The sequence below is a fragment of the Amphiura filiformis genome, unplaced genomic scaffold (assembly GCF_039555335.1).
Source record: "Amphiura filiformis unplaced genomic scaffold, Afil_fr2py scaffold_99, whole genome shotgun sequence".
NCBI lineage: Eukaryota > Metazoa > Echinodermata > Ophiuroidea > Amphilepidida > Amphiuridae > Amphiura > Amphiura filiformis.
Genome location: NW_027305563.1, coordinates 6,270 through 78,358, shown reverse-complemented (window position 1 = coordinate 78,358; position 72,089 = coordinate 6,270). Strand labels below are relative to the sequence as shown.

The 72,089-nt window shown below is 38.3% G+C and overlaps 4 protein-coding genes across 4 annotated transcripts; 2 read left to right on the top strand and 2 right to left on the bottom strand.

The window, feature by feature from the left end:
• Window positions 1-2,896: 2,896 nt before the first annotated feature.
• Window positions 2,897-16,659, bottom strand: LOC140144930 (uncharacterized). The gene is made up of 15 exons (XM_072166727.1): window positions 16,547-16,659; window positions 16,129-16,199; window positions 15,351-15,600; window positions 14,728-14,942; window positions 13,861-14,087; window positions 13,262-13,505; window positions 12,473-12,653; window positions 12,044-12,153; window positions 11,446-11,629; window positions 11,187-11,297; window positions 10,152-10,351; window positions 9,823-9,943; window positions 9,042-9,184; window positions 8,694-8,729; window positions 2,897-8,010 (listed from the first exon to the last, which is right to left on the bottom strand). The coding sequence occupies exons 2-15, from the start codon at window positions 16,156-16,158 to the stop codon at window positions 7,882-7,884; spliced, it is 2,181 nt and encodes a 726-aa protein (XP_072022828.1). The 5' UTR covers window positions 16,159-16,199; window positions 16,547-16,659; the 3' UTR covers window positions 2,897-7,881.
• A 10,571-nt stretch (window positions 16,660-27,230) lies between these two features.
• Window positions 27,231-33,037, top strand: LOC140144931 (uncharacterized). The gene is made up of 6 exons (XM_072166728.1): window positions 27,231-27,261; window positions 29,343-29,432; window positions 30,096-30,278; window positions 30,734-30,841; window positions 31,612-31,911; window positions 32,276-33,037. Exons 2-6 carry the CDS (start codon window positions 29,409-29,411, stop codon window positions 32,717-32,719), a joined length of 1,059 nt encoding a protein of 352 aa, XP_072022829.1. The 5' UTR covers window positions 27,231-27,261; window positions 29,343-29,408; the 3' UTR covers window positions 32,720-33,037.
• Window positions 33,038-37,482: 4,445 nt separating this feature from the next.
• LOC140144929 (acid sphingomyelinase-like phosphodiesterase 3b) lies at window positions 37,483-46,232 on the bottom strand. The gene is made up of 6 exons (XM_072166726.1): window positions 45,885-46,232; window positions 44,752-44,950; window positions 43,763-44,010; window positions 42,595-42,758; window positions 41,277-41,475; window positions 37,483-40,676 (listed from the first exon to the last, which is right to left on the bottom strand). Exons 1-6 carry the CDS (start codon window positions 45,973-45,975, stop codon window positions 40,183-40,185), a joined length of 1,395 nt encoding a protein of 464 aa, XP_072022827.1. The 5' UTR covers window positions 45,976-46,232; the 3' UTR covers window positions 37,483-40,182.
• Window positions 46,233-61,137: 14,905 nt separating this feature from the next.
• LOC140144925 (cytochrome P450 2J4-like) lies at window positions 61,138-64,040 on the top strand. The gene is made up of 3 exons (XM_072166722.1): window positions 61,138-61,480; window positions 61,679-62,641; window positions 63,604-64,040. The coding sequence occupies exons 1-3, from the start codon at window positions 61,138-61,140 to the stop codon at window positions 63,783-63,785; spliced, it is 1,488 nt and encodes a 495-aa protein (XP_072022823.1). The 3' UTR covers window positions 63,786-64,040.
• The last annotated feature ends 8,049 nt before the right edge of the window (window positions 64,041-72,089 follow it).

Genomic DNA, 72,089 nt, shown 5'->3' with positions numbered 1-72,089 from the left:
TATTGTAAAATATCGGAGAAATATTCTTTGGTTCCAAAGTACAAACATTCCCCATATAATGTTGCTATGAGCCTATGACGAAATAAGAAATTCTTCTTATTGACCCAGTGTCATTTCTGTGTTCATTCAGTCTTGTTTGTCTAGTTTGGCTGAAAAAATCCCGGGGGGGGCACTTCAATTTGAAATGGATATAGGTGTAGGGCTGGCGCTTTCGCACTAAGGGGCATTCGGTGAGAGCAACATGTAAAAAATATGGGGTCATTGGGTGAGAGCATGATTTTTGGCATTCGGTGAGAGCAAAATATAAAAAATATGGGGTCATTGGGTGAGAACATGACCTTTTTTTAGATGGAATCTTTGGGTGAGAACCAAAACAGCGCCACAAAAACCTCGAAAATCAAATTTCTAGTTGTAAATGGCTTCAAATTTCTTTATTTTTTCAAAATAAGTAACAAAATCAATGATAAATGAAAGTTGCTCTTCAAATTGAACTTGTAAGGGTCTTTGGGTGACAGATCAAATGGAAAAATAGGGGTCTTCGGGTGACAGAGCGCGGAGCGAGCATGTGTTAGTAAAAAAATATGGGGTCTTTGGGTGACAGCGATGCTGAAAAAGGGGGGTCTTAACAGCCCTACATACGCGTCACCTCCAAAGTTGGAGTGCCCCCCCCGGGGAAAAAATCAAAGATGTTAAATATACCAGAGCAAAAAGAAAAGAATCCGTCACAGAACAGCACAAGTCGGCTATCACCGACCATATAGCACAGGAGAACCATGTCATTGACCGGGAGGGGTAAAGATTCTCGAAAAGGACTCAAATAAACACACCAGATGGATAGGCGAGGTATTATGGATCAGAAAGAGGGGGCAGGAGACACTAAATCGCGTTGAAGGTGAATATTCTGTAAATCACATAATCATATGATCCGCTGCTAAGAACTGTGCACCCTAGGGCTTGAGAAGTGGCGGATCATCCCATTACTGTAGAAGTCACCCGACCGGAGTGACGAAACTGTCTGCGAGTAGAATTCTATCGGATTTTTCTTGATTACAAATATGTCATGAAATCAGAATGAGAAATCCATGTAAGACCACTTTTTGGTATATAAGATGAACTCGAAATGGTAATTCAGGGAGGTAACTTGGTGGACAAATACCAACCCAGTAAATTAATTTGTTCTCTAGTAATTCAACGTACTCATTGCCCAAAAATGCCCACTCAGTAAATTATTTCGGCCACCAACATTTGTAGAGGGGATGGTTCTTTACCAGAGTGAGTGAATGCCTCCATATAGCCCAATTTCCCCCTTCTCTGTCATTCTTTTCTGCAACTTTCTTCTAGCTAATATTATCTGTTCTTCCTTTCACGTCCCAGTTTGCTAGGGAACAGGAAAGAAAGGGACAACACCCTTTAAATAAGAAAATAAATGTCCAATGTATGTCAGGAGGAACGATTGAAGTTGTGGAGAAGGAGATGGTTGCAAATAATATTACGGTCCTGGGAGTATCAGAGTTCTGGTGGCTCGGACAAGCTCAGTGATAGAGCAATAAATTCAATTTTAGTGCAAAGAGGACCAAGTATTTTTAAATACTTGGTCCTCTTAAAATTAAAATTGCTTATTGTCATGATTGTGCTAAGCAAATATCGCATACATATCTGCTTGTGTTTATATTGAATGTAGACAATAATATAAGGATCGGATATCAATCACACGTGGACGGTAACAGGACTGACGTGGTATGGGTGCTGGAAGTATAAGCTAGCGTCATAAGAACTCTTGTTCGTTTGTATGAAACATAAACGATGCATGATGATGGAGATGATTTTGTTTTTAAATTAGTTTATTGTCCCCGGAAAGCACAAACCATACCTCTTACCTAGGCTCCCCTCTTACCCACCTCTATAACCTCCTCCTTTCTCTCCCCAGTGTCTGCTTCTCCTCCCCGCCTTTCCCCTACACTCGACATCTCCTCCCCCTTCCACTCCACTCTCGAGCTCTCCTTCCCCTCTTCCAATGCTCTCTCCCCTCTGTTTCTTTCTCCCTCCCCTTACCCTAACTAGCCTATATTGGAAGTCATATAGCTTTTTATCAATCCTCCTTCCTGCACGCGATATGCACATGAATAGATGTGTACATGTCACTCGAGTGTCTTTTTTTGTAATCTCGGTGGAAATATTTCAATGGTCTATATTTTTTCACAGGGAAATAAGCCTATACGATCCACTAATAAGAACTGAGCCACCGAGGTATGCGAAACTCGCCGGAAGCAGCGGCCAATCCCGCGGGAAAAGTGGATCCCAATGGTCATTCTGAAGAAGCCATCAGCCAAGATAGCGAGAGTCTAAAACTAGTGAGTATTTTTGGTTTTGACAAATAATGTAATCAAGCCTATGTTTATTTCTAAAACTAAATCACGCTTTCAAATGTAGATTGACTTGTTCGATTTCTCGGCTCGTGAACATTGCACTGCGAAATTTAAAAACTTTTGTATACTTTGATCAAGGTAGCTTCATACCTGATATTCTGCGGTCACACTATTATGTAACAAACTGAAATGAACACCGAAACTACAAGTGTTAAGTTTCTAACAAAGGGTACAGACAAAGATATCGGTAATGACGTCAGTCAAGAGCTTAGGGGCTGTGCAATAACTATGAGCCCTGGTGGGAGGGTAATATGGGGGGGGGGGTAAGAAATTTTTGGCGAGCCGAAAGGGGGATATTGCAATTTTTGGAAAGCCGAGAGGGGGCAAACAATCTATTTTAGGGTCAAATGAAAGATCACCTGAAGCTACCTGAAACATAATCAGAGACATTCATTAACTAAATAAGCTCAACATTTTCGATTTGTTAATATGTCGAATTTATATATTTTATTTATTTCAACTTTCTTTATACGGGGTAGCTCCTACAGTGTAAAAGCACTGCTATTCTTGGAAGCCCTGTGACATACAGGGTGTAATTTACTAGAATAGGTAAATTTTCACGGGAAAATATTCTGGACACGTGACATCCATGGGCGCAGACATATTAGCATTATGGAATGTGACCCCGAGCAAAGCGGGTGGTCTATCAATGTATTTGAATAGGAAGAATTCCTCCTTTGATGCAAAATAAGTAACTTGTCGCAAGTTAATAATATTATGGTAAGAGTTTCCGTAGATAAATATTTTTTTCCGTAGGTAGATATATTTGAAATTACGTTTCGATGATATTGTGAAGAAATTAGGATTGCATGATATCTAATAAATTTGCAAGACACTAATTTCTTTCGAAATCGCAGCCAAGAATACTATTCCAATTCAAAATCACTAAGACTTGAATAGCGAGGTCACCGCCGGGGGTCAGAGATCAGGCTCGAGGTCACACTTACATTGATACCCATTGGTCACGTGTCCAGCAAATTTTCCCGTGAAAATATACCCATTAATGTTGAAATATTACACAAATATTACAAGAAAAAATGCAATAACATTATAAAGTAATTACAAGAATCATGAAAATTATATAAAAGTGATCAATGAACAGTGGGGTTTATGAGAGCTCTTGATTTAAATTCACTTAGGCTCAAGGAAATAAAATTATTGCGGGTGTCAACATCAACAGAACTATTCCACAGATATGCTACTCTCGTCTGAAACAATCTCTTACAAGAGTTATTGTTAAATTGAGGAACAAGGGAATTTGAGGAAGTACCTCATGTGTCATGATCATGAGTGGAATTGGTAAATGAAAATTTGGAACAAAGATAATCAGGAGCTCTACTAGTAAGGCATTTGAATAACATAATAAGAATATGATGATTCCACCTATTATCTAGTTTGAGCCACTTGAGCAAAGACATTGAATCAATATTAGTTCTGATATGGGCAGAAAGAATAATTCTGGCAAGGTTGTTCAAGATAATTTGTAACTTGTTTGACAGAGTAAGCGAACAGTTGGACCAAACATGACTGCAATAATCCAAATGTGGCATGACAAGAGAATCAGCAAGTTTTTTGAGAATATAATTTGGAAGATAATATTTAACACGACGAATAACACCACAACGTTTAGAGACATTGGAAGCAATTAAATCTATATGATGACTATCTATGTGACTATCAAAAATAATACCAAGATATTTGGAAGTTGTCAACTCTCTCAATAGTCTCACCATCGTAAATTAAAGAAATATTTTGGTGCTTACTAAGATTTTGAGGAGTACCAAAAAGCATCAATTTTGTTTTGCTGGTATTCAGAGTGAGGTGGTTCTTTTTAAACCAGCTGGCAAGTGTACACATGTTAAGATTGAGGCTGTTTTGAAGACACAGAAGATCCGACGAGCTAACAAGCAATGAAGTATCATCAGCATTCATTACTGTTTTACATATAACACTATCAGGCAGATCATTTACAAAAATAAGAAATAATAATGGACCTAATATAGTCCCTTGTGGAATTCCAATGTTAATTGGTTTTAAATCTGATAAGGAACTGCCTACTTTTACTGACTGCATTCTATTTTTGAGGTATGATTTGAACCAGTTGAGTTCCATGCCCCGATGCTAAATTTCTTGAGCTTATTAAGAAGAAGACTGTGATGGACAGTGTCAAAAACTTTCTTAAGTTCAAGAAAATATAGCACCAGATAAGTTTCCCTTATCCATGTTCATAAGAATAAAATCTTCAACATCAATAACTGTTGTTGCAGTTGAATATCACGATTATCAAAGATGACTTGGAATTAAATCTTAATTAAAACTGCTGTCCATACGATGAACATAAAAAATAAAATAATACGAGCTCTTTTTTGTGTTACATGATGAGTTTTTTCCTGCATGCACTATAGAAATCTTTTTAATATTTTAATGAATAATTGATCTATTTTGATAAAAGCGAAAAGGGAATGTTAAAAGATACATACTTTGTAAATTTTAACTCGTCAAATAGGCCTATACATTCGTCATTCTAAATGGCTGATTAGTCATCTAAGAAATAATCTAAAAAACTAAGAAATTGTTTGAAATTATTTGCAATGATGAAGGAACTATTTATAGCAATTTAAATTATTTTCAGCATAGCAAATTATTTTTTTAGGTTACTGTTTCACGAGTAAGGCGTCGATTATATCAGTACCGGGGCAGCCGGTCACTGTGTGAATGGTCAAGCTTTCGTTAGACGTGGCTCTGGCTTCATCAGGACTGAATCATGGAGTCAGAGCCACGTCTGACGAAAGCTTGGCCACTCAAACAGTGACCAACTGCACCGGTACTGAGCTAATCGACGACGTACTTGTTAAAACACTGGTGCCATAGGCCTATGCAAGCTCTTGGCCTATGCTGTATTTTGTGATGAATTCCCGCCGAGAAATTATTTTCTTGACTGATGAAAGATCCACATAGAATGACAAAGTAATGGACGAATATGTTGTCATTAAATTTGTGAACTTTTTAGCGATCAAAAAAATCATTTATTGTGCCGAAAATAAATTTGGAAATAATTTACAAGTTCTTTCATCTTATAAATAAATTGTCAATACTCTAAACATTGTTAAGTATTTAAACACGTTTAAAAAGTAAAGGCAAGAATGTGTTTAGAAAAGTGTTTAAATGCTAAACACTGTAGTCCGGTATCTACGTGAAGTTAATGACCCCCACAGGACTCTACCAAGCCAAAGTTTAGCTTCCTTTTATGGTCCTATAACATATTCAAGATGTTAACAAAAATAATTCCCGTCACTCCGGCCATATTCAAGGTTAAAGGTCAACACAGCGGTCAAATTTCAAATCTGGTTAACAAGCACACCAAATCATTCCTCTCATTACAAGGCCAGGATTCAGAAAAAGTATAGTTTGACCTACCTGCGACATACCGTTCTTGGGTTATAAGCAAAAAGGTCTAATTTTGGAGGGTGGTCAGTTTTTTTCGGCCACACAGGGGCCAAAAATTTAAAATGCTCCGATTTCAACGAAAATGGTCTCAAATTGCTCGTCATGTAAAAACAGGTAAAAGAAGGAATCGTTTGCACTGTCTAAAAAGCTTTTTTTATTGACAAAATTGGCCAATAAAGTTCAATCCCCATTGCATCCTATTGACCACAACCTATGTTGTGATGTTTACCAGGTAACGAAACGTCCTACATGGTTACAACCATTCCTTATTTGACTTGTTTTTACATGACAAGCAATTTGAGACCAATTAATAATCCAGAGTCAGAGTGACTGAAGGGAAGTTAACTTTAGGTCTCACCCGATGCCCCCATAAACGCAGGTCCAAAGCGAAGTCCATCCCTCACCCAAAGCTCGCATTTTTTTTACCATTTTCTCTCTCACCAAAACCCCATTACATTGAAAGGTGGATGTAGCATACTCCATCGCTGCGTGACAAGCGATTTGGTTCTAGCCAATGAGGTGGCGCGCCTTTTGTTATGTTGGGAAAAGCACGCCACATCATTGATCAAAATATCAATCGCTCGTCGGTCAGAGATGGAGTATAAATTAGCCTTTAGCCTTACACCCGTATCAATTTTATACTGAAGTGCTTCCCGACCCACGGACTTTAAAACTTTAAAGCATTAGGGTATATATCTAATTGGCGGCACCAGGACTTTGTCCCCGGTGGCAGTGGGAGGGGAGAGGCAGAGTGAAATATTGGATATGCCTAACATTAATGACATTTTTGGCCCAAAACAGTGTGATCTTTAAGTGTTTAAGTATTCTTTTTTTTATTATTCTGACGGGTCAGTGTCATCGCCCCGATATCTTCATGGCAGAAAATGCCATGGTAGGTTGAATCCACAGCCACGCATGGCCATTGTATTCCCGCCTGTTTAATAGTCTTTAAATGCATAGTGGGCTGAAGGACATCCGACTAAGGCTAATGACATTAGCCTGTGACTGACCTCTGTACGGTCAGCGAGCATACATTCGCCATTGTCATCAGCTTATAGACTGCCCCTGCGATAGTCTCCTACACAGCCAGTTTGTGTCAGTCGGTCTGACACTCGTCGATCCTGTATGTTCGTGATATATAGCCACATACAGTCTGGCCCGAGACTACCTCCACGAGGGTCCGCTGCGCTATTTAAAATCTTGAATTTTGGTCACTTTTTCAGCTCAAGACGCAAGGTACTCTCTCAAGACGCAAACTAACGACTATCATATCTGTTCAAAATATATATTCAAGTGCAAGGAACCACATCTGGTTTCTTTATACGAAATCATTTACGGGAGATATTCATCATTTTCCACCCCGGTATCCAAAGATTTATCGTCTGAATATCAATCGTGCATAGCACATTTACGTGTATCGATCCCATGTATTCATTTCAGTGTCTCTGGTTGTATAATGTAATTATTAACCGGGCGATGTCGGTGTGCGGATCGGGAGTGAAATAAACGCATGGGGTTGACCGCATCCCCTGGCGCCACCACTTCGGAAACTCGTGCTCACAAAACAAGGACGTTTTCAGCATTTTGATTGTTGACATTTTGATACAGCTGTACATGTACAGAGTCTTAACTCAAGTCTAACTCAGTTTTAAAACAACACCAAATCTGTATCACAAGGTTTTGAATTAAATCAAATACTGTATCATTGTATACTTTGGAAGATATTGCCCAAAGTTCGAAATTAGTGTAATTTCAATTTTGAGAATTAAACCAATAAGTCCAATTTACTGAGAATTGAATGCAAAACATTACAAATAGGCCAAATTGTACATCTTAAAGAGGCCCTCAATTTATCTGGGAATTACGCAAGTCTGGCGAATAACGATATATTGCGGGTTTTTGGGAACGGGTCACATACAAGAGTAAAACCCACAGATGGGGACCTGCCTTTCTGACTTGCATCATGCATGACCAAGTATCCTTAATTCAGTATTAGGCCTGTATAAAGTTAAACTTGAAGTGGCCACAATGTGTAGAGTTCCCCTGGAGTAAGTGGCAATACTGTAGCCATATCCTTATCTTCTGGCCACTCGTCTTGGCGTCCATAACCAGTAATGTATACGTGATGAGGTTTGCTCTAAAAAGTAAAATATAGATTGTTTTTTGTTTACATTGAATCTGGATAATTACATATATTCTAGTCTCAGGGTTATATTATCATGTACCGTAGTTCTTGTTATTGCTGCTACTGGTGTTATTGTCACTCTCCACTCAGGTGTAAATGGGTACTAGCATAGAGTGCTAGGAAGGTAAAAAAATTGTTGTGCAGAGAAGTGGCGAGCCCCTACAACAAGTTATTTCAAGGAACCTGGCACAAACGCCAAGGACAATGAGGTTGGCATCATTCTAGAGAAATCCACATTACCCCTGTAGAAGATTTTGGAAATATTTTTACAGGCGGAGTATGTTTTTCAAATGTAATTAGTCAGAGTTAATCATTTTGAAACTCATACTCCCCTGTATTATGGCTTTACCTATATCTTCCACACCTGGTGAGTATTTTAAACGCAAGTTACCCACTTGTCTATTCTATTCAAAGCTCATAATCCCCCTATGGAAGACTTTATCTAAATCTTCCACGTGGGTAGGGTGGATTTTAAATGGAATGGCCCATTTCGGGATGTCAGCACTACTTTGTTCCAACACGACTTTACCTTTATATATCTTCTAAAGTTAATTTCCTTTGGTTATACTATATTACTCGGAATTTATTCATGATATCACTAATGCAATAGTCTCTTATTATACCATACAACCTACCTGTAGCTTGGCACCAAATTCAATCACCTCATCAAACTGTTGGGAATATAGAATTAAAAAGCAAAATAATCATTCTTATATCAAAATGAGATTTGGAACATCACAATTCACCATGCATGATCACAGATTTCATAATGCAATATAATAGCCTGTACCCTCCACCTCCCCAGCTTGGTTTCGAAAGTCTTATTGCATCATTGAAATTACACAACATAATTTATTTTATCAGGACTTAAATTACCATGCAATAACAAATGTATTGTTTTAAAATATTGCAAATCTTACATTTAAAAAGCAAATATTGAATTTTCATTTCATTTGAATTTTAGTTCAAACACGATGACCTACCGATGCATGTTCCTTGGTTGATCCCGTTCTTGCATCTACCACTACCGTCGATGCGGCAAATGTCTTGTCATACACGGCTTGATTGAAGCCAGAGTCAGCCGAGAATCCAAGAATGTTCTTGTCTTCTATGTATAAATTGAATCCTGTAATAAGTTACATAAAGGAATATTAGGTGAACGCTAATGTAAGGGTGAACCTCTGAGTACGTTATTATAGTAAAAGTCCACGTCCCTCTGCAATTTTCACTTCGAGGTAACAAATACCGAATTATTTCATAGTTTGGGAAGAAAATATTTACTGGCTTATAAATATACCTTTTAAGAGCAGTCCATTTTTGAAACGAAATTTTCCAAAACGTTTGTCTTTGTTTTAATTTTTAATTTTTTAAAAATTTTTTTGGCTATATGGATGTCGCTCAAGAAAGCTGTACACAACAGATTTTAAAATCTCTTTGGTATCGGTACAATTCACCGATTTATTGGGCTATTCCGGTTGAAATCCATACACCCCCTATGGAAGACATGGTCTTAATCTGCCACACAAGGCATTGCAAGGTGTGCAAATTTCAAATGGAGTCACCCATTCAGGTAACCTCATTTGAAATTCACACACTCCCTGTGTGGAAAATTTAGGTCGTGTCTTCAATAGGGATGTATGGATTTCAACTGAAATAACCTATAATTTGCAGCTTCGTCTAAACTTGATCAATTATGACAGCCTTGCTTGCTTGAAGATGTATCAACGTAAAGTAAAGTCAAACAAACAAACAGATGATTCTTACCATAGCATGTCTCTGCATGCTGACTCCTGTGAGTAATGAGATACATAGTTCTCTCTTCGTTCAAGTAGATCTTATCTCCCGCCGGGCAACTTGTCCATTCTACGAATTTCGATAGTTGTTCCTATATTAGAATGGAAATATTTGCAAGTTACAAGGAAACAGCACATCTGTGTGATCAACGCACTTGAAATTATGTATAGGATAATAACTAAATTGTTTATTTTCCAATGTTTTTCAAAACACACCTAAAATGGATAATTTAGATGTTAATGTTTGCTGATTTGAAGAAACTTAACTATCATCCAGCAGCGTAATTACACTTGTCTGACCTTTGGTAAAGCACTGTACAACTCATCCATCCGATGATCTCGTAGTTTTGGCACCACTTCTGGGCCACACAGTATGTTGAGCTTAAAAGGCAAGTTGTTCTGACGAAGTGATTGCACAGCAATATACCCACCAAGGGGAAGCTCACCGGAATGGTCACTGTGGTTGTGGGTGATGAAGATGTCTTTGGGAAACGTATCGCCTGATAAAAAATGAATTTGGATATATGGTGATCATGTAATTTAATAGTCACAAAATGTATTCTGTTTAGTGCGTGGAATACAAAATCTATTTCATCATTTACAGCTATACTACACAATTTGATACCAAAGATAAACACATGAAAATCACAACATTGCAGAACAAAATAGGTCCGGATACCAACTAGATGCCAAATACCGGAGATTATAATTGATCGGTTGGTAACAAAAGATTCATCTAACAACGATATCACTGATTGGCTAAAGCCAAGAATGTAAGTTGGCACTGCGTTTGTTGTTGATGTGCACGTGCTACTCCAGTAATTATTTCTAATGGGTTGAATATACAATTATACATCCATCACATTAGCCTACATATCGACCCAAATACGTGATTTTAGTTAAAATAAAAATTCCCTTTAAAAGGGAAAGCCAGCCTCAATGTAGAAGAGGTCTTGTAATTAGTTTTGGTCAATGTGAAAGGCATTTTAGGATCACGCTTACATCTACATGACAGTCCACCAAACCATCAACGATGAGAACATGCACACTGAAACAGCAGAAAACATTAATTCCTAATCTCATGTCAACTCTTTTAATTCATTACATGTACTCCAAATTGTTCTGGTCTGTTTGTTTTGTCAGTGTTGTTGTTGTTGTTGTTGTTGTTGATAATGCATGCCTGCAAGTTTCCTGGAGTTGAAACGCTAGCTACAGTCATGTGCTTTTCAAATAAATTTTACCTCGACTTTTATCTATCCTAAAAAGTGAAAATGTAGCAAATAACCTTATATTCCCCCGGGATGTTCCCCCAACTCTTCAAAATTAAAAACTTACCCAAAGCTGATTGGTACGCTTTGATGATCCCTAGTCCCATGTCCACCAGGAGGATGGGTTTACCGTCATGAAGGATCACCATTGAAGAACTAGCCTCACCATACACGGCAGCTAGAATAATAAAGGTTTATAAGTTAATAGAGGAAGTTAATGGAGAATCACTGAAGTGTTTTAGAACACTATACAAACTATCCAGATGATGACGACAACAACGACTACGAAGAGCACTAAACGTTTTTAAACTGACTTAATTACATACCAGTAACTCCTTTCCCTGTTCCCAAACACAGCAGTTGCACACCCTTTGTGTGTTTCAGGGCATCCTCTTTACCATCAAGCATCTGGATGACGTCTTTCATAGCAAGACGACTTCTAGTCTGGTACTTCAGACAGCCGGACAACACTTGCACCATGATTGCACCGTGATTATCCTCACAGTCAACCTACAAAATACGATAGGTAAAAACTAAAGAGTTTCAGTTTAAGAGGACGGAGTGGGGGTACAGCGAATGATTGACTGGTCCTTTATTATTATGACTATTCTGCCAGTATGACGATACGAGTTCTACCGACTTGTCCCCCGCTCGAAATACCGGGGAAAAAAGCTCTAAATACCGGTACAAAATTACACCGGAACAAAATTACCGAAAGGTTAAACTAGCCGCAATTGTTCTAATTTTCGTTGTATTGCATAGTTAAAACAAGTTGTAAAGATGTAAATTGGAGAAAAAAATAAGTTTCATAGGTAAAGCAATAATTATTCCCCTCAGGAGTTCATAGCATAAGAATAATACTTATAATTATTATGTTATTGAAAAATATTTTGAAAAGTGCATTTTCTGTACAAGTTTACTCACTGGAATGCGTGGATCAATAGTACCTTTCACCTTCTTTGACACTATCACTTTAGGGTCCATGTACTCTTCGAAGATATAGTGACCAGAAATGACTTCTATCATCATCAAACCTATAATGCAAAATACTTTTATTAATTCATTCATTTATATTACCAATTGACAGATATTATGGGAGAAATACCGCAATACATTTAGTATCTTGCAAAGCTGAAAACCCATATGAGGAACATGAACATTTATGAAAACCAGGAAGGGTTTACTTCGTCTACTGGACAGTCGCATCAGCATACACAGACTACTCCATGGTGCCCATAGCTGTCTAATGCACTTCTGTCAGAGATGATGCTTGGCTTCGCTTTCTGGAAAACTTTGGAACTTCAACTCAGCTATGTCACATATAGCTATATTAGTTGTAAAAACCAATCTTACCGTAACTGTAGACATCAGCTTTATTGGAGTATCTTGCCTTGCCCGATCTTGTTTCTGTTGCTACTTCTGGTGCCATATAACGCATAGAGCCTTCTCTAGTTCGTGTCTGCGTTACGTCCTTAGGTGCGTTACGTGCCAAACCAAAGTCGGCAAGTTTGAACGTTTTGCGATCACGTGTGACCTATAAGATGGAATACGATAATTAGTTTTATTAATTAATGCAGCCCATGCTTGTAAACAATAAGTTACTCCCAAGCTTCTTGTGCAACATGATACCCCACATGTGTTATGCCCCCGGCAAGCGACAGGGCGTTTCAACCAATGACAAGCCTTGATTGTGTCCGTTTGTCTGCAATGCGCGTGCGTCACGCCGCTCAGCGGCAAGCGGCAGGGTAGTATGAAACCAGTATTACCTGCCTCACTAAAACAAAAGCGAAAATGAAAAAGGGCAGATAAAGGAGATGTTAAAAGAGTCCCGCACTTCTCCTTGGACATATGGCACGTTCTGGTAGTGGTACCACCGTGCACGCTGTCATGTCTCCTTGCCCATGGGCCCCTTGCTACGCCCCTGAGTAGAAGCGGGGGTAGAGGATATCAAGAAAGCAAGGTAATGGTCCATGCGCTGCCTATCAATACTATCCACAACATGCTTGTTAGTCCAAAACCTCAAATAACTCCGAGCGTATATGTGTGGTCTAAACATTTAATGTCATGAATGTGAGGATTTCGACTCACGGTACGCAATCATATTATGTTTAGAGCAGTTTATTTACAAAGATGGTGCATTACCATAACATTGTCGGCTTTGATGTCACCATGTATCAACTCTCTCTGATGGAGATACTCTAAAGCTGCTCCAATCTGCTTGGCTGCATCTAACACAAATTCCTTAGATTGGGGACTGGGTTGACCATCCTTGGGCTCGATAATGTGTCGTAGATCGCACCCGTCTACAAATTCCAACTTGATGCACAGACGGTGTCCCTCTCTCATTACTTCCTCCAGTTTGACGATATTTGGATGACATACTTTGCTGTGAATTGCAAAACATGTTTCACCTTTTGTTAAAATGTTATAAACATTCAGTGAAATACAGCGATCTAAGCACTGTGTGAGCAAAAACTGTCATCCGTTTCTTAAATTACTGTTTAGTTGATATTTAATCCAGCATTACGGATATATTTCATGATTAGCGATTGGCAAATACCATGTGTGGTTTTTTTTGTTTTTGTTTTTTTTTGGGGTTTTTTTTCAAACATATTCTGAAATAATCTTTTATGATATTTAGGCAATAAGCAGTATGCTTCAGATCCTTTTCCCGAATAAGATCTCACAGGTCCCAATTTACAACATTGCCAAATTCCTTCTTCCAAAATTTGTTCAAGTACCTCAACGATTCCGTTTCTCTTTTGAATTTTTCCAGAGCGCGTATATCGGATGTTTCTAGTTCCTTCAGCATCTTGATGGCATAACTCTTCCCAGATTTATCAGTGACTTTGTAGACTTCACCGAATGCTCCACGTCCAAGAAATTGCAGCGTTCTCGGGTCATAGTCGGGTCTGCTTGTAATGACCTGGACATCATACATGTCCTTGATGGCCGTCAGTTCTTCCGTCTACAGAATGAATCAATGGATCAATATCATGTGTGTATTTTCGGCAATTTAAATAACCTGGGAATAATGGTATATTTACTTCGTCCCTACCCACTTCGTCCAATACCACTTCGTCTCCTAACCACTTCGTCCAATACAACTTTGCTATTTGCCATTAGGTCAAAATACCCCGTACTTATATCTGTTATATTCAGGTTGAATTCAACTGACATTTGGTCCGATCCCTCTTAGACCAATTACTGCCGATTTGTCCAATGGCCATCACGGGATTGCCATCATAATTTGGTCCAATTCAACTCAACCCATTATCCATTTCGTCAAATACCACTTCGTCCAATTGCCATTTGGTCCAAATACACATTTCATCCAATACTACTTCGTCCAATTGCAAATGGCTATTGGAGAAATGGATATCCGATGGACAAAACTGAACTTGAACTAAGTGGCAATTGATCAAGTGGGCGGCAGGTGGATCAAATTGCAATTACATCGAGTGGCAATTGGGACAAAAGTTGTACGAAGTGAATATGGACAAATTAGGATTTTACCCAAATATAGGGCAATATGACCCTAGAATGGTTCATTTTTAATTATATTTTCTATTAAAGTTTAAAGTAATCGAAATGATTGTAGAAGTTACATTAATGGCTCCATTGCCCTCCTCGTGACCGTTGTGCTTCAATATCAGCGCTGCTAGTCTCAAGAGCGAAGTCTCAGCATCCCATGCACGTCCGATGCTAGTCTCTAAGATTCTACGATGCCGTGTGACCTCTGCACCGTTGAACATGACAAGATGAGACGCAGCTTTGTCACGCAGAGCTTGTTGGGCAAAACAAGATGCCTCATCAACGCCGTCTGTGGGTACAAAATTGTTCATCAATAATTATAATAAACAAAAAAACCAAGAGATACATGGCAGCACCAGTCACGCCACCTTAGCTTTCTCAGAAGATTAGAGACACGAGAACACGCTTTGCAGGGCATTGTCACGCCACCTTACAAAGACCTTAGCTTTCTCAGAAGATTAGTGATAGGAGAACACCCTTTGCTGGGCATTGTTTCAGAGGTGAAAAATGAGCCAGGCTCATCCAGTTCACGGAAGTAGAAACCCTGGTAGACCCCATCTAACACAATGTGGATGTGCTAAAACAGGACATTAGATTGAATGTAATACATTGGTGACTAGGACCAGGAGGTTATGGCATGTAAGCTGTTGTGGTTCGAGAACATCAATCGATATAAGCAAGTAGGCAATTGACTTACCATTGAGTTTGAAAATACCAAAGACATTTCCAAATCTTCTTCTATCTTCCTTGTTTCCATCCACTATACGTAGCTCAAGTGAGCTCTTAGTACTCAAAACAGACTTTGCACGCAGGAGGACTTTGGCGTATTTACGGAGTGCCAATCTGCGAATCACTTCATTTTTCTGTATATTTGGATCCACTTCAGCTTCAGTATTCTGGTACAGAAATGCTACTACAACTTTGACATTCGAATTGGTGTCAATAATCTAGAAAAGATAAACAAATATTTTTTTAAAAAAATGGAATGACCAAGAATGTAACCTAGGGGAACCGTACGGAATATTTTAAGACTGATCGGGCGCAAAAGCTGAAAATTTACCAATTATTATTACCATGATTACTCTCTGACCGGGGTTCCCCGTAAAGTACATTTCACTCTCTTGGACCGACTGAAAAGACACACGCCTAACGCCTCACACGTCTGGCAATGAACTCAACTGCTTACTTCTAGTTACTTGACATGCAATCCGGGATTAACTTTCTTCTACTTTTTGCTCCAAAGTGTTAATAAATATTCAAAAAAATGCCTACATTGATATATATTTGGCTGAATTGGCTCGCAATAAGTTTTTAAATAAACTGCATCGGCGTTTAGACACTTCTCTCTAAATATGCTCAGGATACCAGCACCAGCACGAATAGCCAGACGCACTCATGATAGGAACTGACTGCATCCCGGGCACTACATCTGCCCACATATACATGTAACCATAACGACAACTAGTAGTACTTACCTTCCACAGATTATCTCTGCGTTCCTTCATTGCATGCAATGATTCTTCTACTTTTGTTGGTGAGAAGATGCCTGAAAATTACGACATTTGAAAAGTCTGAACTGGAATATCTAGGAATGGAATAGTCTTCGACAAAAAGCACCCTAACTGTACTTTTGCAGACTAACTTAAATGTATAGGTCATGTAGACCCGTACTGTGTATAGTATATATTTTCTTTAAATGCTTTTTATATTTGTACTATAACCCCAATACATTTCCACATTCACTGAATGACCTTTAAAAATTTGGGTACAAAAACTCATACTCTGCAACTTGAGGTCAAAGTTGGCACTATGATTTTCCAATTGAGGTTACTGAACAATACCATGGGGATGGAACGTCTGTTAATACTTAATTATGTAAGCGACCACTCTTACCAAATGGATCATTTCTGAAGATCTTTTCTAGTGATGGTCGCGAGTTCCGTTCAGTAATTCATCAGTTGTTAAAGCATTGGTGATAGTAGGCGTGTGGAAGGCTATCTCTACTGCATGCTGTTCCAGATGGAGTTGAAGTTTCAGGTACTCCTCGCGTTGAGAGGGTAACAAAGATAGTTCGATCACCTGAAAACGGATGAATTATCATGTATACGCTTTAGGAATTTAAAAACGCAAGGTTTAAGAGTAAGGAGACAAGATTTTGGATTTGTAGGAAGTTGTTGTTGTGCACGTGCACATTCCACAGCAAGATCGAGACCACTCGCACCAGAGGCAATCGTGGCATGGCGTTCTCCCTGCAAGATATACTTGACGTAGACTGGGACGGGGATAGAGGTGTAACCCTAACCTTATGATGGGTCAATGTCGAGTCAAACAAACATGTCACATAATATTCTTTGATGGCTTCAAGAGAGCTGCGCTTATATAACATGTGTTTCTTGACTTTCTTACTACTCATGCATTTATAATGATTAAAGTCTGCATTTCATCTTAAGCTTTTCTCTAATTTTTTTAATGATTAATTTTTGTCGACAATTGATCCATGCTTGTCGACAATCTGGCAAATTGCTTTGTCGACAACAGCCTTGTCGACACCAGCTCTAATATCAACCCATTTTCATTACCTGGCCAGAGACTGCCGATATATCCTTTAGTGCCGCACTTGCACCAGTGCCGAGATACTGTACAAACTCCCATACTTGCAAATCCGCGCAAATTTTAACCAGATTAGAACTGTCTTCTTGACGATGCTCTGAACTGGTTTGGAACATGAAGTGTTGCCGCTGTAATTAAGTAAAACATAAAACGTTTGTCACCACAAAACGATATACTATGCTGCTAGATTGTTGTAGTGTTTTTAAATTTAAATGAGAATGTGTATTTCTCTGAATACAATGTCGGTATCGTAACCGTAATCGGTGTCTATTGGCTTTAGTGGAACAGTTAAATTGTTAAACGTCATCGTATAGGTATTGAGGATATTTGTTGAATTAAACTCCGGTTATGATTTGTAAGGGGTTTTTTACTTTACAACTATTTAATAATAGAAATACCTTTGAATTGGTGACGTAATTCTTGTTCAGTTGTTGATAGATGGGATGATTGAAGTCGCATCCAAGAAACAAGACACTATGTGAATCGAACATATCACGAAGACGTTGTTTGATCACATTGGTAGCGTCACCATGGTTACTGTCACCTCCGCATAGATCCTCGAAGAAATTCTTGGACGTAAGCTTTTGGACAGAAAGAAACGAAGAGCTTTTCATTAAGATATACTAGCACTGAGTGAATCTTAGTCATCCAGTAGTTTCAGCAGAGTTTTGGAAATAAATGTAATACTGGAACTTACTTTTTGTACTTCGCTACGTTGTGTCTGGAACCACCAGACTTCATCAGGCAACTGACCCACTGGACATGCTGGACTAGTCACGTGATAAACGGCTTGGTATCGTCTTGATGGCCCAGTCCCATCCATGAGATAAGTTAAAGCATAGACAGTACTGTCTATGGTTAAAGAGATGGAACTAATAACTTGTCTCATGCAAGACGATACCTAGCCGTCTATAGTCACGTAACCAGTCCAGCGGGACAGTTGCCTGATGAAGTCTGGTGGTTCCAGACGCAACGTAGCAAGTGCAAAAAGTAAGTTCAGTATTACATTTAATTCCAAAAACTCTATATACACGTACTAGTAGTAGTTTTATTCATTCATTTATATATTTATTTATTTATTTATGCATTCATTTACAATTATTGTTGAGGATCGTTACAATGGTTGTATCAATTAAAATTCCTTTTAAAAAGGAATGGGGCGCCCAATGGGAGTATCAAAAAGACATGTCTTGGTGAACATGAAATCGCCTTGTCTGCTATACTTCTATTGGTGAACACGATGCATTCTAAAACACACAATTTGTTGCAACGTGCGCCATGTCATTCAAACAATCATTTATTCTTTTTCGTAATTATGAATATAAAATGTCCCTTTGTCATGAGTTAAATGTAACCGGGACGGAGGCAAAAACTTAGGTAGGCGTAGCTTTCGAACACCCCTGTTGTACTTACAGAAACTTGGGTTAGCAGGTCTGTATCGCCGAAGCATTTGATCACTATGTTGTTGCATTCCAACTGACTAAAATCTGATGGTAGCTTGTCAATCTTGTTAAAGTGTAAGGGAAAAAAACAAAATTAAAATCAATTTATCAGATTCGAGAACGGGCATATAAACTTATTTTAATATTATTTTGGATAGCTCTTTGTTATTTTAAGGGCACTGTACTGAATAAGCAAATATATATCTCGCACACTCCAATATAATAATTATAATTCAAAGTTCTACTAATCCGCGATCTTTAATATCACATTAATATTCACATCTTGAACAGGTGTTAATCTGAATCAGTTTTCATTGAAATTTCTACTAACTTGATCTATTCTAATCTTGTCCCCATCTGCGCCAGATTTCCAGTAGAACCGTTCCAGAAGATGATCTAGATTAGTTGTAAGGATCACAGGAAATGTACCAACTGTTCTCAGTACATTGTGTATTCGAGACTGTTTCTGTGGTTGCGATTCGATGTATTTCCCTTCTAAACCTCCTATTGCTCGTCTGGTTTTCTGTATGGATAAAATAAACACAACCAAATCATAACCTGAGCAATCTCTACAACCCTCTGCTACAAAGCGACTCAAGGACTGGCAACACCAGGTCGTACAGTAGCAGAGCTTCATCACAACTCTGAAGAAATCCGACTGAACAAGACGGATGAAACGTCAGCTGGGGAGTTATTACATCTATTCACCACAATATATTGGTTTTGTAAAAACAATCTGTAATTATTTGAACAATAACAAACGAATCTCTACAGCAAATCATAACCTATTATCCGTTGATGTTTAAAGTGTAAAACAAGTTTTTATTTTCTTCAAATGTGTCTGTGAAAAGGGCATTTTGTGATCCACAGCCTCATCATCCCCCCCCCCCCCACTTTAGTCAAACAAAGTTGAGATTTTTATATTACTGGAAACCTCTGGCTACATAATGTTTATGTACAAAAAATTCCTTGCAGATTAATTCGTTTAGCAAAGATATAGTGAAATTTGAATTTCATTCTGGTACACTCTCAGGTGCTACTTAGAACCTTTTTTTGTCCTGTATTTAGAACCCTAAGCAGTAATAAGGTTCTAAAAAGAACCTTTAAAGGTTCTATAAAGAACCTTAAATATTTAAATAGGCCTGGGGACATTCTAATTCATTCATTCAGGGACTCATCACCAAGTTAATAAAAGTAAAACGTAGTGTTAACCCTTTTTGGTACTAAAAATCATTTTCTTGGATAAAAAAACCCTTTTTTTCTGTTCTACTAAGAACCCTTTGAGGGTTCTTTCTTTAAGATTCCTTAAAGGTTCTTCAAGCTTAAGGTTCTACAAGGTTGGTTCTCTATTTAAACCTAGAAGGTTCTTTATAGAACCTTTTAAGGTTCTTTTTAGAACCTTATTACTGCATAGGGTTCTACATACAGGACAAAAAAAGGTTCTACGTAGCACCTTTTTTTTCTGAGAGTGTATACCAGAACGAAATTACAACACATTGTCTCGAGCAGTGTTACACATAATCATGCATAACTCGCAAACGCAAAATCGGAATCAACTGAAATTTTGGGAATAAGCTTTTTTCGTGGATATCTACTGAAAAATATCATAAAAAGAGGATGCTATGATCACGAAAAATACTCCTTTAACTCTGCAGACCTTAATTATTGTGTATGCTTTAAATAAGTTTGCAACGAAATGTAAGTAGTTCAATGCAAAATCTATATAAAAGACATTTTACCGGTAATATAGACCCTATGTTACTTATTACTTCCTACCTATATCCTTTCATAAAAGGAAACCAAAACAGTGACATCCCGGGCATAATTCCAGGGCCGGATTATAAACACAAGACACAGTCGTACCCGGGCCCAGTAGTCTCGATCTAAAGGGGGGCAAAATTTGAGAGGTTTCTCAAGGTTTCTCGAGGATACTCAAGCAACTTCAAGCAAGACTTCTTGAGAAAAAAACTTTTACAGTGATTGGGGTGGGTGTAATAATTCGAGCTACTTCGATCCGAACCAGGGGCAATCATGTTGCCATGGTCAGTGCCGACGATGGGGGTTAAGGGGGTGTGTTACCCCCCGGACCGAGGTCCTAGGGGCCCGTAAAAATAAAGAAAACATAACTCAGTGGGTCCCATTAAAGCAAAGAAAAGAGGGGCCCGTAAAAAGGGGCCTTATGCTGGCGTTCATTTTACCCCGGCCCCGTAATAGCTCTCGGCGGCACTGGCATAGTCCATGGGCCAGCAAAAGGTAACTCCGGCCCTGCATAATTCCTGAACCAATTTCCAAAACCAATCTTAAGGATCTGGATGGTACTTGTTACTTCCTCCCTGCAATATACATCCTATGAAAGGAAACCAATATAGTGACATAATTCCCGGCAATCATTTTTAAACATTTTTTCCAAAACCAATTGGTACGTTCACAAAATTACATGAAAGCTAATATGCAGTATGTGTATTTCATCATCATTTGTTTATTAAATTTGTCGTGAGTCCGCGTAGTGACGCGTGACGAAAGCCGGATAAGTATAATCCCCCCTCCCCCGCAATTTTGCAGTCCCCCAGGGCTCATAACCATTACTTAAAGTCATAATGTACGATCTTATAATATGAATTTGGTTAATTTTTTCAAATCTGATTTTTTGGCATATTTGTAATGTTTACACATGTCACAACTTGCACCTAAATGGAATCAGCCAAATTTGTTGTGTTTGTAGGTAAACAGAGCAAAGTTCGACATAAAGTCATAACTCAAGAAATTATGACTTTATGTCCTGCTATAGAACTGCGTGTTAAGCGTCCAAAATAACAAGCAGTGTTTACCTCGTTATTTCAGCTCAAAATGGACAGAAACCATTCCCAATAATTACCGTATTACTAGTATTATTTCAACATTTTGAATATATAATGACAAATTTAAAATTTGAAGGAAATCGTACATTAAGCCTTTAATTATGTTAAATGTAAAATAATTGACCGATTGAATTTTCTACCTTGACGTCATTGAAGTCAATGTAGTCCCACCATGCGTCCAATCTTGGTTCATCATCAGATGCAAGAGCAGATGTGTGTTCTCCCATGAATATGAACAATTCATTGTTGGCTATCAGCTCACGTAATTTGTGGATAGTTATAAGCATGGGATTTTCCGGCGCTGCCATTTTGAATGTTGTGAAATTTTCGCCACTCTAACGTGTACTTTCTGTATGTACGAGGATTGTTATCAGATAAAGACAATAAATTAACAATTCGCATTCTCTGCCAAGGATTTTCTGAAACTGATGACGTATATAGGCCTACCAGAAATTAAAACAATGTCATACTAATAACATGTTAGAGGGGGTCTAAATATAAAACTAAGGCCCTAAGAATAAAATCATTTTAAGGGGTCTTTAGTTTTATAGTTACTAATAGCATGAATAGTTAGACTCCCAAGTTGAGATACAAAACTAAGATTAAAGCCATAGGTCATTTGGGTTCATTTCAGAAAGGGTCTTAGCCTTAGGTCACTTTTAAATAGCACTTGAAGCATCTATATAACACCACAAGGTTATTTATTAGTTACAAATGTACAACAAACCCGGACCATTATAAGCTAATTATAATATAAAGTTAACTTTTGACTGAGAATTAACGATTAACCAGCAAACATGGTAAAGATTAGAAGTTTTGAAATTGGTTTCAATTTCAGATATGACAATTGGTATCTTAACAACCTTTATCTTAACAGGTCAGCCGACAATTTCTTGATTTCTTGGGTACATGTAACATTATCATGATTTATTAGGTTGGGACATTCACAAAATACCCTTAAATTTCTTGTGTAAAAAATCATTCAACTGGCGCTTATAACTTGGCTCGGAGCAACGTTTAGCGTACTTTTATATATATATATAAAATATAATAATATAAAATATATATCGAATTGCATTTTGAAAACAAGGAATATCCTTCTGATAAAAAAAAATCGCGATATATTACACATTTTATGGCACTTGGCAATGCTAGGCCTAGTTTGAAATTTAACAGTCCTCGAAGTAAATTAAATAAATATAATGATATGATGTGTACTTAAAGTGTAGGCCTACTCTTAAAAGGTGCAACTTAGATCAAATAAAGTAATGATAAGGTTCTATAAAGAACCTTTACAAGTTCTTAAAGAACCTTTAAAAGTTCTATAAAGAACCTTAAAGATTTAAATAGCCCAGAGACGTTCTAACCTTTTTTTTACCGTATACAGAATCCTAAGTAATGATAAGGTCCTATAAAGAACCTTTACAAGTTCTTAAAGAACCTTTAAAAGTTCTATAAAGAACCTTAAAGATTTAAATAGCCCATCCCAGAGACGTTCTAATTAATTAATTCAGGGACTCATCACAAAGTTAAGAAAAGTGAAAAGCAGTGTTAACCCTTTTTGGTACTAAAAATAACTTTCTCGGATAAAAGAACATTTGTCCTGTTCTGCTTAGAACCCTTTGAGGGTTCTTTCTTAATGGTTCCTTAAAGGTTCTTCAAAGAACCTTTTTCTTTAGCACTTTTTTTTGTTCTACAAAGAACCCCATGGAAAACCAATGGGGTTCTTTGTAGAAGAAATTTTCCCCAACAGATTATTATTGCATAGCCCGCTCTTAGGGAGTGTTCAGAAATACTTTGGCTGGTAAAAAGGGAAGAAGAAAAAAAAAAGTTTTGGACCTTAAAAGAGGAGGGACCAAAAAGTTGTAGGTGGTAGGAAAGGGGGTCAAAAAAGTTTTCCGCTTTAAAACCCAAAATTTTCACGCGCTTCGCGCGCATTGAGACCCTCATCACTTTTAACATGGTCAAGTTTGGGTTTTCAGTGCTTTTGTTTAAAAAAATGATGGCACTTAGTGTACACATTAATATATCTATTACTTAATACAACATTAAAGATGATCAGCAACATCTGGGTTGGTCTAAGAAATACTGGCACTTTTTTATCATAGAATTTTATATCTCTTCAAAGTAGGCTACAAACATGATTATGTACCAATTTGATCAAAATACAACTAATTCAAGAAAATATTGCAAATAAATTGGATTTCTTTGCACGTAAACTGCACACTTCAGTTTACTATTTCTCATTGCAAAATTATTTTGTACACATAGGCCCATGGGTTAATGGGTATATTTACCATAGGGCAGAGTGGGCACAAGCCCAGGTGCCACGGTCTTTGGGGCCAAAACTGATACCTGTCTACATTTGCGTGACCAAATTAATCTCATATTTGACCATTTCAGCTTTTTGCATAAATTAGTTCCAATTTTAACAATATTTGACCATTCGAACTTCCATATGGCCAAATTTTTTGCGCGGTTTGCGCGCATTATTTTGTACTATCATAATTAATAGCCATCCAAATTATGCTGATGTGCCTATAAACCTCTAAATAAATCCTCTATTTCATTTATCCCTGTACAATCAGATAAACACCCTGATTTGGGACAAATCTAAATTAAGTATAAAATGAAAATTTCCTTGTGCTTGCATTTCATGAGCAATTGTCCCACCGAGAATGTTTCAAACATTTGCCTCCCTCAATGACATGTGACCCAGATACCACACCACTGGAAACAACACTATTAAGTTTAATGTTTGTTATACGATTATGAAGGGGGGTCAAAAAAGTTTTGTCTGTCAAAAGAGGGGGGTCAAAAAAGTTTAGCGGTCCATCGAGGGGGGGTCAAAAAAGTTTTCGACAGAAAAATGTGACGAAGACCAGCCCCCCTACCAAAGTATTAATGAACACTCCCTTATTGAAGATTAAACAATCACTGTTCAATCACATGTTCAGAAAATACCAACACGTACATACTTCCCGGGCGTCCTGCAGTTTTCAACGTCTTCCGTATGAATATCAAAGGACCGAATGTATATGACATTGAGCTAAGTTAAGTAGCAGTATGAACCAAATTTTACCTCGGAACCAACGCCTGCTTTCTCGTCATACTGCAGTTACTGTCCGTTTTCCTATACATAATACACAGTGCTCTTGCCGGCCATTGACGCGTGACCTCTACAAATAGCCTACGTTAAAAGTATGGGGATATGACTAGTTAACGTCGCTGTGTGAAAAATAACCGGCCAATATTAAAAGTACTCTTCTAAAGTTCTAGAAAATATAGTTTTGTAACATGTCCTAAATTTTTAGCTAATTTAGATGTTTGGAAATATTCGCACTTTAGTGTTTTAGTTAATGTTATACAGGGTGAGTCAAAAAAAGTGCAATAGAGCAAAGAATCGATATTTATGCAAGAACCAAGTCAAACTTTCCCATTATTGAAAAAAGTTTATAAATGCCACACTCAAAAGTCACCTACTGTGAAAATATGAAGTGAATCGCGACTACCGTTTAATTTTTATAAGTCCTTTTGCTGCGATACCCAATTTCGTTATTTGTCCACGAGATACCATGTATTTTGAATGAGACACACAATGCAGGGTAAAGGCGTTAGCTCTGAAACTGACATCAACTTAAAAAGGTTGATTTTTGCGTTATTTTTTTTCTGTTCAAACAAACTTTCTAACATTAATTTAAGCCTTTCATACCTCACTCGACTCCAACTCCAGTTTTTAATCCCACTATGTCCAACTTACTGGATATTTTGTAATTCACTCCACTTCAATATGCGCGCATTTTATTTTGACATTTGAAAAAACCCGCCTACAAATTTGTATGTTTTTGATTAAGAATAAACATCTTTAAAGTAAAGGTAAAATGAAAATAACAACAAATAATGTTTCTTTTCCTTAAAAAAGACCAAGGGCAATAGCAATTTGGGTGCTCCATTTAATTTCAATGCCAATGATGTTAAGAAAATTGCAGTTGTTCCAAATCTACCTTACACAGAGTGCGCTGACATTCAAATTTTAGATGTCTCTTGGACAAACATTAAAATTGGGTATCGCTATAAAATGTGTCATAAAAACAAAACGGTAAATGCTAATTCCTTTATTTCTTCACACAAGGTTGCTGATTAATATATCATATATCAAATGTTTTCAAACCTAAAAGGTTCAACTCGGTTCTTTAATAAAAATGGATTCTTTTCTCTATTGCACTTTTTTTACTCACCCTGTAGGTAATAGTACATATTTTGCCTAGTTAACGTCACAGTGAGAAAAATAACCGGCCAATATTAAAAGTACTCTTCTAAAATTCTAGACAATATAGTTTTGTAACATGTCCTAAATTTTTAGCTAATTTAGATGTTTGGAAATATTCGCACTTTGGTGTTTTAGGAAGGATATGTAAACGACAGATAACACCAAAAAATATGAAGAAATTATTTCCAAACCGTGTTAAGTCTGCAAACCACCATGTTTCTCATTTTCAAGAACGCTGGTTAACAATAAGCACGTATTGTCTCATTTCGTAAACAAAGACCACACATAATTGTTCTCTAGCGCTCGCTTTATAATCGTTCACCCAACTGAAAGGCTAATCCCAGCGCATTGCTCCTTAATTGTACGTGTAAAAGCAGAAACATATGATATGTGTATTTAACCAGAGAAGATATATGATTTAATCAGTTGAGCTGTTTTCAATGAGTGTTATGGTTTAATAGCTTTTAATGGGGTTTAAGTCCTGCAAAGGTCGAATTGAATTCTACTGTAGACATGACTGCATCATGTAGCTTAATTCTCGTGGTATTCGGCTTTAAGCTTACCTGATAGACATGTTTATTATATATGCTTACCTGACAGTGACATATTATAATAATATGCTGTTGCCGCTAGCTGGCCATTTGATTTGATTTGTGATGATGCATGCCACGTAACTCAAGGAATCTTGTGTGTCAGTAAGAATTCTAATATTCTGCAATGAAAAGATTCATTTGGGAAAAACCACTTCGTATTAATCGTGTAAATACACTAAGGTCAATACAGCATGTACACTCTGTCGCCGGGTCGCCGTAATATTGATCAGCTAAAAATATCTGGGAATTCCCCGACCTCCATCAATGGACGAGTTGATTGTGCTGCATAGGTAAAACTGGTTTGTGGTATATATATTTTGTACTATATAGCTTCTATATTCAATAGCCTAGGCTAATATGAATAGAATTAAAACATTCTAGATATCATTCATACCAGATTTTACCTTTTTATTTCCTTTATAAAGGATTCATATCATATAAATGTACGAATGTGAATTCAATAGCTACTTTATACTCACCCATCCATAGACAAGAATGAAAGCGTCGATCCGACCTTAGTCGACGTGACTGACGTCATTGTAAGTCATCGTAAACAATTCACGCGTCTTGGTATCTCAATTTTTATAACAGATAAATTGCTATTATATTCTCATCATATCATAGTCATACACATACGTGGTTTTGTGTATACCTAATTCAGCGTCATCTGATCTCCCTGTGCCAATTTTTGCCAACATTTTACCAGCCACAACCTGTTTTATATCTGAGTCCGACGAGGACCTGTTGTATTTTTTATTTGACCAGATTCAAGAAAGCGCGACCGTGTGCTGAAGCATCCCCGGGGAAGCATCTCGAATTTACACATCTTCATTTGGTAAGTATTCGTAGGCTCGTAGCTATAGCTGTAAATCGTTATATAGGCCTATATGTATTTATATTGGAAGTAGTAAGTACGTGAGATACTAAACAGACTTTCAAAAATGAAACTCTACTCAAGTTTTCCACGTGTTGGCTAAATATACAGTGACAAGACCCGTAGAAATTACTCGCCTATGAGCTCCTATGGACGGACTCGGGGACTCGAAAACGTGGCCGCCGTACGGTATCGTTAAACAAACCAAGGGCAAATTACAAGGCCTTGGCAACAACGCATGAATTGAATATAATAAAAATATAGCCAATTTTTAAATCGTTCATTAATTCGTCGTCTCTATGAAAATGTGAATATACACCGGTTTATTTACAGGTTTATACCATGGACTGTAGAAATAATTATTTCTACAGTCCATGTTAATATACCAATTTTATATACCAAACATTTATCATGCCGAATTATATAGGGTAGGTGCAGGTAATATGGGACAGCAGGTAATATGGGACACCTGTTTTCATTTTAACAAAAAGTAGCTTAGAGAAGGTAAACACTTTAAGTTGATTTGCTAAGTGTTTAGAGACATCAATTGTGCTTCTAGAAATGCAGTTTTGGAGTCTGTGTATCAAACTCTTGGAAATCAATGCCAAAAAGAGTGAAATTGCCCAAAAAATTATGTCGTTTTTTTGGCCTGATATAAAATCAATGACGTCACATTTTATGATTGTGTATCCAAAAACTCTGGTACTGAGGGGCATTTGTCATTTTTATGATCTTTAGGTGATGGGTTAAGCTTATCAGCAGGTAAAATTCCACTGACAAGTGGCACTTTCCTTTATAAATGATTATTTTCTCTGATTTTCAACTGAATGGGTGCAGGTAATATGGGACACATAGGAAATTGTGTGCATTGTCAATGCGAAAAGCAAAACTATTTAGAAAATTGAATTTTCTTGTAGAAATTTGCATTTAACATTCAAAATCATGTAACAAAAATGTTTTTAGAACAAAAGAGTGATTTTCTGAACTTTTGATTTTCACCATAGAGATAACACAGTGTCCCATATTACCTGCACATGCAGGTAATATGGGACTTGATGATGACGTCATTTTGACGTCATAGCGTCCAAACAAACATAAAAACAAGGTAACATTGCCTGTTTTATTAATCTTAAAGGACAGGTTGTTCATCATAACAATCTCTTGTGGGCATATCTTCTTTAGTTTTTATGCAAATAAGCTAAACGTCCTTAATGGTCCCATATTACCTGCAGGTACCCTAGTTGAGACAAGAAGACAAGGTCATGCCCTGACCTGCGCAATAGCTAGCACCTTTACATATCATTTTGTTCCTTTAATCACAGATTCTCAACACATTGCATCGCATCGGAAATTCCGTTCTATAAAGCATAGGTCTACTACTATTTCAAAACAATATTCACCACTGGCATAAACCCAGAAACCCCACGAACAGAGAGCTCGAGAAGTAGACCTATCGCCACGAATTGTTTTGTATGACTCACTGTAATAATATTCATTTGGTAAGAGCAAGAACAACAAAAAATAATAATAATGCAGCTTATTTTGCACATTCCGAATCGGGAAATAAACATTAAAAGTTCAAATCTTAACATTTTTGTCTGTAGGACTAATATGTAGACAGCGAAAATACGAAGAACGTCCTTCTGATATAAAATAATTTTTATTTTTTGAAATTCGCGATATTTTATGGCAAATGATTGAAAATAGAAATTTTTGATATTTTACAGTCCTCGAAGTAAACTTAATAAATCTAATGATATGTACTTAAAGTGTATGGAGCTGGGCTTCGAGGACTATTAAAAAAATGAAAAAATGTCAAATTTTAATAATTTGTCATAAAATTTGCATTATATAGCGAATTAAAAAAAATCAAAATTATTTGATATCAGAATGACATTCTTCGTATTCAGAATCCAATTCGATATAATGTCTGATGTGCTCTCAAATACGTGAAAACGGGTAAAAACGTCTCTACCCCATCCCTTAAGAGCCCTTAAGGATGCTATTTTAATCTATACCATTGTACTATTTTATCTTTGCAGTTGCAACAAGCTAGCGAACCAAACATAATAGCCTAAATTTTGTGTACGTTTTGAGGTAGACGAGAAATGTCAGGTCAGGAGAAAAGAGAGGTAATCAAACAATAGCTTAGTTGTTATACCATTGTTTCTCATTGTCCCGCAATTTGTTTAAAGCTGGGGGTTAAGGTATCGTATGCGCCAGTAAGACAATCTTTTTTGGGGGGGTGGTGTTTTTTTTAATATTCACAGCTGGACAGGGCAGGGCCAGGGTGATTATCAAAATACTTGTTATTTTTGTGAAAAGGTCCCTTGAGAAGTTTTTCAAAGCATAGTGTAATTCCGTTATTTCAAATAAGACACGATTGTTTGGCAAAGTATTTTAGGGTCTTTGCCTTGAAACCGTGCGTGAAATAAGTGAGTCGTTGGTCCGAATCCTGTACACTATGTTAAAACAAAACTAAAGAAGTTGTTGAAAATTTTAAACAACCGCTGTTTACCGGGTGCATCGCTCAACTTTGTTTAAAAATTCAACAGCTTGTTTACCAATTAAACAACTTGTTCAAAAGTTCAAGTAACATTTGTTTAAAGTTTTAAACAAGTTGTCTAATTTTACTTTCTAAGTTGTTTAAACTTATAAACAACATTGTTTAAAACTTATGCAACCTTGTTTAAGAGTTAAGACAACATGTTATAACAAAAAACTTAACAATGTTTTACTGAACAACATAACCATGATAATAATAAACACGAAATTGTGCGTTCTTCTTTTGGTAGATTCTTACTCAAATGCTTGAAGAGCATCTCGGCAAATACTATACTCCGCCATGCAACTATTTGCTTGTCCAAGTGGATCCATTATTGCAGTTGTGTGACGAGAAATATGGAGGACATCTTACTCAATTTAAAAACCAATTCATCAAGCCAGTAGCTAAGCTACTAGAGACATTACGAGCTAGTGTAAGTAATAAGATGTTGAGCATAATTGGTTTCTTTTTACGCGTGTGGGATATGTGATGTGCAGGGGTAGGGGGGTGTGTGGGGGGAGGGTATAACCATGATGTGAATGTAGCCTATGTGTGTAAGGTAGGAATTGTGTGTTGGGTCACCCCAGTGTACATAAACCATGACCTTTTCAGAAGGGGGTCAAAGGGGGAAGTAAACTTTCATGGGGAAAAATTTGCCAACAATTGTCAAAAGTGGTAAAGTACCAAAGTGGTAAATATTAGGGTGGTCCACGGAGGTGGGGTGCAAGACTTCTCACAGGGCGACAACTACCCCTTGTATCCACTTGGCTAAGTCACTGGGTGGGGTATATGTGTGTTTTCTTCAATGTTGTATAAACTGTATATTATCACGATACTTGTAAATGATTTTGATTGATTTAATTTGATTTAACATTTTGACTTCAACAGAGATTGCATATTACCTTTGAAGACACAACCAACGGCCAGATATACGTATTGCTACATCTAACGGAACCAAAAACACACAAGATGACCCCTGGAGAAGTTGCATTATGGGTAAGTTACTCTGTCAGCGACTTACTAATATTTCATCATAATGATTATCCATATGCTTACCCGTCAGCAAGCACAAAAATGTTCTTAAAACGTTAAAAACGTGATAGCTTATGAATTATACATAGAAGATAAGGGAAAATTACAAATTAAAACTTGCCTTCATGAGTTAAAGGAGTATTTCGTGCTCCTAGCATCCTCTATTTATGTCATTTTTCATTAGATATCCACGAAAAAAACCTATTCCCAAAATTCCAGTTGATTCCGATTTTGCGTTCGCGAGTTATGCATGATTATGTGTATTACACTGCTCCATAGACAATGCGTTGTAATTTCGTTCTGGTGCACCAGAACGAAATTCAAATTTCACGATATCTTTGCTAAACGAATTAATCTGCAAGAAATATATTTGTACATAAACATTATGTAGCCAGAGGTTTCCAGTGATATAAAAATCTCAACTTTTTTTGAGAAAAGTGGGGGGATGAGGCTGTGGATCACGAAATGCCCCTTTAAGTAAAGATTGGAAGTATAAGAGTTTGAAAGAGCAATCCGTTGATGGTTGAACCCGGGACCTCCAATGGGTCTCCGATTGCACTTGCAAGTGTTATGCAGAAAGGGTAGATTACATCATTAAATCAAATATGATCTCTGTCATTTAAGATCACTGGGTTAGATCAGGGAAGTGGTTAGATCTAATACTTCACTAGCTTATTGTTCTTGATAATGTAGTTATTATTGTATATTATTACTATTATTATTACCGCTGACAGGTTGGCAAGAGGGATCCGGGCACATTATCAATGAAATACACCAAATATGTAACAGAACGAGACGGCACTCCTCTACCAGAGCCATATTACGAAGAAACAAGAATGAAGATACAGGAGAAAGACATACCAAGATGTTTAACCAAAGCTTACTTCAGTGAATTGAGACAAGGTCTCAAAGACAAAGGAGCAGAACGCTACAGTATTGCCATGAGACTCTTTGTTGCTTATAACACAACTACCAAATCAATGAAGAGCTTAGATTATGACCAGGTGTTGCTTCAGAGAAGACGAAGAGCTCCTGTAAGTTTAGAATCTTTCCTATTCAATTATTACGTTACATTCCCCTTTCCGGTTTTGTCACATCTCACCATCGTTCAATTTAGCTTTTTAACAACTTGCCTCAGACAAAGGATATGTTTTAGAAAAGCTTGACTAAACAATGTCATTTGATGTAACATGATCCTTCATCTGGATCATATACTGGCTTGTCCATGGCTGTATGAATTGTAGACTGGTCGTCGCAGGGGCAGAGCAGCAACTCCTATTATCATGATTATATACTTAGTAAGGTTATCAAGAAGAAATACTAACAATATAATACCAAGCTCAATTTAAAACCATTATGACCATTCAATAATGTCAGATTTGCGTGTTTTTGATACAGAAACTACGTGAACGAACAGAAAGCGGCGTTCAAGAGTCCTGTGAAGATCCCGTAGCCAAATCCACCGAAGAGCAAGTATTTCGTCAAGCTCTCAGCGAATACCGCAACCATCGTCAACAACATGGACACAGTACAGATCGTGACGAATATCGATCATCGAGTCCTACTGGAACAGAGGCATCAGCTTACCCTCCAACTGGACATGGTCGACTTACAGATAGCTCTGAAGATGATAGCGAAGATGCTAGGAACGGGGTTATGGATGTCAGTCTTGAAGATAAAAGAGGGCGACCACGTAGCGATGGTTCGGAGCCTGAAGCTTCTGTGACGCTAAAGAAACCGCGAGATGATTATATAGACCAGGGGAGTGCTGTTGGACCCAACACAAACCAGGGGAAAGAGGTTGAGCCACCAGTGGCAAGGCCAATGGATGACTATATATAGAGGGGTGTGGCTTGGGATACCGTGGTGGTATTATGAATGACAATGTTTTAAAATGCTTTATAGCAGCTTCCAAAGACTCACTTCATTTAAACAGAATTCGCCAGAATACTTTACATCTCTGGGCCTCATAATTGCTTAATTGTTGGTCTAAATTATATAAATTAATATATATTTAGAATGGCAAAGACTTAATCCATCTGCATGATCTGTGAGTTCAAGATTGGGCAAAAATGGGCTATTCCATTTAAAATCCACACACCCCCTGTGGAAGATTTTGGAAATATCTGCCACAGGGGGAGTATGAATTTCAAATGAAATTAGCATATTAGCCAGTTCCATTTGAATTTCATACACCCCCTGAGAAAGATTCAACCTGAATCTTCCACAGAGGGAGGGTGAGTTTCGAATGGGGTTGCCTAATGTGCTCATTCCATTTGAAATTCATGCTCCCTCTGTGGTAGATATTTCCAAAATCTTCCACAGGGGGTGTGTGGATTTTCAATGGAATAGCCCAATGTTCATTTTGAGGGAAAATCCAACAAAACGGGGTTTTTTTTACCCAATTTTTTTTGTTTAGGGAACGTAACAAAAAAACAGTTCTTGAGTAAAAAAAATTGTTGTTAAATTTTTAAAAACTAGATAGAAATATCCGTTCTTTTTATTATTATTATTATTTTTGTTTGACCAACCAACAAATGGTCAAAAATTTTCAATTTTGCAAAAAAATTCATTTCACCCAAATTTCAAAAAAATTTGGTGAAATTGATCAAAATTCAAAAGAATGAAAAACCAAGTCCTAGATATTTATATCTGCTCTCTATACAGTATTGCATGTGCTGGTGCGTATTAATGTTCCTGTTGACACATTAGGCGGTCCTAACTTATTATTCAGTATTATTCACAGTTATTCATATAATATAATGTTTTATGACTTGTACATTCACTTATTGTTGTATATTTATGTATATAATTGTTGTTGTATTCGCATGTAGTGCTTTTATTTATTTCAGCTTTCGTGCTGAGTGCAAAAAAGCGTTTGATCCGCTGAGTTTTTACTTGGCCTACAGGACTGCCAACTATATTTTATAATAACTAATAAGGTATATAGTTCCAAAGAAAGAGAATTGTGATTTTGAAAGTTTGTCGTTAGATCGTGGTGCAGTTGCATTGTAGTAAACTTATACGCCATACGGAACAAAATCAAGGCACTATCTATAAATATACGTCTAGCCCTCTTCTTTTGTTCCATTATCTATTGTATTTCTTTTGTTCAAAGTCTGGTCAACTGTCGATTATATCAAGTAATGTGGACAGGTCAAGATAATGTGGACAGGTCAAGATAATCTTGGTCAGGTCAAGATAATCTTGGTCAGGTCAAGATAATCTTGGTCAGGTCAAGATAATCTTGGTCAGGTCAAGATAATCTTGGTCAGGTCAAGATAATCTTGGTCAGGTCAAGATAATCTTGGTCAGGTCAAGATAATCTTGGTCAGGTCAATAAATTTTGAACAAGAGAAGTACATGTTCATATTTAGAAACACTGGCCACATTATTTGACTTTTTGGACATTTCAACAAACTTAAAATGCATCAAAGTTTAATATATTTTACACAATCAGCATAAATTATAATTGAATGACACCAAGAACACCTTTATTGAATAATGCAAATTAGTTTGTATTATGTCTTAAAGCCTGTATAATCAGGACGAGGATGTCAATCTACCTTTGTCCCCCCTCTCCCAACTAACGCAGATTCCGACAAAGTAGGTAACAAAACAAGAGCCATGAGGTCTTACAAATTAAGTTCAACCAAGGATATTTTGCACCTAAAATGCAGTACATTACAGGCCACAAGACTAGATGTAGAAAAACTACAACAATCTGCGGCCTAACCCCAACCAAAAAAGGACGAGGAAGGTACCCAGGAATATGCGTTGATTTGGTTCAGGACATTTGTTCTATAAGTATATTAAAGATAAATATAAATTCTATGGTGTTAAATGAGTTACCGTCATGTCTAGGTAAAACACACCCACTTTGACCTTTGAACTATTTACATATTCATTATTAATATTACGAATATGTATAATCGAGTGGGACATGACCACAAGTGAATTGAATAGAATGTCCGGTTAAAATCAATGCTGTATTGATTTGATTAAATCACTTTCAATTGACACTAGATAAGACTCGTAGACTCAAACGCAGGACACACGGGAAGAATATTACACTGTCTCGGTGTGTTTTTATTTTTGGAAAACCCTAAACTTACACAAGATAATCATATCAGCTTTTCCAGTTTGTCTTTTGGAAAATGAATAAACCATAACAACAAATTCGTTTATTTTGGCTCACCGTATATGTAAGATAAACGGTTCAAAACAGACCATTACCATAGATAATTGATGTCTTGTTGAGGTATGGTTCGCATGTTAGTCGCTCGGAAGGCTCGACCCCTTCGGGGTCTCGCCTTCCGAGCGACTAACATGCTCACCATACCTCAACAAGACACCGATTATCTATGGTAATGGTCTGTTTCTCACCCTTTATCTACTACATAAATCAGATGTAAAACACAATGGTTTGTGAAACAAAATCGCCATTGAAACAGTCTCCCGCTTTTTATGTATTCAGTCCTTTGTTCTTGTATAGCCTATTTATAGTCCTGAACCTTAATATTGTGTATACAATACAATATTGGTTACTTGCCAAACTCTGCTTTTGTTGTATTGTGTGACAAATAAGAAATTTGTGTCGATATTGCATGTACACATTGCTGACACCTGTAGCTACGAGCGTAGTAAAAAAAAAATTATTGTTCAAAACTCAGTTGCAATATATCGTCTTATAGTACTTAGTACACTCGATCTAATTTCTTAGTCATTTATTTTCGATTCCGTATATAAACTACCGTAAAACCCCGTCTACTACAAGCATATATAGTGTTTTTTATAAATGCTTAATTAATTCGAAGCAAGCGTTAATATACCAATACAATATAGATCGGTCTTAAAATAATACTTGTTTGTATATATGCTTGGATCCGTAATTTATTTGCTCAAACTCCATAATGGTGACTGGATTAATGTAGCTTTCATCAGAAGCACACTATATGCTTGTAGACGGGGTTTTACGGTATTCGTTTTGATGAGGTATACTTTTCATTTTGATTAATAGGTGTGTACTATATATATCACCTTGATTTTTAACAAGTATAACTATTCAAATTGACATGATCTCAAACTAATTGTTTGACAAATTTGAATAAATTCTATTCATTCGTGAGAAGTTCATTTTAAGAGTGTAGTGTTCACGTATTTTCTGTTTTGTGGTGGTAATTAGCATCCAGTGTGGTTTTTATAGGGTCACGTTTGACCCCACCAATAGGAAAATACCTCCTACCCCTGAAATGAATCCCTAACTCACTCAAATATATATCGTGTTCTACATTTTGATTAGGCAATAGAACCAAATTTAATAGTTCGATCTTTCGTCTTTGGTCAACTATCGTGGTTGTATTGAATTAATTAATCGACTATTGTTAATTGTGATAACATATTAATGAATCTTTGCATTCCATATAATTATTTAGTTGATAGCAGGGATGTAAATCTTCAGGAAATTTCCTGATTTCAGGAAATTTTGTTTGGAAAGTTATAGGGAAATTCACATTTTCAGGAATGTTAAAGCAGTTTCAGGAAATTATGTCAGTGCATGTTTTTATCCCTGTGAGAGTTGATTAGTAATAAGCGCTGAAGCAGCATCATATCGGCGATCGATGCAAATATCGAACAAGTTTGGTTGTAGTACCTTACTCTGCATGATGTACATGTAAATCATCACTGTGTATTTACTTGTATAAAAAATTTCTTTTCTTTTTATTTATATCAACTTATATTGTGTAATACAATTCCCATAGTCTTGCCATTATTCACTTGTATAATAATTCTATTTTCTTTTTCTTTTATCAACTTGCAAATAAAATTCACATAGTCTTGCCATTAGTATTTGATGAACTGAATGACCTAACGGCTGTATCTGTTTTGTAGTATGTAATCTATATAGTTAAATATTAACTAATTTCTCAATAGAGACTGGCAGAGAGCGGCAAAAGATAAGATAAAAGGAAACAAAGTACAACATATCGTCAGTCAATAGGATATGGTGCGACTGCTATTTACTTGTTATCTGTATCAACTTAAAGTAGCATTAAACACATTTTAAAATAAAAAAAATAAATTATTAATAGGACCTATATTATTAAATTATAATTAATTGTATAATTTAATTATAATTATATAATAAAATTTAATTAATTTAATAGGACTATTATTAATAGCACTATTTATTAAAATTATAATTACTATTATTTTATTAAAAGGACTATTAATTATATCCCAAATTTGCTGCCGAATTTGACACAAACGTGTTTAGAAGTGCAGATTTTCGCGCAAATTTGTTCTAACGAAATGAACGAGGCAAAATCGGTCCATTTTTAAAAAACATTTTTGAAAAAATATTTGTACAGTTATCTTTATATAAGCTTATATAGTCTGTATACCTTCCTTGAATTAGTTATTTAGATATTGTTTTTATTGTATCTCTAAATGTAATAATGAGAAATATATAAAAGTATACATTTTCAGAAAGGAAATGATGCAATGAATCCAACTAACATAACAGATTCCTGCAAAAATTACAACAGTTTTTGAGAAAATCTAAAAAATTGATTTTACTTTACTGACTCGAGGAAGGTACGTATAGATACGACATTTTACTTTGGAAGCAGACGTGATTCAAAACCATCTGCGTAGCTACCAAGTAAGAAGGCAGTATTTGCTTTTGCTATTTATGGACAGATACTGTGTTATTGCATGGGAGCCTGGATGGAAAGAGATAACAGGTCAAACCGGGATTTCCCTTTATAGCCAACATTGCGCAATTTTCAAAGAATGGTTTTTTCCAAAATAGTGTCCAGCAAGCAATACAAAGCAGGTCACAAGATTGATGGCTTAATCATTTTTGATCATTTAATATCTACTAATGATTTCAGGTATAGCCAATGTTGCGCAATTTGTTACAGAAAGGTATTTTCCGATGTAGTGTCCAGCAACAGTAGGTCACAGGGTTGATGGCTTAATCAGTTTAATATCTATTAATTATTACAGGTATATCTAATAATAAACATGATAAATCGCCACTCGTAACACAATGCCTATATATATATTAGCTTTTAAAATATTGGTGTCTCCATTTAAAGAAACAAATAAAAACCGAATTGCACCACTGATACATATTAGGTTTTGCATCCATATGAAAAAAATGCGCGTCTTTACGCCCAAACGACTTCAGCTAATCTTAGATCCGTCCTTTGCGCTCATTTTAGTTATAACATTTTTACCAGGCGGCGGATGACATGATCGAGCCGGCAACCCGTGAAACCGCCCGGCCGTATGGCATTTTCCATATACTCGGTTAGTTTTGTGGGGTTCATTATCGAACCCCAACGGTTTTAGCTTGTATTTATATTATTTATCAACATAGGCCTATTTGTTTGTGATATTTCAAGCGTTTTAAAATTTCAAAATAATCCCATTCAATTACACGGTTGACGATGAAAATTTACTGAATTTAGGGACTGCACGTCATACACCACCTGATTTTTACCCCAGCACCTTACCCGGGGGTGTGACCGACCATCATATATGACCATAGAGGGAAAGGGGGGTTGGTGAAGCCCACCATAGGTTTCTAAAGTAAACTCCATGATTTTCATTTCCCTCTTGTAACATTATCTTTTACTTGCATAAGAATAGTCCGGGGGACCACTCACATAAATGGGCTGTACGCATGCGTGACAGTTATGAACCAGGCCAATTTACACTGATTTCAATGGGGCTAATTAGGTATTCATGCGGCCATATCCCGGGCCTTCATGATCCGATTCCCACCAAATTTGTACTGTGGATGTTTTTCATCATGTTCTACTGAAATATGGTCATGAAAATGCTGAAATGCAAAAAAGAAAATTTTATGACGTCACACTTCGGTACTCTATTAGTACCAAACATAACGGTATTATATGTTTATAATTGAATATTCGCCCCCCCCTCGCAGTCCATGTTACAAAATACGGGCTCGGTAGTTCTAAGGGTTCACTCGCACGTAATGAATTGGTGTTATATCAATTCGATGAAACGTATTTAACTTTTACCGATGTATCTCATGTAGGCCTATCGTTTTGTGTAGGCCACGTGTTTCCATAATGTACAAATATTGCTCTTATAAATAATATTAAAATAACGACCATTTAAATAGCGCCTTTGCCAATAGTTACAAAGCGTGCATTTGTAAATAACCCCGTCTCAGGGTCTTTAATGACCCCCCCTTTACAGGCATTTTGAACAATCTTTCACCAAATGACTCTTAAAATTCCCAACTGCTCATTAAGTTTCATTTGTGCAAAAGGCTCTGTCAGTTTTTATCCAAATATCGCCAAATTCATACGGGAGATCGACGAATCTATACGAGGAGTGTTATAAACTACATTAGGTTGAAATCGGTGAAGAATTGGCTTCAAAATCGGTGAAAATATGAGTTTTTGTTAGCCAGTAAAACAAAACTATAACGGCAATCAAGGACTTGTATTATTTTATTTTATTTGACAGTTTTCTTTTCATCCTTGCAAAATAGAGTGAGTTATAAAACGACATAAATGAGTAGTTCTATTTTAACGCAAGTATTAATGGTCATTTGTGTTATGATTTTTAAAAAAAGTCATATGGTATACATGTATAGCTTTTTAGAACCGTGTCTAATGTACATGGATAGATTGGACCGAATTGCTAGATAAACGGTCCGAGAATAGACCCTTGTGAAACACTATAAAGTCACCATATTTCTTGTACAAAACAAACAAGTTTCAGTGTGTAGTTACTACTTAACGACATGCCCATTCCGTATACTGTATTCTATACCTATTCCATCGTGCATAACTTGACGTGCTCAAATCCACTAACAAGCTTAACCCCATGAGAACTACCTGCCGATTGGGCAAAATGAATGTTATGTCCAATTTTGAACCAATCAAAGAGGGTATTAATAAGATCATCTGCAAATGCAAGTTTGACCATACATAGTCTAAAGCCTAGTCATAATTGGCTATTGAATGAGTATTTCAAGATATCAACCAATCAGAAATGCTGTTATAATGACCAGTAGTGTCCAAGAGGTTAAAACGAACCTTGTGCAAGAAAATGACATCAAACCCATAGCCCCTAATTTACTTGCCAAATAACCAATCTAAAAAGAATGTTTCACAAATTTAGCGCTTCGGACTTAACACAAACATGTCCCTGACTCACAATAATTATAGCAATATCTACAGTTTTGACAAATAAATGATCTTCAGTATACAATGATTAAAAAAATGCATTACATTTTCAATCTAATGTATTGGATATTATGACAGGGAAAAGACGCACAACAAAGTGAAAATCAAGATTGTAATTTTGAATTTGATCGCAAAGGCACTCGACTCCAAACACATAGTATATCCATCGCGATCCACTTCAGTAATTGCACACAGTTGAGCCTCTTTACACTCTCCGGAGCATTTGCTGGCATCATAATTTACCGAATTATGCAAGTAATAGCGATCAAAAGTTGGACTATCGTCTGCTTGAAAAGATTCGACAAGTTTGTGCATGGAAGTTGGCGACAAGTCGTCGAGGTTGTAAGATTCAGAAGCTTGGTATTGACTCTCCCACACGGGCGCATCTTCTTCAACAACCTTTGAAAGATCCAGGTAAAATTGTTCCCAATCTAGAAGAGTGCCGTCATTTTTATTGTATTTGAAAAGACGGATACCCGGATTATTAGCGCCAACGCCTCCGAGAGTTGTATTCCATGGCGTCACGGCAGGACATACAAAGACTGCGCTCACAGGATCTCCATCTGAAGTTGGAAATCAAATACAAATGTCATTAAAGACCGGTGTGATAGTGGGCTATGTCAAATGAGGCCTCAGCACACTCTGATCCCTTTTGCCCAAAACACCACATACTAACTCATACAAAATGGTAAATACTAAATTAGCATAATTAAGGGGTACAGCGCCACATGTAAGAGCAGAACCCCAATAAACCATCTAGAAATACCCATCACACCCAGGACCAGTTCGAGTTTTAGTATAGGTGAAACCGTCACCTAGTACTTTGCTATTTCGATGATGACATGTGATTCTGACAAACATAGACTCCCACATATTTATACTATTCCAGACCGAATTAAAATGGCTAGTTTGCATATGACGTCCTGTCAACCAGCCCGAAAATACCGTACTGCACAGGTCAGCAACCAATCACGCCGCGCCTTTGCCGTGACGTCAGACGCAAACTAGTATTTTTAAGGTTATCTTTGAGTATAGCTCCTCGAGAATCAACTTGAGACAACCTATCATCCTAAAGAGTGTTAATAACTATATATAATTAAGCTGATTATTTTCCGGGTCACAAAATTTATTTTAAACTTTCTGCTTTTATATTGATCACTTACTTTGACTATAAAATAGTTTAAAGCTATCAGTATGTTGATGTCCATACAACTGTCCAGCGATGACGTCATAATACTGTTGGATAATCTGATAGTATCGAACATCGTACTGGACACCTTCAACGTCTTCGTGCTGAGTAAACCAATATTGACCAGCATGCCTTTCAAACCCTCCCGGTGTCACGTGACCGATGATCAGTACCTGTGTCAACGTCAATAAGAACACAATTACGGACATTATTCTAATGAACGGCTCTTTTCAGATCCACCCCGATTCTATGAATTAATATTAATCAAGAATCTAGAGGTGCGTGTGGCGTACTACCATTTTTCCGTTTCCATGTTAATTTATGGTGTGTATGGAACTTACATCAGAGGTATAAACGACAGCCAGTGCCGACTTTCGATCATGCTTCTCATGTAGTATTATCGATGCTTCTCAGGTAATATTATTGATTATTATTATATTATTCATATTATTCTCAGGTAATATTATCGCCCTAACCCTAATGTATAACTTAAGCCCTTACATTTACCCCAACCTTACCCTATAACACTAACCCTAAGCCGGGCCCTAACCACCATAACCATAATCCTAACATAAAATGCCCTAAACCGTTAACTAAGGCACCACATCTTATTTAGACATGTAGCACGATCGGTGTCCGGTTAGGTGCCTATGACTCTTTTCTCATACCCTGAACGTAATAATTTGTATCAGGCATAATAATTAACATTTGCATAGTGTTATCATGTTCCATTCTAATAAAAAACAAAAGCACTTTGCAAATGTTCAGGGTACGGTAGAAATAGCCATCGGTACCTATCGGGGCGCCGATAGGTCTATAGGGCCGAATTAGATGTCGTGCCTTAGCCCTTTTCAGACCAATCACCCTTCGGACTATGGTGGTTCCCGATTGTTACAGTACAGATTGGCGTGGTTCCAATTGAAGCGTATAAGCTGAACAGAAGAAGCTTTGCTATAACTGAAGACCGAATTAAAAAGACTAGTTTGCGTCTGACGTCAGGCCAAAGGCGCGACGTGATTGGTTGCTGACCTGCGCAGTACAGCGTTTTTGGTTTGGTTGACAGGACTGTTGGTGACCAATCAACCAGAAGGAAGGATCAAGTACCACCACTCCGATGATGGCCTTCGACCAAGATGACCGAAACTGTCAGGTCAGTGAAATATAATTGGTTTTGGCAAGAACATTCTGTTATTAATGTATCACACAAACGAATTTCTTCAAGAATGGCAGGACGTCATACGCAAACTAGTCTTTTTAATTCGGTCTTCAATTATATCTGAATGGCGTCCTACCTTTTCACCATTAGCTCTGGCTGCCGTCAATGTGTCCTCCAACCATTGAAACTGATTAGCAGGATCAGCGTCGTTCTTTGTCTCTTCATCTTTGTAATAATAAACGGTATTCATACCAACGATACGAAACCCTGATATCGGATCCAAAGTGGTGTAATATGCAGCTGAAAATATCAAATAAATGCTATATCATAGTATACCGTAAAAACTCGATAGTTGGCATATGTGCTTAATATCGAGCGCTATTGAAAACATGAAATTGTACCAAAGTCCGGCTCTTTACCAACTGAGCTAATGGGGTTGAGACACACATTTGCAGGTTTACTTGTTCGTATATAACTGATGTGTATCGATGATTTGCTCCAAACCCTTTACACTTTTGTGGATGGAGTCTTCATGTTTGCATGTTTTAAAAGCGCTCGATAGTAAGCACATATGCTAACTATCGAGTTTTACGGTAAGTCAACATAGAAAGGTGTTATGTTTGATAGATAAGTTAAGAATCATTTGAGAGGTTTGATCAGAGATTTAGGGTTCTCTTATAATTGGCCCCCTTTAAACCGTAGATGGCATGTTGGCTCGGCTAACTCCAATCAGGTCGGAATTATCGAAGCCAGACTATAACAATCGTTCGCGCTACACAATCGTCCTCGCTTTCAGTTTTCCGCTGCGCTAATTTCGGCCTGATTGGAGTTAGCCGAGCCAACATGCCATCTACGGTTTAAAGGGGGCCAATTATAAGAGAACCCTAAATCTCTGATCAAATCACGATTTCTGCCAAAATATCGCCTTTCTCAAAATGTCTATTTATTTACATTCTGCTCTGACAACTCAATATTAAGGTATTTCTTATAACTTTCATAGCTGCTTTTATGACTTACAATAACCTGACTTGAGTTTGGCAAACCCAGCAACAAACATGACCATTGGCTTATGAAGATTTTCAATATTTGGGGGGGGGGGGGCTGAAACTTGACATTTTTTTGGTGGGCCAGCCACCCTGGGGTAGAAACCTCTCAAAAGGTAGGTCACAAACACCCACTTTCCCTCTATTTGTTCACATAGGATTATTAGGGGGCTGAAAGGTATTTCAGCCCTCGCACCAAAATTATTGAGGGCCTATGATAACAACAAATGATATGAAAACAGAAGACAAAAGGATGTTTACCATTTTGGAAAGATTCTAGTACACCAGTATATCTCCCTAACCACGAGTCCCAATATTCACTGATTTCTTGATAAATTGAATTCGGACGAGGCGGCATCTGATTGGTCGGATTGTAGTCATGGTTACCAAGAACAGGAAATACCGCCGTATCGGGGAAGACATCCATCAGGAGATTGGTGAGATTATAGACGACGTTCAAGAGAAGCTCTTCTGATTTACGATTGCCAGGGACATGCGGATAATCGTCTCTATAAGATGAATGTTAAAGTGCTCATGATGTTATATGCAGTGACAATAATTAATGTTCTCTATTGACCTTTTCGGTAAATTCATATGCCTTTGCGAGTACACCCCGGGGAGTACACCTGAGAACTCGTCATTTGACGTCACGCCGATCTGCGCCGAACATCGTGTACTTGTACTTATGGGATTTACCGAAAAAGGTCAATTACATACGAAATACTGCATATTCACCATTCGGTGTGGTCCCGGGGTATGGTCCAGTGGTTTAGCCAGGGGGAGCCGACTCCCCCATCATTTTCAGTGATGAAAATGGGGACTGCAAACAGATTTGTCATTAAAATGACTAACAAGGGGTCGAAAATTGACAAATGGGGACGAACATTTGACTTGTCCTCCTCACACTAAAAAGCTAAAAATGATTGATACCCATCAGTTTTGATCTTTATTGACCAGCCTGCTTCTTTAATATGTAATTGCATTGCATCCTCCAGAAATGCCCAAAATAATAGTTTTATCATGTTCATGATCGCATACAAAATAAAAGCACAGGACACTTCGTGCCTTGTGGAATAGAGAAAAAGATAGCTCTTACGTTGCAGCGCATTTTTAATGTGGTAGTCTTTTATATTTTGAATATTTATGAAAATCTATGTCAGAACTATGTTTGTGGAAGAGAGAAAAAATTACGGGTAACTACTGTCATGAATGTGCCACATGAAACACAGAAGATAAAAAATAAAACGCACCCTGTCCATACGATGAAATCCGGGTCGGGTGCGAATCCCTTCATGGCGTACACTGATGAGTTGATGAGAGCCCATGGTGAATCGCAATGATAACTTCCCCATTTACCGAGAGGGTCGGTGGTTCGGCAACTGGATACCGGGTAGGCACCGTCACCGTAGAATATGTCGTAATGGAAGTCTGTCACGTGCCAAAAGGTACCTGCGAAAAAAGTTTTGCCGACATGATCAATAAATGACTTATAGAAGTATGATAATAGAAATATAATGTGTAAAAAGGACCCTTTAGTCTCTGGCACGTACCCCGTATTCCAGAAAAATACAGCACTAATTTTTTTTTAATTAAAAAAATATTATCCTGTTTTGTCAAACGAATACAGCTAAATCCTAATCCTTTATTTAGTTCTATTTAGCAATGAAGGTTAATTTTGGTAAACTTTTGAAAATATGGGACAAAAACATGCGTTTTTAGGGTGTTTTTCGTATGCTGTGACAATCAAGCCCAAAGACTTGTACAAAGAATGTAGTCTTCAAGTTTTCAAGTTTTGGAAAACACATTTTCTTGTATTTTCCATAACCAATATTATTATCAAAAAATTTATGACTATATACCATTGTAAGAAAACATGCAAAATTGCATATTTTTGGCCTATTTTCCCTCAAAGTGTCCAAATATAAAAATTTGACTTTTATTGCCAGTTAGAACTAACCAAAGGATTAGGATTTAGCTACATGTATGATTCATTTTGCAAAACAATACACTATTTTTTTAATGCCAAAAATTTTGTGCTGTATTTTTCTGGAATAGGGAGTAGGTCTACTCAAAAGGACTAGGTTAACATGTCATGTGAATGGACTTGAGAGAAAAAAATTGCATGTTTTTTGTGAAAAATTGGTATAGAATGGTTGCAGAAATAGCAAAAAGAAGGTATAGAGAAAGTCAACATCCGTAAGTCTGTGTGGCACATCACCGTACAAAACATTTCGAAGACCCTCCCTCGAATTCGCCACTCCAGTGTACACTATCTATTAAAATGATTGCACAATCACTATATTGAGCGACAGAAATTTCGACTTAGTATTCAATACCATGATCCGTATCCTACTGAAATACAACATTTACGAAAACCACTTACCCGTATCGTCAGTTTTTTGTATGGTAGATTTCCCATTGGCATAATCTATACACAGCACTATACACAACTTTGTCATCAAAATCCACCGCATTTTTATTTTATATCGAGACAATTTATTTTACCAAATAAGCTCAATATCACTAGTTAAATGGGAGAAAACGAACAGGAAGTTTGTTTGTGAAGTTGCTCAATACACCTCTACTGCAGTATAACGTGTATAATGTACAAATAATAAGTTAGCATTGGAAGCATTATCAAATACTTAGGATGATGTCATGGTATAAATATAAATAATCGGGGAAGTCCGCAGGTAAACAATTAATACATGTCCTTTGAACTCGGGAATTTCCCAACTTTGCAAAGTATATTAGTATATTAAATAGTGCCCTCTATTGCATGCAATTAGGTGCTGTTTTATTAATGTCTTGAAGTTGATGGCTCTTCTATATTGGAACTTCATTTTCTTTTATAGTTCCAAGTTTTTACTATGGAAGTTACTAAGGTCCGTTCATATTACGCCGCAATATGTTGCCTCTACTTCTTATCCAGATGACTTCTTTGAGCCAGCAAGTTGTTTTGTTTGCCTCTTCTTCGATGACTTTGGCCTCCTTTCACCCAATTCACAATTAATTATTTGTTGCTGTGTGTTCTGCAATACCCAATATGTATGTTTCTGGTGCTCTGCGCTCTGGTGAAAGTTTTCTCACTAGCTTTTTCTGATTCAGTCTTGTGTTCTTTTAATCTGGAAGACAAAAAACGACCGGGTTCCCCTTTATAAGATTTGGGCAGCTCTTCCGTGGAATTTCGTTTCCTGCTTCGGCTGTCTGGAGGGGGCGGGGGTTCTCGTTTATCCTTTGGGTGTACGAGGGCATTGCTTATTGAAAATCCTGGATACCCGTTCAGATAAGACTTCCACAAACGGTACTGGGCACTACTATGAGGCCTTTGCGTTTGAACTTGGCTGTCGCAAGCTTAGCTTGATGATGATGATGATGATTGTGCCAGAGTGTGCCAACATTAATTTCCTTGATTGTAGTTTGTTTCTTATGAATATTACAACCAATGCCCTCTGGTTCCAATCCCAGAACCTTTAAGACCTTTTCTAGCAGCACTCACACCGATAGGGTTTCTCTTGTTAACTTTGGTGTGAGTTCTGAGGTGGATTTTAATTCTTTTACAGTCTACTAACATCAGTCACGTACAACAAATTCCACCAAGAATGGCTTTGGGGACCTGAGACCAGAGTCGCCTGGCAGTGAACGAGGTGGTGAGTTGTCTGGTTTCTTGAATGTGAATTGGTGCAGCAAGTGTGTGAAGATGTACAGCTCCATCTTGGCAAAGTTTTCTCCAATACAAACTCTACGACCTATACGATTAGTTAAAAGAATAAGAAATCAAAGAAACATCTTTATGATGATGGATAACGTACAGGCTGTCAGGTACAAAATTAAAGCTCGGACAAGTAAAGAGCTGTAAAGTTTGTTACGCAAATTGGTTTGGAAATTCATGTCGATTATGTTAAAAACAACAGGCATTTACGTGTCAAACATGCTGCATCATAATTATAATTATACTGCACCGTAATGCTTTTGTTTGTTTGTATGTGGGTGTGGGTGAGTGGTAGTATGTGTTGTGTTTCCTATGGAAATCGTAACGATATAGAAGAAATTTATATGAAGTATATACTTCCGCACCTCCTGGGGAATATGGGGAATTTCGGATTAATTACATTCCTCGACTCCTGGGGTCCATGTAGGCATTATGCCCCCACTCTCCCTTTCTTTCTAACGTCCAATCCCAATGCAGGTTCGGGCGATTACACGAGCTCACGCCCATACCCCTGCAGTGAGCACCAACCGGTGAATTCCTGTATGTTATCACCACCACCGGCATGACCGGTACCCCATAATTCCCATGGCAGTGGTGGGGTGGGGTGTCGGAAATACTAGTCCGACGAATAGGACCTGTTGGGTTTTTTTCTTAGTTACCAACTATACTCATGCAAACTCTGATCAGGTTGGACGCTCAAGAAAGTTTCGCGATTCGTCTTTCTTGCGCCATATGAGAAAGTGATCATAGTCTGAGTTGAACATAGTCTGGTAAATAAGAAAAAAGGTCCTACTAGTCGGACTAGGAAACGCTTGCATAATGCATTACCTATTGAGAACGGTATCAGTTCTTCTTTTTCTTGCAATTCTCCGTCTTCGTCTAGAAATCTCTCTGGATTGAATTCATCTGGATTGGCCCACAAATACGGGTCATGATGGATGGCCCATAAATTAGGTAAGACTATGCTCCCTTTGGGAATTGTATATGGGCCGGCACTCCGACTCCGAGACTTTCATAGGAAAACTTTTCCATATATAGTGGTCCCTTCGCCGCAAAAGTGTGAAATGGTTGCGATTCTTTGGACTTCAAGAAGCGTTGCGCTAGTGAATGCTAATTCAGAATTAATTCTGTTTTATCCGCTAGCCTTGGTATGCGATTTCTACCCACTACTGAATCTATTCCTTGATGAATGCGATGTTGAATTTCTGGAAAGAGGACCAGACACGATATCGCCCACCCGGATCGCCCAACGCAGCGTAGTAGAGATTGTGTCCGTGCCAGCTACAAAGAGATCTCTAATACAGTGTGGGACAGATTATTATCATTAACAGCAGAATGCGTGTTCATTTTCTGCCTCTGTTTTATCTCATCAAGATAAACATCGATGAAATCTGTAGGCTGATTTTGGATATGGACTCTCTTGTGTTCGTTCACATTATCACGAATAAATTCCATTATATTTCTTCGATTTCTTGACGTTGCCATAATTGCGCTGCGAGATGATTGTAGGTACCTTGCAAATGGAATCATCTTATTCAGTGTACCAGAGCCAGCGGATTTAACATTCTCATTTAACATGTGCATCAGACGCTTAAAGCTAATATCGGAATACTCGAATCTCTTTCCGAAAACCACTGAACAAATGACGTTTGAGGCGGCATTGGTAAAGAAATGGCATGGGTCAAAGGCTTTGCCTCTCAAATTGCTGATCTCTTTTGCTAAACATTCGGCTTCCTCTGAGATGTTTTCTTCGAAGCTTCTCTTGCCTACTCCAAAACTGCGCAAAGTTGTCAGTGTTAATCGTCTTTGCTCTTTCCAGGGTTCTCCAGATGCCATCGCTAAGCCTACAAAGAAGCAGTGAGGACAATAATTACTCGTGAACCATGTTTATTATCATCATCATCATCATCATCATCATCATCATCATCATCATCATCATCATCATCATCATCAACAACAACAACAACATCATCATCATCATCATCATCATCATCATCATCATTATCATTATCATTATCATTATCATCATCATCATCATCATCATCATCATCATCATCATCAACATCATCATCATCATCATCATCATCATCATCATCATTATTATCATCATCATCATCATCATCATCATCATCATCATCATCATCATCATCATCAATACATCATCATGATAGTTTTGCTTCCCTAATTGTTATAAATACCATCACGCCCCTTGTTATACTATCGCACTATTAAAATAGTATATTTTTCATCTTAATTCACTCACCTTCACCGGCACCAGCCTCGTCTAATGATGCAGTCATGTCTACAGTAGAATTCACCACGACCTTTGAGGGACTTAAACCCCATTAAAAGCTATTAAACCAAGATAACACTCATTGAAAACAGCTCAACTGATTAAATCAGATCTTCTCTGGTTGTGCACATGTGTCTGTTTTACATGTGCGGTATGGCAATGAGCTGGTATTAAAGCTTCAGTTGGGTAACCGATTATAAAGGAAACGCACGGAAACAATGGCATGTGGACCTTTGTTCACGAAATGAGACAATGGTCTGCTTTTTGTTAACCAGCATTCTTGAAAATGAGCAACATAATGATTGTTGACTTAACACGGATTGGAAATAATTTCTTCATATTTTTTGGTGTTATCTGTTGTTTACATATCCTTCCTAAAACACAAAAGTGCGACTATTTCCAAACACCTAAATTAGCTAAAAATTTAGGACATGTTACAAAACAATATTTTCTATAATTTCATAGAATACTTTAAATGTAGCTTGTACCGTTTTTTGTGGCATCCTTCAGAACTGAGCGGTCCGTTACCAATATTTTCGGTCAAATCTCCATTTAATTAACACGGGGAGTTGGCTAGCTATGAGCTAGCTATGCCTTGCCCTCACTCATATTTTACGAAAGTGCGACTATTTCTGAACATCTAACCTAGCTGTAATTTTAGGTCATGTTAGAGAAATATATTTGCTAGAAGTTTGGAGAATACTTTAAATATTGGCCGGTTATTTTTCACACAGTGATGTTAACTAGGCAAATGCATATACTTCTAAACATATACTATTTGTAAAGGTCGCGCGTCAATGGTGAGAGCACTGTGTATTGTGTATAGGAAAACGGACAGTAACTGCAGTATGATAGTACGAGGTCTGTCATTCACACTGGGATTGTCCAAACCTTCCTTCACATATTTGTAGTTGTTTAAGACAATAACAGACTTCCCAGCAAGGTTGAGGCTAAACACCGGTCCATACTTTTTGGCCAATAAATTGAGTAGTTGAGCCAGTGGTTGTCCTGTACGATATGCCGATATAACAATATTTGGTAGATATCCAAGCAATGGCCAACCCCATGGTCCAGGTGGAAAATCTTTAGGACTTAGCCACCATGATAGAAACAGAAATACCACCACACAAAAGAGGACTGATTGGATTTCACTGAATATTAGCTATGAATATCATGATTGACAAAAGATTTATTATGACAAAATCAGAGTTAAGATTTTCGTAGCAAACTATAATTATACTGAGCGATAAACCAGTATATTGTGGTTCCGTATTTATGTTTCTGTTGCGTGTGACTGCTTTCGTCCAGAATGTGTGGAATAGGACCACAAGTATGAACTTACCTATGCAATAATTCATAAACGTCCCAGCAAACACAAAAAAACGTTTTAAAAACATTTTAAATAAGTTATATTTTGGCTTTTGGTTTAGGTAAAAACGTTTTAATAACATTAAAATGTCGGGTTATATAAAGGTCATGATAACGTTTTAAAATATATAAACAATATTTTTAAATGTTTTCAAAAAATGTTATTGTAAACTATTTTTGCAAACATTGTGTCAATACTTAAATGACATTTTGTTAAAATATTTGAACCCAGCAAACACAGAAATTTTCTTAAAATGTTTTTTTCAAAACCTTTTAATAACATTTAAATGTCGGGTTTTATAAAGGTCATGAAAACGTTTTTAAAACGTTATTGAAAATATTTTGGGCAAACATTTTTCGCAAAATATTTTTTCAACCCCAAAATAACATTCTGTTTAGAATGTTTTGTATCCAGTTTTCAAGAATGTTTTTGGGATGTTATTTAAACGTTTTTATACCCTTTATATAACCCGACATTTAAACGTTTTCTGTAAAACATTTTTGTTTGCTGAGCAGTAGATTATCAAAAAAATGTTTTTAAGGTTATGAAAACGTTCTATACTCTTAATATACCCTTTATATAACCCGACATTTAAACGTTTTCTGTAAAACATTTTTGTTTGCTGAGCAGTAGATTATCAAAAAAAATGTTTTTTAAGGTTATGAAAACGTTCTATACTCTTAATATAGCCTACCCTTTATATAACCCGACATTTAAACGTTTTCTGACAACCTTTTATAACCTTTTGCGAATGATGTCGAAAACGTTTTGTGTTTGCTGAGGTGGCATGTTGGCACAATCACATGGTCACATGGACTATAGCGGTCTAGGGACTACAGTACTTAAATTGCTAGTTCGAATATATATATAATATTGTCCATTATTTTTTTGGTGGAAACTAAAGATCACAACATAGTCAGAAGCAGGCATTAAATCAAATTTGCTCAAAATTCTGGATTTTTCACTCTGCCGAATTCATAACGATATATAGTTACAGATTCTTGGCTCTAAATAAAATCGTACAATTGATGTGCAGGCTTGCAATAAAACCAAATGGTAAAAAGTACCATTCAATATTTGAACATGTACTTTTAAAATGAAAGACATGCTTGACTGCAAGCAGTCTATTGAAATTGAATTATCATTATTTGATTCGTGACCTTGACCATGAAAACTAGAACCAAACACTAGCTTTGACACTGTATCATACAACAGGCATGAGACAGATTTCGTCCATAACTTGTGGATTAGGACCTAATTTACTGTTTAAAACAGGAACAACAACAAGAACAACTAGAAGGCTATATATTTGTACACAAATACGGCTATACCCGCATGTTATCGGTGTACCCAAACTTACAGTCCTTTTTTGCTGAGGACTTAAAATTATAAAGAAATTGTATGTGTAAAAAGTGAAAGTCCAAGTCACAAGCTTTAATTGAATGTAGGTTGCACTGTCGTAGCACTTAAAATAAAGAAATTGTAAAAAGTCCCCTCCCAGGGAAGTCGTCTCTCTTACTCTCCACAGGTTGCTGTTGTCAGTATGGTAGTATGTAAATTAAATGGAACTGCCATTTCAGAGGGAGTATGTAAATTAAACGGAACAGCCTTTTTTGGGGGCCATTTCAGAGGGAGTATGTAAATTAAATGGAACAGCCAATGGGTATGTAATTTAACTGGAACAGCCTTAACGCTTAATGCTGGTATTTCCAATATGATATAATACGGTCTGTCTGTTTAGTCCTACGTGTGTGGGGTGGAGGGGTGCGTGCGTGGGTGTTAGTAACAACATAATTCTCAGGTGCTATCTGTGTACAAATTGCTGAGGACTTAAAATATAGAAATTGTAAAAAGTCGCCCAATTGGGTGGAAAATGTGTAAAAATTGAAAGTCCAAGTCACAAGCTTTAATTTAATGCAGGTTGCACTCTCGTAGCACTTAAAATAAAGAACTTGTAAAAAGTCCTCTGGCAGGGGAGTTGTCTCTCCATAGATTGCTGTTGTCAGTCTCTCTTATTCACAGTGAGGCTATGCAATGTGATTAGGGGAAAACTATTCCAGAGGGAGTATGTAAATTAAATGGAAAAGCCATTTTAGAGGGAGTATGTAAATTAAACGGAACAGCCTATTTTGGGACCATTTCAGAGGGAGTATGTAAATTAAATAGAACAGCCAATGGGTATGTAATTTAACTGGAACAGCCTTAACGCTTCACGCTGGTATTTCCAATTATTATATTAATAATTATAATACGGATATGTCTGTTTAGTCCTACGTGTACAAATTCTGAGCCCGGAAGCTGCTTTATTTGATGAGAAACGGCCGGCCCTTTGTTTTAACATTTTTGGGGCCATGGGGCCCATAATATTTGACTTATGAGGCCCATGGACATATGTTGAAGTTTAATTCTCTAGTGCTATCAGTAGACTCAAGCTGGGCACTGTAGCTGCTTTATTTACTGAGTAACGGCCGACCCTATGTTTTAGCGTTTGGGGCCCTGGGGCCCTGGGGCCCATATAATGTAATATATGGGGCTCACATGTACATATAACAATGTGATTTTCAGGTGCAATCTGTGTACTAACTCTGAGCCCTAAAGCTGCTTTATTTACAGAGTAACGCCCGGCCCTATGTTTTAGCGTTTGGGGCCCTGGGCCCATATAATGTAATATATGGGGCTCACATGTACAAATAACAATGTGATTTTCAGGTGCAATCTGTGTACTAACTCTGAGCCCTAAAGCTGCTTTATTTACAGAGTAACGGCCGGCCCTATGTTTTAGCGTTTGGGGCCCTGGGGCCCATATAATGTAATATATGGGGCTCACATGTACATATAACAATGTGATTTTCAGGTGCAATCTGTGTACTAACTCTGAGCCCTAACGCTGTTTTATTTACAGAGTAACGGCCGGCCCTATGTTTTAGCGTTTGGGGCCCTGGGGCCCATATAATGTAATATATGGGGCTCACATGTACATATAACAATGTGATTTTCAGGTGCAATCTGTGTACTAACTCTGAGCCTTAAAGCTGCTTTATTTACAGAGTAACGACTGGTCCTATGTTTTAGCGTTTGGGGCCAGGGGCCCATATTATGTGACATATGGGGTACATATGTACATATGACAATATAATACTGAAAACCTATCTGTGTACCAAATCTGAGCCTTGTAGCTACTTTATTTCCTGAGAAACGGCCGGCCCTTTGTTTTAACATTTGGGCCCCTGGGGCCTCTAGCCTTGTACATCTGGGGCCAAAATGGGCAAAAGGCACATCTACAAATTAGGGCTTATACATGTGCAACATATGAGCCCTAGTGCCCTTGTAGCTTTAGAGCTAGGCTTGTCAATCTGTTGCCCCATATGTTTAACATTTGGGGCCCTGGGGCCCATAATATATAACATATGGGGCTCATGTATACTTGTATTTATAGAGTACCCCTGGGGCTATCAGTGTACCAACTCACGGCCCTGAGGCTGCTTCATCTGATGAGAAACGGCATGGTATGTGTTTTTACATTTGGGCCCCTGGGGCCCGTGAACTTTGACCTCTGGGGCCGAAATGGGCAAAAGGCACATCTACGGGGTAGGGCCCATAAGTGTACCACATATGGGTCCTGGGGCCCTTGTAGTTTTAGCGCTAGCCTTGACAGAATGATGTGTTTGATGAAGGAGGAGAAGAAACCACAGGATGGGAAGATACCCTGCATGCTATTGCATGCGGGTATAAAAACAGAAACAGTGACTAGATGGCACAGTTGTGTTTGACCAAACACGAATATCTATGCCTGTGATTTCCCCCTAACCCCCGCCCCCTTAACACACCATGACGCCCTTAACCCATCCTGACACCCCATAATATGTTTAATGCTAAAAGGGCTATCAGTATACCAACACAAGGCATTGTAGCTGCTTTATTTACCGAGTAACAGCAGGCCCTTTGTTTTAGCGTTTGGGGCCCTGGGGCCCATATTATGTGACATATGGGGCTTTTATATTCATATAACAATATAATGCTAAAGACCTATTAGTGTTTCAAATCTGAGCATTGCAGCTAATTTATTTGCTGAGAAACGGTCGGCCCTTTGTTTTAACATTTGGCCCTATTGGGCCCCTAGCCCTAAACATCTGGAGCTAAAATGGGCAAAACTCACATCGACAAGTTAGGGCCCATAGGTGTACCACATATGAGCCCCAGTGCCCCTGTAGTTTTTGAGCTAGCCATGTCAATCTGTTGCTCCTTATTTTAACATTTGGGGCCCTGGGGCCCATAACTTAAGATATATTGGGCTCATTTATACTTGTAAATATAGAGTACCTCTAGTGCTATCAGTGTACCTACTCAGGGCCCTGAGGCTGTTTTATTTGATGAGAAATGGCATGATTGGTATTTTTACATTTGGGCCCCTGGGGCCCGTGACCTTTGACCTATAGGGCCAAGATGGGCCAAAGGCACACCTACGGGGTATGGTCAATCTTTGTGCCAAATATGAGCCCCAGGGCACATATGGGTCCTGGGGCCCTTGTAGTTTTAGCGCTAGCCTTGACAGAATGATGTGTTTGATGAAGGAGGAGAAGAAACCACAGGATGGGAAGATACCCTGCATGCTATTGCATGCGGGTATAAAAACAGAAACAGTGACTAGATGGCACAGTTGTGTTTGACCAAACACTAATATCTATGTCTGTGTTTCCCCCCTACCCCCCCCCCCCCCTTAACACTCCATGACGCCCTTAACCCATCCTGACACCCCATAATATGTTTAATGCTAAAAGGGCTATCAGTATACCAACACAAGGCATTGTAGCTGCTTTATTTACTGAGTAACAGCAGGCCCTTTGTTTTAGCGTTTGGGGCCCTGGGGCCCATATTATGTGACATATGGGGCTTTTATATTCATATAACAATATAATGCTAAAGACCTATTAGTGTTTCAAATCTGAGCATTGCAGCTAATTTATTTGCTGAGAAACGGTCGGCCCTTTGTTTTAACATTTGGCCCTATTGGGCCCCTAGCCCTAAACATCTGGAGCTAAAATGGGCAAAACTCACATCGACAAGTTAGGGCCCATAGGTGTACCACATATGAGCCCCAGTGCCCCTGTAGTTTTTGAGCTAGCCATGTCAATCTGTTGCTCCTTATTTTAACATTTGGGGCCCTGGGGCCCATAACTTAAGATATATTGGGCTCATTTATACTTGTAAATATAGAGTACCTCTAGTGCTATCAGTGTACCTACTCAGGGCCCTGAGGCTGTTTTATTTGATGAGAAATGGCATGATTGGTATTTTTACATTTGGGCCCCTGGGGCCCGTGACCTTTGACCTATAGGGCCAAGATGGGCCAAAGGCACACCTACGGGGTATGGTCAATCTTTGTGCCAAATATGAGCCCCAGGGCCCTTGTAGTTTTGGAGATAGACCTGTCAATATGAATGGTCAGGAAAAGGAGAAGAAGAAGGAGAAGAAGGAGAAGACTAAAGAGCATAAGCAGAATATCTATGCCCTGTTGCACAGGCATAGATAATTTATATTGCGCTGGCAAAGGCAAAAGGAGCGAACCATTTCATTTCCAGAAAGCACGACCAGTCAAAAAAAAAAATCTGTCCGACCCAAACTCCCATGGCTCCTCTGAAAATCAAATGGTGCGTCTGTAAACCCCGGGGGACACTCAACTTAAATCTTAGTAGGGGTGTGCGGTGCGGAGCGCCTAACTTTGGGAACTATTAATTGATTTTCGGGCAAAATAGGGGCTTTAAGAACTGATATATGGACCAAATTATAAGCTGTAAATTCCTTCTTTTTTTTCAAAATTCGAGCTTAAAGAGCTGCAATTGTCAGAGTTTACATTTGAGTGCCTCCCCTTATCCCTTATCCCAGTGTCGAGGAGCTGAAAATTACCTTTTACCAGCATTTTGGCACTTTTTGCCAATTCTTTCCATCTATGCTGGTTTTTCTCCAAATGGGTACTATATTTTGTCCCTTTTGGATGCTCCTACCTACACTACTCTATATTTCATCCTTTTCTACTTTTCATCCTTCTATATCTGTCTACCTTCTCTACCTTGAAACTTCCTTTCGCAACACAGCTGGTTAGGAAAGGTGAGCCAAATTAGTTGGCTTGGTAGCTTGTTTTATTGTCTGGTGTTGTTTTTGGATTGGAGCTTCCGTCCTAAGTTTCGTAGAGGATGGGAGTTCTTATTCCACATACTAGGGTAAAGGCGCTGAATTCCAGTACTGATGGGTACATAAATCATTTCACACTGGCGGTACAGGACACAGATCCCCAGTTAAGGTGACAGCGTAACCCCACACGGGCATCAGGAAATGGGCGATGCCGTCAATTAAATCCGGACTGTGGACTAAAAGGTTGTCCACAGACGGACATCATCGTCCATTTCCTTTTGTCGGGTAAAAGCTAGTGTGGGTGCCAGCTTGTGTTGTGTCTATTCTTACCTCTTCCTCTTCATCTTTTCTTTCTTCCTGTCCCAATCATAGAGTTTTGTGTAGAAATGTGGATGAACCTCACTGCCTTGTGAGCGCCTCGGGAGAGGCAAAGGCTAGGGAGTAAACCTTACACAAATCCGGAGTGGAGCCCCTAAGGCGGTCTGGTGAATGAACTTCAACACCTTCCGGCAGCTCCTGCATCCAAGTTGATGCCAAGCGTATTGCTTCGCTCTCCTTTGGACTACATCAACGAGGCCAAGAGGGGGACTCTGATTACTGGGCAGCTCAGAGTCTCCAAAAAATTTGCCCATATTGGAGTAGCCTATCCCAATGGCTCTAAATCTTCATCATGGGCCAAAGAGCGAAAGAGGAAGATTTACTTCTCAACGGTCATTAGGCTGGTGTTGAACATGTCATCATTGGTCAACCTTCCAACACTGGCCAACATGTTCCAGACCAGGGGCGAACTACTACATATTGGTAGATCTCGGCTGCTGTGTGTCCAGAAATAAGCTGAAACAGGGCTGATCACCCGTAAAGCTGCTGGGACTGGACCAAAATAATTCCCAGCAAAATTCATGATTACGAAAACTACAAGCAAATCTTCGAAAATACCGAGGGTAGATGAGCGGCAGTCTACTGTTGACTTCATGACGGACCAGCGGGAACTCGGCACACCATCACGAACTGTTGGCCCTGATTATTGTCGCCTGTCTACCTTCAAACCTCTTGTAATATCTACTTATAATGTCCGTACTGTAAATCAACAAGGGAAAATGCATCAGCTATTCATGGGCTGTGCTGATGCAGGTATTGACATTGCCGGAATTCAAGAACATCGTCTCATTACACCAAGCCCAACCGATGAACTTTGGTCAGATGATAGGAACTGGGTTTTATCATTCAGTTCTGCTACCAAGCAAAGGCACGGGGAGTTGGTCTGGTCATGTCCAAGCACATTCACAGATGTCTTAAGAGTGTTGAAGCTGTTTCCGAGAGGATACTATTTGTAACATTCCATGGCAACCCTCAGCTCAGCATCACTGTTGTATATGCACCCACTGAGTGCGCAACATCTTCTGACAAGGAGGAATTCTATTCATCTCTATCTGACCACCTGGATGGTATGAAAAGACACAACATCCATCTCATCCTCGGCGATTTTAATGCCAGAATAGGAACAGACAGTCATCTTTCCCATCCTTGGGTCATTGGTCCACATTGCTACCATGATTCAACAAATGACAATGGTGAGCGTCTGGTCAACACCTGCCAGGAGTACAATCTCAGACCGGCCCAGATGAGATTCCCGCAACCCAGGAACCGTCTCTGGACTTGGACCCATCCAGCTGGATCAACCCATGCACAGCTAGATCATATACTAATAAACAGCAAGTGGGTAAATTCTCTCCGCAACTGTCGAGCATACAACTCAGTAGAAGTGGACTCCGATCATCGTATTGTGAGCATCCGTCTAGCTGCCAGTCTGCGAACTAGCAAAGGAAAACCTTGCAAGAGACCAAAATTCAACTGGAAGAAGTTGCAAGATCCTGATACAAAGGAGGAATTTCAGCTGGAGCTATCAAACAGATTCCAGATCTTGAGCATGGATGACACCACACCCATCTCTGACAGGTATGAGACCTTCCAAACAGCGGTCCGTGAAGTTGCCGAGAAAGTTATTGGAAAGCAAGAGCCATGCGGACTACCAAGTTGGGTATCAGATGCAACCATCAGACTTAAACTTGAAAGGGATGAGGCCAAAAAGCAGTACTCCATTTCAAAGTCTCGTCAATCTAGAGAAAGATGGAGGAACTTGAACACCAGCCTTAACAACTCCTATAAATCTGATGAGCTTGCTACCCTCAATAAGCAGATGGAAGACCTGACGCTGGCCGACGAGATGGGGAATTATACCACCACCTGGAAAATTATACACTCGCTTTCTGGGAAGAACTCAAGGAAAGGGGTGAAAGTCAAAAAGAGAGATGGATCAGCTCCAACCAGAGACCATGAACTGCTTGAGGAATGGAAGGAATATTTCGTCGGCTGTATTCCATAGAGGCGTATAGTGATTTTTGGTCATTTTTTTGAAAATCGGCACATATGTTTTTAATGATGTTCTCTTTCATTTTTCTAAGTCTCATCAGTCATAATTAGCTAATTAATTAGTAATTAATTAATTAAATGTGGCGTATAGTTACAAAGTGACATTTTCTGTATTCCATAGTGGCGTATCGACTATACGCCACTTTTTATACCCATTTTATAATTATGAAATATCGGCAAAAATGAAAAACATCGTATGTCATAGTGGCGTACACGCATCGGACCTATACGCCACTATGGAATACGAACGACGAAAAGTAACGCCATAGGGATTACACGGCGACCGAGGTGGCGTACGGTTAACATTAGGTTAGGGTATTGCGTTTTGTTTGTTTTCCATAGTGACGTATAGTTTTATTTTCAGTTTGCCAGCAATAGTATGTATTTATTTCTTTTGAAAAATATATAACAATAAATCTATTTAGTTTACTACAGAAATTTCACATCATTTACAAAATATAATGAATGTCTGATGTACACAACTCGATTTTAAATTGGCATTTCTTCAAACCCGATTTTCTCGAAAAGTTGTTTATTCGCGGCGCCCCACTATACGCCACTATGGAATACGGACGACGATTTTAGCTCACTCCTTAACAACGACAGTGGCACAGCAGCTTCAGAACTTCCTGCACCAGCTGTTGAAGATCTTCCTATTATCACTGAGCCCCCAACTTGTGAAGAAGTAGTCAAAGCAATAGCAGCCATGAAGACCAACAAGGCAGCAGGATTGGACTGTGCTATAACTGCAGAAGCACTTCAGGGAGGAGGGGATAGCATGATTGATATGATTCTCGAATTGCTGAATGGAAGTATTCTCAACGCTGACACCACCACGTCAATGGGTTACAAATGTAATCATTCCTCTACCAAAGAAAGGTGACCTCTCTCTCATGACAAACTACCGTGGTATTTCGCTTATGTCCATTGCCGCAAAAGTGTACAACAAGATCCTTCTGAACAGGATCCGACCCCACATTGATCCTTTACTGAGAAGCAACCAGGCTGGCTTTAGATCTGGTCGCAGCTGTGCTCAGCAAATACACATTTTGAGGAGGATCATGGAAGGCTTCATTCTTGAAAACCGGGTACAAAACATTCTAAACGGAATGTTATTTTGGGGTTGAAAAAATATTTTGCGAAAAATGTTTGCCCAAAATATTTTCAATAACGTTTTAAAAACGTTTTCATGACCTTTATATAACCCGACATTTAAATGTTGTTAAAAGGTTTTGAAAAAAACATTTTAGAAAATTTCTGTGTTTGCTGGGTTCAAATATTTTAACAAAATGTTATTTAAGTATTGACACAATTTTTGGCAAAAATGTTTGCAATAACATTTTTTGAAAACATTTTAAAATATTGTTGTAGTGTGTTCTCATACAAAACGTTTTAAAACGTTATCATGACCTTTATATAACCCGACATTTTAATGTTATTAAAACGTTTTTACCTAAACCAAAAGCCAAAATATAACTTATTTAAAATGTTTTTAAAACGTTTTTTGTGTTTGCTGGGACGTTTATGAATTATTGCATAGGTAAGTTCATACTTGTGGTCCTAGTCCACAAATTCTGGACGAAAGCAGTCACACGCAACAAAAACATAAATACGGAACCACATTATACTGGTTCATCGGTCAGTATATAGTTTGCTACGAAAATCTAAACTCTAATTTTGTCATAATAAATCTTGTGTCAATCATGATATTCATAGCTAATATTGAAATCCAATCAGTCCTCATTTGTGTGGTGGTATTTCTGTTTCTATCATTGTTGCTACGAAGTCCTAAAGATTTTCCACCTGGACCATGGGGTTGGCCATTGCTTGGATATCTACCAAATATTGTTATATCGGCATATCGAACAGGACAACCACTGGCTCAACTACTCAATTTATTGGCCAAAAAGTATGGACCGGTGTTTAGCCTCAACCTTGCTGGGAAGTCGGTTATTGTCTTAAACAACTACAAATATGTGAAGGAAGGTTTGAACAATCCCAGTGTGAGTGACAGACCTCGCGTAGACGAGGCTGATGACGGTGAAGGTGAGTTAAGATTTAAAAAAAATACTATTTTAATAGTGCGATATAGTATAACAAGGAACGTGCTGGTATTTATAACAATTAGGGAAGCAAAACTATCATGATGATGAATTGATGATGATGATGATGATGATGATGATGATGATGATGATGATGATGATAATGATGATTATGTTGATCATGCTCATTATTTCTTTGTAGGCTTAGCGATGGCATCTGGAGAACCCTGGAAAGAGCGAAGACGATTAACACTGACAACTTTGCGCAGTTTTGGAGTAGGCAAGAGAAGCTTCGAAGAAAACATCTCAGAGGAAGCCGAATGTTTAGCAAAAGAGATCAGCAATTTGAGAGGCAAGGCCTTTGACCCATGCCATTTCTTTACCAATGCCGCCTCAAACGTCATTTGTTCAGTGGTTTTCGGAAAGAGATTCGAGTATTCCGATATTAGCTTTAAGCGTCTGATACACATGTTAAATGAGAATTTAAAATCTGTTAGCTCTGGTGCACTGAATAGGATGATTCCATTTGCAAGGTACCTACAATCATCTCGCAGCGCAATTATGGCAACGTCAAGAAATCGAAGAAATATAATGGAATTTATGCGTGATAATGTGAACGAACACAAGAAGGTCCATATCCAAAATGAGCCTACAGATTTCATCGATGTCTATCTTGATGAGATAAAACAGAGGCAGAAATTGAACACGCATTCTGCTGTTAATGATAAGAACCTGCTCCACACTGTAAGAGATCTCTTTGTAGCGGGCACGGAGACAACCTCGACTACGCTGCGTTGGGCGGTATTGTATCTGGTCCTCTTTCCAGAAATTCAACATCGCATTCATCAAGAGATAGATTCAGTAGTGGGTAGAAATCGCCTACCAAGGCTAGCGGATAAAACAGAATTAGCATTCACTAGCGCAACGCTTCTTGAAATCCAAAGAATCGCATCCATTGCACCTTTGGGAATCGCACACTTTTGCGGCGAAGAAACCACTATTGGACCATATACAATTCCAAAAGGGAGCATAGTCTTGCCTAATTTATGGGCCATCCATCACGAGCCGGATTTGTGGGCCAATCCGGATGAATTCAATCCGGAGAGATTTCTAGACGAAGACAGAGAATTGCAAGAAAAAGAAGAACTGATACAGTTCTCAATAGGTAATGAATTGTTCAAGTACTTAATATTTCCTAGTCGGACTAGTAGGACCTTTTTTTTCCTTATTTACCAAAACTATGTTCAGCTCAGACTATGATTACTTTCTCACAATGGCGCAAGAAAGACGAATCGCGAAACTTTCTTGAGCGTCCAACATGATCAGAGTTTGCATGAGTACAGTTGGTAACTAAAAAAAAACAGGTCCTATTCGTTGGACTAGTATTTCCAACACCCCACCCCACCACTGCCACCGGATGGGAATTAAGGGGCACCGGTAGTGGTGCACACCGTCATCATCCCTATATCTTCGTGTCAAAAATTGCCGTGATGGTACGGCGAATCCTCATGGCGAGATAGGCCGAGCGACTCAGGCTAAGCATAGTACGACTATCATATGAGATACATAGTACACAATTTGACCTCAAGTTGCAGAGTATGGGTTTTTTATCCAAATTTTCAAAGGTCATTCAATGAATTGGGGTTAAAGAAGTAAGCCTCTGATAGATGAGCATGTTGTGGATCCTAGTGCTACATGTAACCCCAGGAGTCGAGGAATGTAATTAATCCGAAACTCTCCGTATCCCCCAGGATAGGAGGTGGGGAAGTACTTCATATACATTTCTTCTATATCGTTACGATTTCCACAGGAAACACCCCACACACCACCACTCACCCACACACCCCATACATACAAGCAAACAAACAAAAGCCCGGGACAAAAGCATTTATACGGTGCAGAATTATGATGCATCATGTTTGATACGTAAATGCCTGGGATTTGCTTTTAATGTGATGATGGACATAAATTTCCTCTTTTTAAACCAATTTAACAATCGATAAAGATTTGCGCAACAAACTTTACTTGTCCGACGGAGGTTTAATTATGTATCTGACAGCCTGTAATTTATATCCATTATCATAAAGATGGTCTTTGATTTCTTATTTTTTTAATCTAATCGTATAGGTCGTAGAGTTTGTATTGGAGAAAACCTTGCCAAGATGGAGCTGTACATCTTCTTCACACATTTGCTGCACCAATTCATATTCAAGAAACCAGACGACTCACCACCTCCTTCACTGGAAGGTGACTCTGGTATCACCAATTACCCAAAGCCATTCTTGGTGGAACTTGTTGTACGTGACTGATGTTAGTTGACTGTAAAAGAATTAAAATCCACCTCAGAAAATCACACCAAAGTTAACAAGAGAAATCCTATCAGTGTGTGTACTGCCAGAAAAGGTCTTTAAAAAGGTTTTGGGAACATATAGGTTAGAAGGAACCAGAGGCATTGGTCCTCGATCATATCCCTTCTTAGTACAAGGTGTCCCAGAATGATTTATACCGTGTTTGAACAAAATATCAAAAATATATAGTCAACAGTGTATCTAATCTTAATAAGTGCAATACAAAGCCACACATGTCTCCTATTTATTCTGAAACTGTCATGGAAATAGCTTGATTCGTTTTTGCGTGACATTGCTATTTACTGAAAATGGACGAAAACGGCATGTGTGTAATTTACAGTGCAAGGGCATCATAACACGTGGATCCTTTATTACCATCGTCCAGTCGCACTGTGCAATATATTGGAGAAATCCTACATTATTTTATAGGAAATACACCAAATTTGGCACAGATGTAGAGCGTACAATGCAAAATATTTCTTGATAGGAATTAAGTGAAACATTTCAATAGGACATCAGATATTTAGGATGAAAAACATACTTTTTATGTAATTTTTACCCCAATTTTTACCCAAAAATGTCATTATTACAGAGGATATAACTTCCTCAAGCATCATCCGCAGTAAATGTTAATCTTCTTCGTCACGTAGCTGTGGGTTTGCCAATATACTGTGGACATAAATGCATGCTGTGACACTAAGGACGAACCTTCTCTATACTTTTATGAAAAATCCATCTCTGCTGAATGATGAAACTCACACACCGCAATAATTGGCTTCCAAACTGCCGCCAAAGAAAGTATAGCTTAAGGTCACTCAAGCGTAGCAAACCCTTTATTCCATACAAGGATTGCTTCGTAACACCATAAATAATCGATAGATATCGACTATTTAGTACTTAGACAGGATACAAAACATATACTGCATAACATTTTCCAAATAACTTTGTGCTGAACGCTTTTAGTAATTTTACAGATTTTCAAAATAGGTTGCTTTGTCAAAACTTGGATTCACCATTTTTACGCAATCCTCTCTAGCTTCTACTAGAAACGTCCAATTTTTTAAATCTAAAAAATCTGAGAAAGCTAAATATATGTAGAATTTAAAATGCAAAACAATATGACCAATAGAAATGCCATTCATACCTAAGAAATTCCATCTTTTTCGGTATAAATCATTCTGGGACACACTGTAGCCTAAATAGTATTATCTAGAGCATTAGTATAATAATGTGTGTAGCCAATTGATCAAACTGATAGATACGCGTTGTTGTAATGCGAAAGGATAGAGAAAACAGAATAGTAAAGGGAGCAAAGGCCCGGGGGGGGGGCACTCAACTTTGGAAGTGACGGTATGTGCCTGTCAATATGCCCCATCTTTTGAAGTCGACTATACCCGATGACCCCTTTTTTCCGTTGCGCCAGACCTCGCGTTTTCAATTCTCCGCAGCGACTTTGGTACTCAGCCTTCCGCTCATGTGATTATCTTTGTTCCGTGCAGTGGAAGACATTGCTGAAATTTTCCGAAAGACGTCGAACATTGACGAACATTATTAGTTATTTGGTGAGGTTGGTTGTGATGCGAACCGGGGATGCGAATTGTAATTAGGTTAAATATTGTTTTGTCTCAAAGCCCGTTCAAAAACGCGGAATGAGGGTTTTTTAGATTTTGATTTTTTAAAGATTTTTTTTAAACTAAACTTTTGAATTTTTACGGTCAAAAAAAAATAAATAGGGAAATAAAATATGAATTTACCGTTTCAGTTGACATGGACGCGCTAAGACACGGGCTTTGAGACATAGCAATTTATTTTTTAAGCCTGAAAATAACAATAATACTGACACAAAATTTGCACTTTTTATGTTTGCAATAATTTGAACAAGTTTCTCCCAATTTCCATTTAGTTTTTTGTGGATTGAAATAAAATATTTTGAAGCTTTTATAGGAGTAAAAGTTTGTGTTTGTTCATTCCTGACAAACCCAAAATGTTTTTGGTTGAGAAAAATCTTTTTCAGCTTACCAATGAGGAGATCCTCGTAAGTTACGACGTAACTGCTTTGTTTACTTGTACACCTGTAAAATGAATCGCTTCGTATCATTGAAGTCCGCTTGCGAAATGACACCACGTTTTATGAACGATCCGAACTTGGTGTTGGTCAGATCTGCAGATCACGTGCTTGTTGGAGTACTTACTTAGTACCACGCACTTACAATACGACTATGTGTTTTACCAGCAAAATGAAGGGGCGACGACGGGGTCCCCGGAGCTCCCCGGTCCCGGTCCCCGGTGTCCCCGGCCGATAGAGGATTTCGAACTGAAAGACATGAAATCGTTTGATCCTTCCAAATTTTAGGGTAATTTTGTCGAAGATACCCTGCGGAGTGCTGATCAATGATCAATCATAGCGAAAAACTTGTTTGAGGGATTAATACAGAAACACATCAACAACCAGCATCCCGCCACCTCAATGTATCAGTTTTGCGAGATGTGAGCAATTTGAGCTTCAAAGTGTACCGAAAACCGACACATACGTTGTCTCGGTCCCAGCCGGTTTGTGTTCCTCCGTCACTAAACAAACCGTCGTCAGAAATGACGATCGCTGATTGGTTAATGAATTTCAGCTTATTTCCAAATAAAACTGTCTTCAATTGGCTATAGGACGTGACTTGTGTAAGTGACACTAAACATTGTAGGCACCTCACTATTTGTAGATACCGCAAACGCAAAATATACGCTAGCTAAGCAGCCACTGAGGCGCCAATCGTCTGATATCGCCTTTCATGTCAGCGACTCGCAGCGCGTACTCACGTACGTTGTGTGGATTTATGTAACCGCATAGCTGTCACTCAACCGTTGCACGCGTTGAAGCCCGGCACTGATTGACAGCAATTCTCAATCAGAAGATTTTCTTATGACGATGATTGGCCAATCAGAAAAGACGTACTATGAGGTTGTCGCCAGACGGTTTGTTTAGTGACGAAGGAGCACAAATCGGCTGGGACCGAGACTAACACGGACTATAATTATGCCTATCTGAGTTTTGTCCAACCATCGACTACAACACAAACTCAGAGTAATCCGCACCCTATGTGATTGAGCCAATTCTATAACAGAAGAAGAAGCGCGTACGTAAGAACTTCAGCCAACCCCCAACAGCTCCCAACCCCGCGATCAAGGTGGTGTTGCCTCTACTTCTTATCCAGATGACCTCTTTGAGCCAGCAGGTTGTTTTGTTTGCCTCTTCTGCGATGACTTTGGCCTCCTCTCACCCAATTACGTGATTATACCCGCATGCGAAGCATGGACGGGTATATTCCCATTCTGTGGTTTCCTCTTCTTATCTATGCCTGTAGAACAGGGCATAGATATTCTCCTTATGCTCTGTAGTCTTCTCCTTTTCCTTCAACTTCTTCTCCTCCTTCTCACGCTTCATATTGACAGGGCTATCTCCAAAACTACAAGGGCCCCAGGGCTCATATTTGGCACACATAGTGGCCCTACCCCGTAGATGTGTCTTTTGCCCATTTCGGCCCCATAGGTCAAAGGTCACGGGCCCCAGGGGCCCAAATGTAAAAATGCAAAGCATGTCGTTTCTTATCAAATAAAGCAGCCTCAGGGCCCTAAGTTGGTGCACTGATAGCCCCAGGAGTACTCTATATATTTACATGTATACATAAGCCCCAAATGTCATATATTATGGGCCCCCGGGCCCCAAATGTTAAAATAAGGGGCAACAGTTTGACAAGGTTAGCTATAAAACTACAAGGGCACTAGGGCTCATAATGTGGCTCACGTATGGGCCCGAACTTGTAGATATGCATTTTGCCGATTTTGGCCCCAGATTTAAGGCTAGGGGCCCCAGAGGCCCAAATGTTAAAACAAAGGGAAGGCCGTTTCTCAGCAAATAAAGTAGCTACTGCCCTCAGATTTGGTACACTAATTGATCTTTAGCATTATATTGTTATATGAATATAAGAGCCCCATATGTCACATAATATGGGCCCCAGGGCCCCAAATCCTAAAACATAGGGCCGGCCGTTACTCGGTAAATAAAACAGCTACAATCAAACATATTACGGGGTGTCAGGGTGGATTAAAGGTGTCATGGTAGGTTAAGGGGTGTTAGGGTGATGGAACAGCCATTAAAGGACACTCCGTTTTGGGATTAAAGGGTATTCAGATTTTTTATTTTGATTTTTTTTTTTTTTTTGGTATGGAACATGTTTGGTGCATTATTTAAGGAGGAGCGCCCTCAAGAGTTTACATAGCAAATGCAATTAAAGGGGTATTATTTGATTTTTAATTAATTTATTTATTTTAATTTTTTCGTTGGTATACTGATAGCCCTTTTAGAATATGGGGTGTCATGATGGATTAAGAGTGTCATGGTGGGTTAAGGGGGTTAGGGTGGGAAACACAGGCATAGATATTCGTGTTTGGTCAAACACAACTGTGCCATCTAGTTATACCCGCATGCGAAGCATGGACGGGTATATTGCCATCCTTGGGTTTCATCTCCATCTCCTTCTCCTCCATCTCCTTATCTATGCCTGTGCAACAGGGCATAGATATTCTGCTTATGCTCTTTAGTCTTCTCCTTTTATCTATGCCTGTGCAACAGGGCATAGATATTCTGCTTATGCTCTTTAGTCTTCTCCTTTTTATCTATGCCTGTGCAACAGGGCATAGATATTCTGCTTATGCTCTTTAGTCTTCTCCTTTTCCTTCTTCTTCTCCTTCTCCTTCTCCTTCTTACGCTTCATATTAACAGGGCTACAAGGGCCCCAGGGCTCATATTTGGCACACTTAATGTTCCTACCCCATAGATGTGCCTTTTGCCCATTTTGGGCCCATAGATCAAAGGTCACGGGCCCCAGGGGCCCAAATGTAAAAATACAAAGCATGCCGTTTCTCATCAAATAAAGCAGCCTCAGGGCCCTGAGTTGGTGCACTGATAGCCCCAGGAGTACTCTATATTTACATGTATACATGAGCCCCATATGTCATATATTATGGGCCCCAGGGCCCCAAATGTTAAAGGGGCAACAGTTTGACAAGGTTAGCTGTGAAACTACAAGGGCACTAGGGCTCATATGTGGCACACGTATGGGCCTGAACTTGTAGATATGCATTTTACCAATTATGGCCCCAGATTTTTTAAGGCTAGGGGCCCAGAGGCCCAAATGTTAAAACAAAGGGCCGGCCGTTTCTCAGCAAATAAAGTAGCTACAGGGCTCAGATTTGGTACACAGATAGGTTTTCAGTGTAGGGTGATGGAACAGCCATTAAAGGGACACTCCGTTTTGGGATTAAAGGGGTATTCAGATTTTTGGATTTTTTTTGTTGATTTTTTTTTTGTATGGAACATGTTTGTTGCATTATTTATGGAGGAGCGCCCTCAAGCGTTTACACAGCAAATGCAATTAAAGGGTTATTTGATGGAACAGCCATTAAAGGGACACTCCGTTTTGGGATTAAAGGGTATTCAGATTTTTTGATTTTTTTTTTTTTTTTTTTTTTTTTTTGTATGGAACATGTTTGTTGCATTATTTATGGAGGAGCGCCCTCAAGCGTTTACACAGCAAATGCAATTAAAGGACTATTATTTGATTTTTAATTAATTAATTAATTTTAATTTTTTTTTGGTATACTGATAGCCCTTTTAGAATATGGGGTGTCAGTGGGTGTTAGGGTGATGGAACATCCATTAAAGGGACACTCCGTTTTGGGATTAAAGGTTTATTCAGATTTTTTGATTTTTTTTTGTATGGAACATGTTTGTTGCATTATTTAAGGAGGAGCGCCCTCAAGCGTTTACACAGCAAATGCAATTATAGGGGTATTATTTGATTTTTAATTAATTTATTTATTTCAATTTTTTTCGTTGGTATACTGATAGTCCTTTTAGAACATGGGGTGTCATGATAGATTAAGAGTGTCATGGTGGGTTAAGGGGGTTAGGGTGGGAAACACAGGCATAGATATTCGTGTTTGGTCAAACACAACTGTGCCATCTAGTCCTTCTTCTTCTCCTTCTGACGCTTCATATTGACAGGGCTATCTCCAAAACTACAAGGGCCCCAGGGCTCATATTTGGTACACTTAATGGCCCTACCCCATAGATGTGCCTTTTGCCCATTTTGGCCCCATAGGTCAAAGGTCACGGGCCCCAGGGGCCCAAATGTTAAAATACAAAACATGCAGTTTCTCTTCAATTAAAGCAGCCTCACGGCCCTGAGTTTGTACACTGATAGCCCTTAGGTATAAGACATTCACTAATATGCATGAGCTCCATAGGTCATTTACTATGGGCCCCAGGGCCCCAAATGTAAAAGTTACGTAAAAGGTATATAGATGTTAGCCTTGTGCGCATTGTGCTATTGCCAAGGATAATTAAATCAGGGTATGACAATAGCTGATTAGCATGTGTCCAATTAATTCTTATGTATATAGGTATTGTTATAAAGATATTCCCAAGGGAGTATGTAAATTAAATGGAACAGCCCTTAAAGGGACACTCCGTTTTGGGATTAAAGGGGTATTCAGATTTTTTTTTCATTTGATTTTTTTTGTATGGAACATGTTTGTTGCATTATTTAAGGAGGAGCGCCCTCAAGCGTTTACACAGCAAATGCAATTAAAGGGGCATTCCTTGATTTTTATTTTTATTTTTTTTTAAATTTCTTAGTCAGTATACTGTTAGCCCGTTAAGCATTAAACATATTACTTGGTGTCAGGATGGATTAATAGTGTCATAGTGGGTTAAAGGGGGGTTAACCACTTAAAGGAACACTCCGTTTTGGGCTTAAAGGAGTAATCAGATATTCTCTTTTTAACATATTTTTTTTGCATGGAACATGTTTATTGATTTATTTAAGGAGGAGCGCCCTCAAGCGTTTACACAGCAAATGCAATTAAAGGGGTATTTCTTGATTTTCAATTTAATATTTTAGTCAGTATATTGATAGCCCTTTTAGAATCAAACATATTACGGGGTGTCAGGGTGGATTAAAGGTGTCATGGTAGGTTAAGGGGTGAGGGGTTGTTAGGGTGATGGAACAGCCATTAAAGGGACACTCCGTTTTGGGATTAAAGGGGTATTCAGATTTTTGATTTTTTTTTTTTTGATTTTTTTTTGTATGGAACGTGTTTGTTGCATTATTTAAGGAGGAGCGCCCTCAAGCGTTTACACAGCAAATGCAATTAAAGGGCTATTATTTGATTTTTAATTAATTAATTAATTTTAATTTTTTTTGTTGGTATACTGATAGCCCTTTTAGAATATGGGGTGTCAGTGGGTGTTAGGGTGATGGAACAGCCATTAAAGGGACACTCCGTTTTGGGATTAAAGGGGTATTCAGATTTTTGATTTATTTTTTTATTTTTTTTGTATGGAACATGTTTGTTGCATTATTTAAGGAGGAGCGCCCTCAAGCGTTTACACAGCAAATGCAATTAAAGGGTATTATTTGATTTTTAATTAATTAATTTATTTCAATTTTTTCGTTGGTATACTGATAACCCTTTTAGAATATGGGGTGTCATGATGGATTAAGAGTGTCATGGTGGGTTAAGGGGGTTAGGGTGGGAAACACAGGCATAGATATTCGTGTTTGGTCAAACACAACTGTGCCATCTAGTTCCTTCTCCTTCTCCTTCTCACGCTTCATATTAACAGGACTATCTCCAAAACTACAATGGCCCCATGGCTCATATTTGGCACACTTAATGGCCCTACCCCATAGATGTGCCTTTTGCCCATTTTGGCCCCATAGGTCAAAGGTCACGGGCCCCAGGGGCCCAAATGTAAAAATACAAAGCATGCCGTTTCTCATCAAATAAAGCAGCCTCAGGGCCCTGAGTTGGTGCACTGATAGCCCCAGGAGTACTCTATATTTACATGTATACATGAGCCCCATATGTCATATATTATGGGCCCCAGGGCCCCAAATGTTAAAAAAAAGGGGCAACAGTTTGACAAGGTTAGCTGTGAAACTACAAGGGCACTAGGGCTCATATGTGGCACACGTATGGGCCCGAACTTATAGATATGCATTTTACCAATTATGGCCCCAGATTTTTAAGGCTAGGGGCCCAGGGGCCCAAATGTTAAAACAAAGGGCCGGCCGTTTCTCAGCAAATAAAGTAGCTACAGGGCTCAGATTTGGTCACAGATAGGTTTTCAGTGTAGGGTGATGGAACAGCCATTAAAGGGACACTCCGTTTTGGGATTAAAGGGGTATTCAGACTTTTTTATTTTTTTTT

Coding starts and splice junctions, on each gene's coding strand:
- LOC140144930 (XM_072166727.1), bottom strand. CDS start 16,158: ATGAAGGAACGCAGAGATAATCTGTGGAAG. Junction 10,352..11,186: donor AGCGTACCAATCAGCTTTGG/GTAAGTTTTTAA, acceptor ATTTTTTATCAG/GCGATACGTTTCCCAAAGAC. Junction 9,185..9,822: donor GCATGCAGAGACATGCTATG/GTAAGAATCATC, acceptor AACTTATTACAG/GATTCAATTTATACATAGAA.
- LOC140144925 (XM_072166722.1), top strand. CDS start 61,138: ATGATATTCATAGCTAATATTGAAATCCAATCAGTCCTCATTTGTGTG. Junction 61,481..61,678: donor CGAGGCTGATGACGGTGAAG/GTGAGTTAAGAT, acceptor ATTTCTTTGTAG/GCTTAGCGATGGCATCTGGA. Junction 62,642..63,603: donor ACTGATACAGTTCTCAATAG/GTAATGAATTGT, acceptor CTAATCGTATAG/GTCGTAGAGTTTGTATTGGA.
- LOC140144929 (XM_072166726.1), bottom strand. CDS start 45,975: ATGCGGTGGATTTTGATGACAAAGTTGTGTATAGTGCTGTGTATAGAT. Junction 41,476..42,594: donor CCAGAGCTAATGGTGAAAAG/GTAGGACGCCAT, acceptor ACGTTGACACAG/GTACTGATCATCGGTCACGT. Junction 40,677..41,276: donor TAAACTATTTTATAGTCAAA/GTAAGTGATCAA, acceptor TTCCAACTTCAG/ATGGAGATCCTGTGAGCGCA.
- LOC140144931 (XM_072166728.1), top strand. CDS start 29,409: ATGTCAGGTCAGGAGAAAAGAGAG. Junction 30,842..31,611: donor CTGGAGAAGTTGCATTATGG/GTAAGTTACTCT, acceptor TACCGCTGACAG/GTTGGCAAGAGGGATCCGGG. Junction 31,912..32,275: donor AGAGAAGACGAAGAGCTCCT/GTAAGTTTAGAA, acceptor TTTTTGATACAG/AAACTACGTGAACGAACAGA.